Below are 72,089 nucleotides of genomic sequence, written 5' to 3' on the forward strand. Positions count from 1 at the left end.
CTCACAACAAACCCTAAAACCTCCAATTTAACCTAGGCTTGGGACGCCTTTCCCTTGTTCCAAGTCCCTTGACTGGAACAAGCACAATGTTAAAAGAGTTTTACAAACAATTGGAAAGCTCTAAATAAGCAAATATGACAATGATAAACAATAGAACCCGGAAGAATCCTTTTGCCATTGGAAGCGTGGGAAATGGTGATTCTTCCGATGTGGATCGCGTAGGTTTGAGTGTGAGCTTTGAATGCACGAGCGGAAGAGAGTAGTTGAGCTTGAAATCACTTGAGAAGCTTGAAAGCACTTGATTTCTTCACTTGAATGCACTAACTCCCTTGAACCTCTTTTTCTTTCTTCTCTCTTGAATGATTTTGCTTTGGGTTGGTGAAGAGTTGTTTAGAAGCACTTAAGAGGTCCCTTTTATAGCCCAAAAAGCAAATATAGCCGTTAGAGATAAAGTGAAGGAGATTTGAAATTCAAACCAAACCTGAAAAGTTGTCAGTCGCGTCCCAGGCGTTCCGGGGACGTCTCCGCTTCAACGAGAGACATCTCGGCTACAAGATTTTACTTTTTACGTTGTCTGGGGACGACTCGGCTCTTTACGGGGACGACTCTGGAATTGTACCGTTTGAATCCTTGCCTTTCTGATTTGCTGAGAGGGTCGTCTCTGTACTTTACGGGGATGTCTCGGCTTGTTTGCACTTTTTGAATGGGGACGACTCCGCTCCCTCGGGGACAACTCCGCTTCTTTATCTCAGAAAAACATGTCTTCTGGAATTCCCTGAGAGAGTCGACTCCGCTCTTTCAGGGGACGTCTCCGCTGCCTTATCACCGAAAAAATCATTCTCTGGAAAACCCTGAGAGAGCCGTCTCCGCTATCTAGGGGACGACTCCGGAGATCTGCTTTTTACTTGCGGGGACGACTCCGCGTATGGTGGGGACGTCTCGCGCATGTCTCTTGAAAACTGCCTTTCTGCCGCCACTGAGAGAGTCGACTCCGCTACTGAGTGAGTCGACTCCGCTATCGCGGGGACGACTCGGCAGGTGCCGGGGACGTCTCCAGACGTGCCAGTTCTTCCTGTTTGTGCCAGAGACGTCTCTGAGACTATCAGGAGACGTCTCGGCTGTCCCTGAACTTTTTCTTTCATCTCAAAAAATTCTTCAATAAATTCATAAAAATTATGGGAACTTGCCTAGACATTTCTTAACAATATTCTTAATAAAACACATGAATTTCTCAATTAAATTGTTAAGATAAATGGAATTATACTCTAGTGTTTTGTATTCATCAAAATTCATTAGGGGGTCAACAATCTCCCCCTTTTTGATGATGACAAAACACTGAGTATATGCAAAATTCGAAATTTAAACATATACACAGTATTTGCTCAGATGTACAGGTATAATGTTTTGATTAGAACTAGATACAATGTGAAATGAAATATTGATGCTAAAGATAATTGAAAGCTAAGTTCTTTTTGACTCCCTCTTTCTTTTCCAGAAGGGCAATTATCTTAAAGCCAATATTCTTCAATTTTATCTCTTCTAATTCAACTTTTAAGCATGAATTTTGTATTTTGCATTCCAATGTATCCATATTGGTTCTACTCCCCTTATCCATATTGGTTCTATGGTTCTACTCCCCCTTTTTGTCATCAACAATGAAGGGGACAAATTATCTGTAGGTGCTTAAAGCATACTTCCTAGTAAGATTCAGCATATTTCCATGAACCACTTAAGAATATTCAAGTTGTGCTCCCCCTGTCCAAGTCATTTCTATTAATGAATTCAGTCATTCATATCACTCCCCCTTTGTTTTGGAATTCATTTCAGACTCATCTTTTTGTTTAGTATAGTTATCACAAGATGTGCTCCCTCTGTTTTATATGCATTGTTTCTTTGTATCAAATTTGAACACTCAAGGTATGTGATAAGATTTTTATGGCACATCACAAAATCACATACACAATCACATACACAGAGTTAGAAATGTACACAGGGTTTCAAAAGAAATTGTATGTCATTCATATGTCATTGTAAACCTTTGAAGTCAGTACATAGTCAAAAGAAGAAATCATTACAAGTATTGATTTCTAATAAAAAAAGTGTTTCAAAATAGCCTAGGGTTTACAAAAAGAAGATCCCTAGATGTTTACAAAACGTCCCTTATCGGCGACGTTGCTCATAAACCCTACAAGCTGCATCTATAAAAGCATTGATTGAATCCATTAGGGTCTTAAATTGATCTCCCTGTGACTTGTGGAAGGCTGCCATAAGTGCTTCAAATTCTTCAGTTGCCATTTCAATCCTCCCTCTAAGTTGGGCAACTAAAGTGCCCACATTGCCTCCTGGGCTTGTCAACTCTTTGAGACTCTTGGAAATGGTCTTCAAGCTGTCCTTGAGCTCAATTGACCTGCAGGTTTGGGTGGCACCCACACCAATCATTTCTTGCGTTGTAGCTTCAATTTGAGCTCTAACTTCCTTCAGCTCTTGTAGAAGCCCTTCATGTGAAGCTCTGATGGGGGCCAACTCAGTGGAGATCATGGATCTCATCTCCTCCCTCATCTGCTGGCAAATGACAGATGCTAAGGTGCGCATCTGATCCTCTGATAGGAAGGAAGGCCCACTGACTGGAGGAGGTGGTGGCATGGATGTGGAAGGTCCAGCTGAGCTGGAGGGTATATCAGGGATATCCATGTGGCTAGGTGGAGGAGAGTGATGGTCAGACTCGTGATGTGGGATCTCAGGCTCTAGGGTTTGTGCTTTTCTTTTTGGAACCTTGACCCAAGATCCATCTATCTTATGAAACTCCATTCTTCTCATTGTGCCCTCATTATAGTAGTCGGTGTTTCTCAAGGGCTTTGCAGGTTCATTTTCGGGAATGTGAACCTTAAAGTGTTTGAAAACTAAGGTAAAGATCATGCCATAGGGTAAACTAAACCTAGAATACCTATGACATAGGGCAATGTAGTTTAGCATGAGTCTAGGGAGGTTTAGAGGAATCCCTAGTAGGATATGGTGCATTATAACTAAATCTCGCTCCGAAACAAAATCGAAGCGACCGGTTTTGGGAAACAAGACCCGGTTGACAATACTTAAAAGTAATCTCATTTCGGCGTTTAGGTCTTGGGAGTTGACAACATCAAGAGGGCCGCAGTCCTCTCGTCCTAAAAGTAAATTTAGGGCTGACTCCCTTTGGGGATGTGAGGTTGGAGCCTCACCGTCCTTGGGGATTTGCAAGACAGTGGATAGGACATCTTCATTGACTTCTACTAATGTCCCCCGGACATATGCAGTGTACCCTAGGTCCCCTAAGGCCATATTGCTAAAAAGTTCTCTAACTAGGCCGGGGTAGGTCGAGGTATTAAGGGTACAAAGGTGCTCCCACCCTTGGGCTCGGAGTCTCTCTCCAATAGAGAACCCCTCATTATCTAAAAATGAAAAATCTATATACCTACCGGTCGTGACTGTGCGATTTGCACAGGAGATGGTTGTGGTTGGCGGAGCAACCGGAGGAGACGGCGCGGAAGGTTCTTCCCTCCGTTCCTCACCGTCGGCCGCTGCCCTAGGTCGCCTTCCACGGGTCGTCCTAGCTCTTTTGGGTGCCATTGAGTGGAAATCCTAAGGAAATGTGGAGAAGGAGGCTAGGGTTTGTAATGGAGAACAAGCGGAGGCTAGGGTTTGTGATGGAGAACAAGCGGAGGCTAGGGTTTTTGGTTTTGGTCGGGAATGAGAGAAGATAGCTCGGGTCGGCTCGAGCTGTTTCACTTATTTTAAAAACCCTAGTTCGGTCCCCGAGACGTCTCCGCGACTAAGGCGAGACGTCTCGCCTGGGGGGACGTCTCTGCGATTTGCCAGAGACGTCTCCGGCACTGAAAAAATTTCAGACTGAACTCTATCTTTTCCCAATTTTTGTTTAATCACCCTAATCAACATGATCTCTTTTGATAAACTCAGAGTGAATTTGTTTGTGATCCTCCCCCTTAATAATACATCCTATAATAATTTGATAATGATTTTTGAATTATTAATATTGAAATGAGGAATGTTTGACCAAATTTCGAATACCTATGAAATAGGCTCTGAAAATATCTCCATGAAGAGTCCAAGGGAGGGTAACCATCCTCCGGAAAGTCAAACAGTTCGTCATTTAGCTTAGATGAATTCATGTTTTCACTTATGTTTACTTTGAGGTGGATTACTAGTTTGAGTAGCAAAGCAATGCAATACAAGTTCAATTCATTTACTAGGATCATACAAGCTCAAAGCATTCCTTAAGAAGTTGAATCTATCTTTACAAAGGGGCTTTGTAAAGATATCGGCCAATTGATTTTCAGTGCATACATATTCAATCATCACATCATTTTTCAGCACATGATCCCTAATAAAATGATGCCTAATCTCTATATGCTTTGACTTAGAGTGTTGAACAGGATTTTTTGTTAAATTAATTGCACTTGTATTATCACACTTAATTGGTATATTATCCATTTTGATACCGAAGTCTTCAAGTTGTTGCTTAATCCAAAGAACTTGGGCACAACAGCTTCCAGCTGCTATGTACTCAGCCTCAGCTGTGGACAAGGCAACTGAATTTTGTTTCTTGCTAAACCAAGAAACCAAATTAGCACCCAAGAATTGACATGTGCCACTTGTGCTTTTTCTATCGAGTTTGCACCCGGCAAAATCAGCATCGGAATAAGCAATTAAATTTATGTCAGATTGTTTAGAATACCATAAGCCTACATTAGATGTCCCTACTAGATATCTAAAAATTCTCTTAACAGCTTGCAAGTGTGATTCCTTAAGACATGCTTGGTATCTAGCACACATACAAACACTGAATAATATATCTGGTCTACTAGCAGTAAGGTAAAGTAAAGAGCCTATCATACCTCTGTACAATTTGCAGTCTATACTTTTACCTTTTTCATCTTTGTCAAGCTTGCAACTTGAGCCCATGGGTGTGCTGATTTTCTTTGCATCCTTCATCTTGAATTTTTCCAACATTTTCTTGATGTATTTGGATTGACTGATGAAGATGCCTTCCTCTGATTGTTTTATTTGTAGCCCAAGGAAGAAGTTGAGCTCACCCATCATGCTCATTTCAAATTCTCCCTGCATAAGCTTGGCAAACTCTTGACAAAGATTATCATTAGTAGCACCAAAAATTATATCATCCACATAAATTTGCACAAGCAATAAGTCATTTTCTTTTCTTTTGATAAAGAGGGTTTTGTCTACATTTCCTCTCTTAAATTTGTTTTCAATTAGGAAATTACTTAACCTTTCATACCATGCCCTAGGAGCTTGCTTAAGTCCATACAATGCTTTATGCAATTTATACACATAATCTGGATGTAAGTGATTTTCAAAACCTGGAGGTTGTCCTACATAAACTTCCTCCATTATATAACCATTTAGAAATGCACTTTTTACATCCATTTGATAAAGTTTAAAATCCATGAAGCATGCATATGCCAAAAGTAATCTAATAGCTTCTAATCTAGCAACAGGAGCAAAAGTTTCATCAAAATCTATTCCTTCCTCCTGATTATATCCTTTGGCCACTAGCCTAGCTTTGTTTCTTATTACTATCCCATCTTCATCTAGTTTATTTCTATATACCCATTTGGTGCCTATAATTGAAACATTAGGGGGTCTTTTCATTAGAGTCCAAACTTCATTTCTTTCAAATTGATTTAATTCCTCTTGCATAGCATTCATCCAATTGTCATCTTTTTCAGCTTCTTCTAGTGATTTAGGCTCTATTTGAGAAACGAAAGCAAGATAATTACTTATTTCTTAGAGAGGATCTAGTTCTTATACCTTGTGAAGGATCACCAAGGATTAGATCCTTTGGATGACCATGTGCATACCTCCATTCCTTAGGAAGATCTTGATTTCTTGATGGAGGTTGATCTTCTTCACCTTGCTGATTTGTATCTTCTTTGATCTCATCCTCATGTTGTTTGTCTTGAATGGAGAATTCCTTCATTCGGTCTTCAAGTATACCTGCATCACCATCTTCTTCTTTTCTAGAAGAATCTCCATTAGCTTCATCAAAAACAACATGAATGGATTCTTCAACAACGAGAGTTCTCTTGTTGAAGACCCTGTATGCTCTACTAGATGAGGAATAACCTAAGAAGATCCCCTCATCTGATTTAGCACTAAATTTGCTTAGATTGTCCTTTCCATTATTTAAAATAAAGCATCGACAACCGAAAACATGAAAATAGCTTATATTTGGTTTCTTACCTTTTATTAGCTCATAAGGTGTTTTCTTCAAGATGGATCTAACTAAAGCACGATTCAAAATATGACATGAAGTATTTATTGCTTCAGCCCAAAAATACTTTAGTAGATCCGATTCGCACAACATGGTACGAGCCATATCTGCTAGTGTGCGATTCTTCCTTTCTACCACCCCATTTTGTTGGGGTGTCCTAGGTGCCGAGAAGTTGTGATTGATACCATTTTCTTCACAAAATTTTTCAAAATACTGATTTTCAAACTCGGTACCATGATCACTCCTAATTGCTTTTAGTTTAAGATTGAGTTCATTTGAAACCCTATTATGAAAATTGATAAAAGCGGGAAAGGACTCATCTTTGTGTGCAAGAAATGAAACCCATGTAAAACGTGAAAAATCATCAACGATTACAAGACCAAATTTCTTACCCCCTAGACTAGCAGTTCTAGTGGGTCCAAACAAATCCATGCGAATTAGTTCTAAGGGTTTTGATGTTGAGACTATGTTCTTAGACTTGAAAGAACTTCTTGTTTGTTTTCCTAATTGACATGCAGCATAAATTTTATTCTTTTCAAAGTCTATTTTTGGTAGTCCTTTGACTAGATCCTTTGTAATTAATTTAGAGATTAAATCCATGCTAGCATGCCCTAACCTACGATGCCATAACCAACTAGTCTCATTGACTTTGAGATTCATGGCTACAAGACATTGGCCATCCTTTATGGTGAGATCATCAAGATCTACCATGTAAACATTTCCATGCCTATGTCCTGTGAGTATGATCTCATTATCAATTGGACTACTAATTATGCATAGTGATGATTCAAATGATACTTTAAATTCCTTGTCACAAAATTGACTTATACTTAATAAATTATGTTTTAGTCCATTAACTAACAATACATTATCAATAAATGAGGAGGGTGATATGGAGATTTTACCAACACCAATGATTCGGCCTTTAGCATTGTCTCCAAATGTGACTACTCCTCCTTCTTTTGATTCCAAGGTGACGAAGAGACTCTTGTCACCAGTCATATGCCTTGAGCAACCGCTATCAAGATACCACATTCTCTTTTTATTTCCGGCTGCAAGGCATACCTGCAAAATGATCATGTGAAGCTCTTAGGTACCCAAGTTTTCTTGGGTCCTTCGTGGTTAGTGTGGTTGGTTCCCTTAGGCACCCATACTTTAGTTATGTTTTTGGCTTTCACAAATGTACTCTTGTTAGTTTGGATCTTTCTTTGAATACAAGAGTAGGCTTTATGTCCATTCTTTCCACAATGAAAGCATGTAGGTTTTTCAGTTTTTACATCTTGTGCTTTTATGAAGAAATTCTTTAGATACTTTTGTTGTTTGTTAGTTTTATATCCTAATCCGGCTTTATTGAAAACAACTCTTTGATTTGAAAGAATAAGATTTAGTTTTTCAAAGCTTTGTGTAAATTTTTCAACAATTGGTTTGTACTTATGTACCTCGTTCTTAAGATTCAAATTTTCTTTAACTAGTTCTTCCTTATCCTGTTTAAGAGATTCAACATTTTGTGCAAGTGAGGTATTATTATTGAGTAGGGATTTTATTTTTAGATTTAATTCCTTAATTAGTATTTTTGCCTTTTCATTTTCAATGCTAAGTTTTGAATTTTTGATTTCTAGGTCAATAGTGTTAATATTTTTAATGCTCTCTTTTTCAATTAATAGGTTCTCAATATCTTCCTTCAGTTTTTGATTGGAGACTTTTAATTCTTTATTCTTTGCTCCTAACATACTACAATCACCCATAAGTTCTTGAAAAGCTTCATACAATTCTTCTAAAGTAAAATTTATAGTTGGGTTTTGACATACCTCGTCGTCTGCGAACGCCATGAAGCATAAATTGGCGGTCTCTTCCTTCTCTTCCTCGGAGGATGATGTGTCACTATCATCCCATGTTGCCTTCAATGCCTTCTTCTTCTTCTTTCCAAAGTACTTCTTTTGTTGAGGGCATTCGGAACGAATGTGTCCCGGTCTCTTGCAATCATAGCATATGATTGGGTCTCTTTCTTTTTCTTTTTTCTTTTCCCAATCATTTCTCCCTCCAAACTTTTTCCTAGGGAAGGGTTTCTTTTTCCTCATGAATTTTTTAAACTTCCTAACTATCAAACCCAAGTCCTCGTCCTCACTTTCTTCCTCACTCTCACTACTTTCTTCTTCACACACACTCGAAGTAGCCTTGAGTGCAATTGTCTTCTTCTTTGGCAAATCATCTTCATGTTGCTTCATCGTGAGCTCATGCGTCATTAATGAGCCCAAAAGTTGTTCTAGCCCCAAGGTGTTGAGGTCTTTGGCTTCTACGATCGCCGTGACCTTTGCTTCCCATGCTTTTGGCAAAGACCTGAGAATTTTACTCACAAGTTCCGGGTTAGTATAAGATTTACCCAAACTTTTTAGACCATTAATTATATCGGTAAAGCGTGTAAACATGCATGTGATGGTTTCATTGGGTTCCATCTTAAACAACTCATATTTGTGAACTAGAATGTTCACTTTGGACTCCTTGACTTGATTTGTACCATCGTGGGTAACTTCAAGCCTATCCCATATTTCCTTAGCGGAACTACATGTGGAGACTCTATTAAACTCATTTGCATCTAAAGAACAAAATAATGAGTTCATGGCTCTAGAATTGAGTTGAGCCATCCTATCATCATTCTCATCCCAATCCTCTTCAGGTTTGGGAACTCGAATGCCATTAACCATGTGTGATGGTTCTTGTGGTCCCTTGACTATAACCCTCCACAAGGCATAGTTTTGTGCTTGAATGAAGATTCTCATTCTAGTCTTCCAATAGGTATAATTTGTCCCATTGAAGAGTGGAGGTCTATTGGTTGCTTGCCCCTCGGCAGGAACATTGTTAAAGGTTGTTGCCATCTAGATCTTTGGCTAAGACGGTTAGATCTTTCAAGAAATACACAGAGCACCCGCTCTGATACCACTTGTTGCCCAGAGATGGTCACCCAAGAGGGGGGTGAATTGGGTGTTTTAAAAACTTTTTGACTATTTAAAAGGAAAACACACAAATATAAGAGCTAAAGCAAGAATAAAGCTATGAAGACAACCAATCGCAAACACAGGCTTTTATAGTGGTTCGGAGCCTCCACTGCTCCTACATCCACTCCCCAAAGCACCTTTGGGAATTTTCACTATAATCCACGATTACAGTACGGTAGTTTTGCGAGTTCACTACCCAACTCGTTGTTTTACACCGGGCTCACAACAAACCCTAAAACCCCCAATTTAACCTAGGCTTGGGACGCCTTTCCCTTGTTCCAAGTCCCTTGACTGGAACAAGCACAATGTTAAAAGAGTTTTACAAACAATTGGAAAGCTCTAAATAAGCAAATATGACAATGATAAACAATAGAACCCGGAAGAATCCTTTTGCCGTTGGAAGCGTGGGAAATGGTGATTCTTCCGATGTGGATCGCGTAGGTTTGAGTGTGAGCTTTGAATGCACGAGCGGAAGAGAGTAGTTGAGCTTGAAATCACTTGGGAAGCTTGAAAGCACTTGATTTCTTCACTTGAATGCACTAACTCCCTTGAACCTCTTTTTCTTTCTTCTCTCTTGAATGATTTTGCTTTGGGTTGGTGAAGAGTTGTTTAGAAGCACTTAAGAGGTCCCTTTTATAGCCCAAAAAGTAAATATAGCCGTTAGAGATAAAGTGAAGGAGATTTGAAATTCAAACCAAATCTGAAAAGTTGTCAGTCACGTCTCAGGCGTTCCGGGGACGTCTCCGCTTCAACGAGAGACGTCTCGGCTACAAGATTTTACTTTTTATGTTGTCTGGGGACGACTCGGCTCTTTACGGGGACGACTCTGGAATTGTACCGTTTGAATTCTTGCCTTTCTGATTTGCTGAGAGGGTCGTCTCTGCACTTTACGGGGATGTCTCGGCTTGTTTGCACTTTTTGAATGGGGACGACTCCGCTCTCTCGGGGACGACTCCGCTTCTTTATCTCAGAAAAACATGTCTTCTGGAATTCCCTGAGAGAGTCGACTCCGCTCTTTCAGGGGACGTCTCCGCTGCCTTATCACCGAAAAAATCATTCTCTGGAAAACCCTGAGAGAGCCGTCTCCGCTATCTAGGGGACGACTCCGGAGATCTGCTTTTTACTTGCGGGGACGACTCCGCGTATGGTGGGGACGTCTCGCGCATGTCTCTTGAAAACTGCCTTTCTGCCGCCACTGAGAGAGTCGACTCCGCTACTGAGAGAGTCGACTCCGCTATCGCGGGGACGACTCGGCAGGTGCCGGGGACGTCTTCAGACGTGCCAGTTCTTCCTGTTTGTGCCAGAGACGTCTCTGAGACTATCAGGAGACGTCTCGGCTGTCCCTGAACTTTTTCTTTCATCTCAAAAAATTCTTCAATAAATTCATAAAAATTATGGGAACTTGCCTAGACATTTCTTAACAATATTCTTAATAAAACACATGAATTTCTCAATTAAATTGTTAAGATAAATGGAATTATACTCTAGTGTTTTGTATTCATCAAAATCCATTAGGGGGTCAACAATTTGCTGGTCCTTCTAGCTGAGGCCTGAGCTTTTGTTGACTCAGCCCACTCCTCAGCTACCCTCGCCTTCTCCTCGGCCAACTGCACCCGCTCCTCTACCTGCTCAAGGTCAACCATCAACTTTGCCTCCACCCGACAGCCTTTTGTTCAGAAGCCTTCTACTTTGCTTCATAGTCTGAATCACAATGCCTAAGCATCATAATAGCCTCATACATGTAGCAATCTTCATGAGCATGATGAAAAAAGAAACAATTAGTTCTGAAGTGAAAAACTTTCTAAAATTTAGCACAAAAAAATTTATCCGAATGACTAAGATGAAAGTTCCATCAATTAGGTAGTTGAAATGGATTTCCTGCATGATGCTCTTATCGGCGTTCAATTGCATGGCACGGACCATGTCCTTGGCCACCCAAGGGGTCATCAAGGCCTAGTCGGAAGCCTTGACCATCTTAGAATGTAGATCTCGAGAGCAGTGGGAGCTAAGGAACTCGACATGTAGGTCAAAGTAGCAGAGCCGTGTTCTACTGGAGCAGACGAGCTCGGATTGGCTTGAGCTAAAGTGTTGGCATCGGATGATGACGAGAAGGAAGTTAGGGCTGCGATGAATGGCTGGGCAAGGACAACCCCCTCCAAAGGTGTTAGATGTATGCCCTAGAAGCCAACGTGGCTGATGTATATTTATAATCTGGGGCATAAATTTGTAATTTGACACTTATTAATAAATAAGATTGGGCAATTTATTTTTTCATTCATGTTTGTATGTGTCCATGAATCGTCCAAGAAATTAATAGATGATGACACATATTCTCAAGAAGTTGAGAATTTGAGGCATGTGTCATTAGGGATTAATTTCTAAATGCTCCTCATCGATGGATCCATCACGAGATGCGGTGATCGATCCGCTAAGATTAGTGCACATATCACTTAGTCAGATGGACGAGTCTCGAGTCCACGGTGTAGAGACACTGTAGTGATTATGCGAGTACTTGTTAGAGAACAAGGTACTGAGCGTGACCAAAGATAGTAGTCACATGGATGTCTATCCACTCGTCAATGACTACTTATGCTACAGTTGTATGACTGGTCCTTTGACCTACGATGCCTCAGCTATTCACTATGAGGGTGCTATAGTTTGACGAGCATGTGAACTTGGGCCCTAGCCATTCGGGTCCTTGTAGTGCGGATTGGCTACAGTAGGTTCATTTTGGAATAGGGTTGCATCTAGATGGGATCTATCGATCTTGATAGATTAGGAGTGATCCTATTTGATTTATGAGATTGAGTTTGATAAATTTCTGACCAGATATTTTGGAAAAAGAGTTTTCCATATCTCGAACTAGAAGTCGTATAAATTTGACATATGACGGACGATGAGGTTTGACGAGATATCCATAACCTCCGTCACATCGGGATCCATGATAGAGGGACTGTATCATACGCTAACTGCATCTAGAGGTTTAGACATTCCTTTCTGCTGGGTTGCCACCATATATTGCTAGGTATCACTAGTGGATTGTGAGACTCGAAGGCATTCACTTGGGATTAGTGAACCTTGAGAGTAGAACTGAAATCGTTTCAGTCCACTGAAAGGAGTTTCAGTGATATTGAGATGAAGATCTCAATATATCTCACTACCAGTCAGAATAGAACCTACAGGGGTCACACACATAGAGGATTTAATTAGTCAGACTATCATAATTATGATTTGGAATCACAATAGAAATCAATCATCAATATGATTGGTGATTGAATTAACCCACTAAGTGTTAGTAAGTTAATGAAAGAAGAATTAAGTGGAATTGATTGCAATTGGATTGCAATTGGGCTGATTTAATGAGCCAAATCAAATTGGGTTCGACCCAAATTGATTTGGGTTCATGATTGGGTCAATTTAATTAAACCAAGATTTGTGCGGATTTTAAAGACCACATGTCATCGTAAGATGAATATGACTTAAGTCATGTTCACACTATGCGGACTTTAAAGTCCACATGGCATCGTAGGATGCATGCTCCCAAATCAAATAATTCTCCTAATGAGATTAGGAATCCTAATGTGATTAGAAAATTAATCAATTGATTAAGTAGACACATGTCATACATATATGAGCACAAGGATTAGACACTTGGCATTAATCCAAGGGTGGGTTATAGTCCCATACTCCTAATAAGATTAGGAGAAGCCCTAAACCCAATCTATAAAAGGGTAGCAAGGGAGACATTATGAGTTAATTCTCTCCTCTTCCTCTCCACGCCTCCCTTTCTCTTTTCTTCTCCCTTCCCACGGCAACAAGAGGCTTCCCCTCTTCTTCCCACGGCAGTAAGGGAGATCAAGTTCATCTTCTTCCAAGTGTTGGAAAGAAAGAAAGAAGAAGAACCTAGGAAGAGATCAATTCGCCCAAGGAAAGAGGGAGTTCTTTCCTCCACGCCCAAGCCCATTCTTTCTCCTTCTCCACGGCAGCAAGGGGGTCCTCTGCATCCTCTTCTTCCACAGCATCAAGGCAAGGAAGATCCACATGCAAAGGTTCCTCCTTCCTCTTCCTCCGTTGCGAGTAAGATCAAAGAAGAAAGGGTTCTTCTTCAAGGAGGTATGTTGTAGATTTCTTCCAATTTATTTGATAGTCATGAGAGGTCTTTGCAAGGAGCTAGCACTCCGATAAGACCCTATCTCAGATGATTAGAACCTCGTGTGGATACCTGTAGAGGCCGGACACATGTGCGGCTTAACCAAGAACCTAGAAAGATCATCGGGCTGCGGTTCTACACCTGCAGAATTTTTAAAGATGAGATCTTCAAATTTATAACTTCTAATTTTTGTTTTAGTTTTATAAATCTTAATCAACCCTCCTCAGATCCTAATCTCCCCTTTCTAATGAGTTCAAAGATCTTCTGGATTTGGATCCAGAAAAATTTTTGAATTCTACGATCCGAGGCGCGTTTATACGATGAACAACGTCCCATTCAAATTCCGCTGCGAACGTCGCATCGAACAGGGCGTAACTCAGCAAAAGAAACCGACCTAAATGGGGGATACGATCTCGACCTAGGGATCGGGCTCCACCCTTTCCATTTGAGGCTCATACACCTCGGGTGTCGAAGGCCTGATCGCTGCATTAGGAGGTGTCGAGGTGGATCCTTTCTTTTTTCTTTTAGGGAGCTTTCCTCCCAGATGCCGTTGTCGTCCTCTTATACATGACCTTCCGAATTAGTGCCATTTCAGTCTTCATGGTTACGATACTTGGAAAATGGATGAAAATGTTAGATAACTTAGTTTTGCCATGAGATGAAAAAGATAAGCATTCTAGAAAAAATTATCCTAAAGATTAGCGGGCTCAGACAACGTTGATTAGTATCTCCTTAGACAACAATTCTCACAAGGGAGGAACCTCGGATTTAAGTACAATGTCCAAGGATTTCTAATCATCATCAGATAACCTTGGAGGTCAGTTTAAAGACCTCCGAGGTATTTTTCACAGGGTCTCAAACTACCATGGCTGCTCAGAAAAAATAAAAAAGAATCTCCCTTTCCATCCATAAAAGGAAGAGGAAGTACTTTGGACCAATTGGCGGTTTTTTTATAAAGAAAAATACCACCAATTTTTCTCTTGAGGATGCCTCTTTAAAGTGAAACATCCCCGAAAAAGAGAAATTGAAGCTTAGAGATTGTGAAGAAGACAGAGAACAAGAAAACCTATGATGACCAGCCAGGAGTTCGGAACTAGCTGGGTCGGAATGAGGCTACAAACCCTCATCAGCTGGATGATAAAAGGATGAAGAGGAAATCTTAACCTAACTTTAAGAGTCTTCTAGTACTGGCCAAGCCAAGAAAGAGGAAGGTTTCTGACCTGAACCTCGATACTAGCAAGCTCAAAGTGAAACTCATGAGGAATGAATGTTGAGCTTCGATCATGTCCAAATTCGCTTGGCTCTTCATTCTCTGGGCTGAAATAAACTTTGAACTTAGCCTCACTTGGAGAGGGAGAACGCCGAGCTTGAGGAGTTTGGTCAGTTGACCAACTCCCTGCCAAGACTTCAATCTCATCTTCACTCATGATGGGAGAAAATGGAAAAAAATCAAGGAAAGAAAAAAAATGATGAAAAAAGAATCTAAGCAATCGAAAGCGAAAAACCCATCGAAGCTAAAGATTGTCGGAGAAGAAATTGGAAAAGATGCAAGAGGAGATGCAGGAAAAAGCATCAGAGATGAAGAACTCCAGTGGAGAAGCATCGAGAGAGGGATTCAATCTAGTGGAAGAGTTTGAACGAAGCAAAGAGTAAGAAAAGAAGGAAGGAGGTAACCTTATATACATGCACGGACGACTCTAATTAGGGTGATGATTTGGCTCTTCGAGCTGATTTAGCCATGTGTTAGCTTAGGATACGGCATAAGCAGCTCATCCGGATCGCCACATTAAAAGACCTCAAAACAACTTTAAAGTTGTGATGCTTTCAGAAGATCAATCAGCACATTAAAATCATATTTTAGATGCTTTATACTCGGTCAAGATAACGATACAACTTCCATCTCCTGAACTAAAAGTATGTTCAAACTCAAAAGTGGGGGACAAGTGATGGGGAGAATATTGGACATCTTGGCCTCACTAAGCGAACCTCCTTGACCTTGGCCATGGCCAAAGTAAATGAATTCGGTATGGACCAAGGTGCTATTCTGCTCGGTGCAGTGAAGATTAACAGTTACACCAGAGCTATAGTTAACACATGATCAGCATGATTATCATAGCGTGCTAATTGCGCAGAGCAGTTACCATATTGTTAATATGTAATCGGCCATTATCATGCAATTATGGCACATTCTACCAGATTAGGTAACGAACACCTATCTTACCCTACGTATAGGGATGACCCGAGGACCATCAGGTAAGCTTCTCAAACTCCTCTTAACATAATTTCTCTCTTTCTTTTCTATTGCTCTAAATTTCTAACTTAAGCATCAAAAATTCCCCCGCAAGAAACCTTCCGGCAAGAGGACTTCTTTGCAGGTTAACCTTGGTTTGAACTAACCCCTAGTTTGCCTTGGTCTCATCCAATCTCGGTGCACTTTAGTTCCTAATGACCTCAAAACATAACAGGAGGATACCAACCTCAACTCAGAATCTAGCAGCAACAAGAGCCATTCAAAAGGAAGCAAACAAGCAGAGGATAGAAGGGTGACAATGAGAGGGGAAAGGATCTAAGAGGTTGAGGAGAGTGATGAAGAGGTGAGGCGATAGTTGGTATTAGGTGGGGGTGGTTGGTGTGGATCAAGGTTCTGAGCTGTTGATTATTGGAGAAAGAGAATAGACGATTAAGATTGGTTCTAGTTAGTGTTTGGCTACAAACACCCCAGTTCTTAGGGCTGGATCCCTTCGATTCCAAGAGACCCTTGGCCCACATTAAGGAGCAGACATGGTAAAGCCATGATAAAAACTATTCTTGCAAGGATAGAAATTCGAGTAGTAGATTATCAAGAGATAAATTGGATATATGTTCAAAAAAAAGAAAAAAAAATTATAAACTTCTAATAAGTTTTTTTTATATGTTCAAAAAAAAGAAAAAAAAATTATAAACTTCTAATAAGTTTTTTTTATATGTTCAAAAAAAAGAAAAAAAAATTATAAACTTCAAATAAGTTTTTTTTAAAAAAAACTTAATACAAACTTCCGAATGCCTAAGCAGTTGATAGAAAATATTATTGTTAGATACTAAACAAACAAGAGACAAGGTTTTCAAAGCATGTCATTGCACAAGCCTCCCTAATAAAGCATGTCATTGCTTAAATAAGAATCCAGGTGCGATACCAGTTTGGGTCCCTTTTTGATGGTTCTATCGGATATAGATGGTAAAATTGCCCAAGATTTGATTTTTTCTTGCTTCTTTTTGTTCTTTTTTTTCATAATAGGGCTGAAATCGAATCGGATATAGATCAATTACTAGCATAGTCATATCTATATTTATTTTGTTTAATAAATATAGATACAGATGTTAGTCAGATGCAAAAATTCATATCCATAGTCTTTTAAACGGATATGAATACAAAGGATGCCAAAAGTATGGATATATATATATATATATATGGATATAAATCAAAAAATTAAATTTTTTAACCACGAAATCAAAAATATTACTAAGAAAATGATAAATCAAGTTAATAGCATGTTAATGTGATCATTATTTTTTTTTAAAGTTTACAAGTGCTATATAAAATTAAATAAAGCTACAAATAGAATCAGATATTCGGATACGGATAGGATAGTTATCTATTCATATCTATATCTTCTTCTTTTTTTATGGATATGGATACGGATACAAATAATAATCAAATACTCAAATTCCTATCCATGTCTGATAAATTTTAATATGAATCATTTGGTATTTCACATTAACTTTTTCTACAATTCAAGAGTGAAATGAAGAGAAAAATCTTATCTTTGTAGGTGCTAATCAGCTTCTTCAACCTATTTTTGTATTTTTAACCTCTAGCATAGATGATGCAGGAGGAACAAAATAAAAATGAAGGTTGCATCATTCTCTTCAAGCAAAATAAAAAAAATCAGTTTATGTTTTTTCATGCACAAAAAATGTGCTCATTGCGGTTCTTTTTTTGAAAAAAAGGAGCAATTTTTGTATCTATATACCATCTATATGTAGATATAATAGCAGTTTTTTTTTGAAATGATCATCTCATACAAATTTATCATTATTTTATACATCATCCAATGTTCAATATAATGCTTATCTCTACCTACATACTCTTCTTTTTTTTTAGCTCCAGAAAGGATGAAATAGGAAAAGCAAAATAGAAATGAAGATTCCAACACTCTCCTCAAACCAAGGTCAAAAAGGAATAAAGTTTTTTTGTATAGGAAAAAAATTTAACTGTGATTGTATTTTTGTGAGGAAAAAATAACTTCAATACAACTAGATAACTCTTGCTTCTCACCATATTTGTTAATTTTCTCTATCATATAATTAAATCTCCCTACAGAGCGCGAGTTACTTGCTAGCATTAATCTAAGAGCCTGTTCAGAAAATTTAGTAAGATTGACCTATATTTTCTATTGGATTTGTGGATGGGGCAGCCCATTTGGATATGATCCATATCAATCCAACCCCAAACCTAAATCCTGTGAGAGGAAGAAAAATCCTTCCGTGGATCCTCTTTTTTTTTTTCCCATAGAGCAAGAGGCACACGAGCTAGGATTTAAGCTAGATCACAGATGAGCCCTTAGACGGCTGCGGATTGGGCAAGCTAACAGGCTTGATGTTTAAAGGATATCCATGTAGGAATAGCCGAACAGGCTCTCAGTGATTTTTCATTCTAATAGAGCAAGTCCTGGAAGTGAATCAAGATTATAACTTCTTTTATGTCTATCTTGGAGCACATCCATATCAATCAAGTTCACAAGTTTAGACCATTAGAGCACAAGGAAATTCAAGAAGGCAGACATCTGCCTCTTCTCAGCCATAATTGATAAGCAATCATATGAAAGGAATCATAACCTATGGGAGTCATATGCCACCTGAAATGCTTCCTGACATGGAGAAGACTATGGTACATATTTAAATATGTTATTTTAGATATGCCTAATAGTATATGTTTCAGTAAAGCAATGTCTGAGTGGCTGATGATGATCGAGAACTTGCTCCAATCCAAGATGTTGACAAACGGGAGCTCATAGTGGTTTGAAATTATCACAGGAATGCAGCCATAGTGAATGGCATCAGAGAGCCTAGCAGTGTTGACCTCGTATCCCTTCACGTGGAGGCAGAATTTGCTCCTTCTAAAGCCTTCCTCGTACGGGAAGGGTGGTCTTCCAGAGAAGATGTCCATGGAGGTATCATTCTCCCACCTAGCAATCAGCTGTTGACGCACTCGGGAATTCTTCATGCGCCCAGCAAAGAAGACAAGTCTACTTCTGCAAATAAGCATAGACCATCATCTGTAATCAGTTATTTGCATAGAAGAATCAGTCAAGAAATTTGCTTAGAATCCACAAAGGAAATTAATTTACAAAGATATAATTTTTTTCATATTTATGGCACCACAATTTCCAGCCGATTCTATCATCTCTGATATAACCTGATTGTCCTGATAAAAAGAAGTGATATCACAAGGGGATCATAAGTAATTATACAGTTAAATCATGTCCCATTTTGAAGTGATACATGGGCAGAAACAAATAAACCCTTGCAAAACATGTTCTTTTGCAAAAACTTATTTATCCAAGTCTCCCATCATCACCCTGTAATCCAGTTTATCAATTACATACTTTATTAAAAGGCGACATTAAGCAAAGGAATATGCCAATAGGCATTAGTTGCAAAGTTCCCATGCTTCATATGTTATGATTTGAACAGATGATCATTTGGGCTTGTTTTGAAACTTCTAATATGTAAGGATTGATACTTCGCCCCAAGTTTATATGCATAGATCAAAAAGGATGAGCTGGCTCAATGTAACCTGCACATGGGTCCACATTTTATGTGAGAGCAGCAATCATTAGATGAATTAAATGTTTGGAAACTTGCAAGCTTAACTTTATGTGCTGTTTAGAACTTGCAGGATGGTCACACAGCAGCATATAGCAGTCGCGCATTAGTGGAGGCAGGACCAGGCTTACATATATGGATCAATTTTATGCCAAACATTCAAGATGGTTTAACTATGTATTTGATAAGGCACCATCCAGTTCTATATAGTGGATTTTCAATATTGGTTGGGAAATGGCATGCTAACGTCAGATTTTAAATGATCCATGCATGGGTCGCATCCTCGCAAAGCAAACAGTAGTGGCTGACAAGTGAGGTGACTAGCCAACAAGTCCAAATTTCATTGAATGATGCATGTCCATGGACATTAGAAAAAGACTGAGCAAATGAGTTGAAAAGAATATTATGACTAATGTATCAAGTAAAAGAACAATTGCATGAATTCTCTTTTATAAATTACTAGCATGTAACCTCCGTGATGCACAAGGTACGTTTTTTTCTCTTTTTTACTATTCTTGAAATGCAAAATAGTAATGTAATAAATTATAATAAATAGAAGGCTTCAATAATCAAATTTCTATTGCATATTAAGCAATGAACTTTAATTATTCCATCATTATTACCGGCATTATAAATACCAACCCAGCATAATGCGCAAGGCATGGTTTCTTTCTCCTTTCCAATTGTTTTTGTAAGATACTATAATAATATAATTATAATAAATAAAAGTCTACACTAACCAAATTTCTATTGCACATTAATCAATCAATTTTCATGAAGGCCAAGATACTAATACCAGAATTATTAATATATATTGCATATTAGGCAATGAATTTTAATGATGGCCAAGCACATTAATATCAGCATTATTAATACTGGTGTCCACATGGTAAATGGAGAACTATGCATAAATTTCAGCGTCCGCCTCACTCGAAATGGTGTTTCATTCATAAAAGATACACAATAAACCTTGGGCCATTTTTGGAAAGGCTTCAAAATTATTTCATGCAATGTAGAAATTATTAAGATAAAAATATGGGAATATAATATCTTATTCACATCATAATATGTGATATATATAGAATACAAAGCAACATGCACCACGATTGATGGGAATATATATGATATGCCACCCCATAAGATTGATGAGCTATATATGTTATGTGGTCTCACAAGATTTCATGATTGATAAGGTGTATATGGTAATTGATCCCACAAATATTTATGTAATTGCGGAGATTGGATTACAAATATAGCATCTATTGCATTTAGTCATGATTTTTCCAATACTCCCTCTCAAGTTGGAGGGTCAATATCAAGAATGCCCAACTTGCCCTTTAAAAATTGAAATAGATTTGTACCCAAAGATTTGCTGAAGATGTTGGCCAATTGATGAGAGATGGAAATATGTGTAGGATAAAGTAATCCACTTTGTAATTTGTCCCAAACGACATGGCAGTTGATCTCGATATATTTCATGCATTAATGAAATATTGGCTTCGCATAATATGCAAAGAAGCTTTATTATCATAAAATAATGGAATAGGTGCTGAGTCGGGTATACCAACTTCATGAAACAAGCAGTTGAGCCAACTTCACTCGCATGCTTTAGCAGAAGATCTGGATACTGTGAATTGCTTCTGTCTTCCAAGAGATAGGGCTAGAACCAAGGAAGGCGCAATAGCCAGTGGTAGAAGGTGCCGAATCAAAGTTGTAATAGGCTCACTATTGTAAGGGATTCTTCACTGATAGTAAAATACCTTAGTTTGGAGAACCCTTCAAATATTGCAAGAGACAAATTGCAGCATCCATATGTGATTTTCAAGGTTGATGCACGAATTGACACAATATGTTGCTTGCATGAACTATGTTAGGCCTAGTAATAGTAGGATAAATCAAACAGTGTCGATAAGATGAAGGGTTTGGTTTAAAATCACCATCAATGTTAGTCAAATGAATGTGTTGGTCCATAAGAGCTTCGGATGTTTGAGCGCTAGTAAGATCAGCATCTTGAAGGAGATCAAGGGTATAGTTCTATTAGCTATGTATCCCTTTCTTGGATCTAGCAACCTCAACGCCATGGAACATGGATCATTGCCAGAAATGACAACGTCATCTACATATGAAAGGCCATTTTTATGTCAATAAAATAAAGAACCATCGGCCTTTGATTGTGTGAAACCAACATCTTGAAGAGCTCTAGAGAACTTAGAAAATTATTTGCGTAATGCTTGCTTGAGACCATAGAGAGATTTATCAAGGCAACAAATAACATTAACAATGTTAGTCAATGAATGTGTTGGTCCAAAAGAGTTTCAGATGTTTAAGCGCTAGTAAGATCAGCATCTTGAAGGAGATCAAGGGTATATTCTATTAGCTAAGATATGTATCCCTTTCTTACATCTAGCAACCACAATGCCATGGAACAGGAATCATTGTCAGTAACGACAATGTCATCTACATATGAAAAGCCACTTTTATGTCGATAAAATAAAGAACCGTCGGCCTTTGATTGTGCGAAACCAACATCGTGAAGAGCACTAGAGAATTTAGAAAATCAGTATCATAATGCTTGCTTGAGGCCATAGAGAGATTTATCAAGTCACAAATAACATTCTCCCCCCTTATTGCTATATCCAAATGGAAGGTTATACAGACTTTATCTAAAGTCACTAAGCAATAAAGCATTATGTACATCAAGTTGGTGTAACGACCAACCTTTGATGGGCACACAAACAGTCATAGGCTTTGCCACTAGAGCAAATGTCTCATAGTAATCGATGTTTTCAATTTGAGTGTAGTCCTTAGCTACGAGACGAAACTTGTGTGCTCATTGGACCTATCAGAATGTCCCTTGCTTTTGAAAACCCAATGACAACCAATGGGATTTTTCCAAGTGGGTAATGGAGTATCAAACAGTATCATTAGAGTGCTTTAATTTCGACATTCATAGCATCACACTGTTCTAGAATCTGCATCACCTTGGAAAGACTCTTAATCTCAACAATGGAAGAAATAATTAATTGTAAGAAATGATTAATAGAAAGGAGATAAACTATAATAAGATAAAACATTAGCAAGTGGAAAAGTATACATTTTGTAGTAGACAAGGTCCGCAATCTTGGTGCTAGGTATCGTACTAGTAGGTTATTGGTTCGGTATGGTATGGTCCGTACGATACGACATGCACCCCATACCTATAGCAGCTTCCGGCCCCAATTTTCTTGCTTTTTATAATGGTACCATCCAAAACTGAGCAATTTAGGTCATATAGTACATACCTTGGTTTTGAGTGATATTGGGTGGTTCTGCTCGATTCTGACTAGTATGGACCGGTTCAACCTTACTAATTACAATCGGTACAAGCCGGTATAGCAAACCTTGAGTAGAAGATGGTTAGGGCTAGCATCAGAAAAATGGCAATTACACAGCTAAGAAGTTAAATGGCAAATCCATTTTGAATAGCCAGTTGGTGGATGTGGTAGATTTGGTAGGCAAGTGTCATCACATGCCTCATAAGTAGATAGAGGTTGTGAAGAGGAACAAAAGTGGGTTCCACAAGAAAAGAAAAGGGTATAGATGGTTAAGAATTATTCTCAAAGGGACAATAGGTACTACCACTGTCAGCAAACGTAACGGTATGACAACAGCTATAGCAGATTTGGTAGATGTGGTATGCCTATGCAACGTAAGAACTTTCCTAGAGGGTGACATCCATACTTATGTAAACCTTTTGATATTCGAGATTGTAGATTTTATATGTTTTTTTACCATAAGGATAACCAATAAAAACCCCCCGATTTGGCATGATTATCAAAATTATGTTGGATGATAGCAAGGTTCGCCGTCTCGACACCGGACCCCATGTCTATGCCACACTAGCACAATGTTGGCACGGTACGGTACAGAATTTTTTTGGCATATCGAATGTTGGTACGCCATCCGTACCGGATACCAGTACCGAAATAGTATGGTAAGGTGCGCCCCATACCGCCCAGTTTTGGGCCAATACAGCATACCTTGAATGACAATATTACGCCAACATACAAGCATCCAAAAATATCGAGTAATCAATTGACACCAAAAGCTAAAGCTGATAGAAAAAGGGCCAACAACATATATCAGGCTTAACATCCCCCTCACATATGGTTTTTGACCATCCGTATGGAGAGACCACAATAATTGAAATGAGTCAAGGCTATACCTAGGATCAAGGTTTTAAGTTCCAACGGAATAGCGGGCGTCCCCTCCGTTTCCCATTCCTATGAGAAACAGGACAGGATGGAGTCAAAACTTCGAAACCCATCTACAAGGGGAGAGAATAAAGAGGAAAGAAATAAGAAAAAAAGAAATATGAAGAAAAGAGAAAAGTGAGAGGAAAGAAGAAGAAGAAAAAGGAAAGAGAAGAAGCGAGAAGAAAAGAAAGAATGGAAGAAAAGAAGAAAGAAAGGAAAGAGAGAAGAAGGAAAAGGAAAAAGTAAGAAAGGAATGGATAAGGAAAGGACAGAAGAAGAAAAAGGAAAGAAAGGAGGGTAGAAGAAAAAGAAAGAAGGAAAGAAACAAAAGAAAGAAGAAGGGGAGAGAGCCGAAGTGTATCTACTAGAATGCTTGATCGGACAGTCGTCGAGATGGGTAGGACAATGGGGTGCCTTGTTCCATGGAGAAATCAGGACACCCCCATCTCACGGGATTTAAAACCTTGACCAAGAAAATTAAATATAATAAATAACTAGAATGGAGGGAATTTGAACTTGATCTCTACCTTGAGGAGATTGCACATTCAAATAACAATTATGAAGCTTGAGGGGAAACATGGTCCAAAATCTTTCTAAACCAAGCAATGGTTTCCTCCTCAATAAATTAGGTAGAACCAACTATATATATAAGATGTTTTCAATGTCCTAAACATTATCCTCATCCATGCCATATAGTTTTTCTTTCTCAAGATTAGGAAACAAAATCACATACATGCAAAAATCAGTTTTCTTGTTTTTTTTTTTGAAACAACAAACCTGACATACCCACATGTCTTCCACTTGGTAGTCCTCAGCCATCACAACAAAAATAATTGCAATACCGAATTATTATCTGAAGGAAAACAAGATAGCTGCCTACCTTATTTTCTAAATCCCGAGTTTTGGCTCAACTATAAGTTGTTCAATATGAATCACACGAACTGAGTTGTTGGTGAACCACTATCTTGTCAATGCAACATGTCCAAACGAGTCTAATTTGCAAACATATGGCTGGAGCTCTGTCTCCACCCTCAAATCCTGAGCTCGAGATGTTGAAGAGCTATGTGCCATAGAAATGAGCATGGTAAAAGTAGAGGGAGAGGGAGAAAGCGAGGAAGTGAATGATTACTTCTCCAGGACTTCTCTAAATTCATATAACAATTACTCATAATTAAGCAGACTCCAAAAATTCCTCTCTTTCCCAAAACACAAATGCAAGAGGTTTTATTCTCATCTACAAGAGTAATCTCAAAGTTATTCTACATCCCTAATGATGTATGGAACTCTCTAGTATTCATCCTTATCCCTCTATCAATTTTAATCAATCAAAATTACCCCTCAGATGGAGATGAACTAAAATGCTCCAATATGGCTGCATAATTCCAACATCTCCCACAAGCATAAGAGGGGCATTTCTATTTATCATGCTTTAATACAATCTGTTTCAAGAATGAGGCACGAGACCTCCAAGGATTTTCTCATTAAACCATAAAAGAAATACCATATCGATCTCCCATCTCACTGGTCATGGCCTATCCTAGATCTTATACCTACCACAAATTTCTTGATAACACCAACTAAAGTTGTTCTAATCCCAATTACAAACCCAAGAGTACACTTTAACCCATACAACATCAATTACAAATGAAAAAAAAAAAGCAAGAACTAAAAAATCGCTCAAGTAGGTCTATATAATGACACTATAGTTTGATGGCAAGAAAATCCTCTTTATCATATTGTACAAGATGGAATATATTAAGATACTTTTCCAGAAAATATCTAACCTAACCAAATTATTTGTAGCTTTGAGATCAAAGTCTACAAAACCAACCCAAATCGGGTTGTTTGGGCACACCATACCTAACCAGCTCAAAATTGAGAATATTTGGGCCTTTGAAATCATATGGAGCACAAAACCAACTATATCGTCCAAACCAAGTCGAACTGTAGTTTCGCCCGATTTTTGGTTGGTATTAATCCAGTTTGGCTTGGCTAAACCAATCACTTCATAGCATGGTATGCTGTACCATACCAAATTGAACGGTATCGGACGTATCGTATCGTACCGGTACCGGTGGCGTACCACGTACTGTACCGTACTGACACTATGCTAGTGTGGCACTGGTACCGGATCCAGTACTGATACGGCGAACATTGCTTCATAGTAAAATCTCCATGACCCCCTCACCTCTTGATCTGAGATATCTTCTCTCCTCAACACTTGCCTCTCTCTTATCTCCCATGACCGCAACCTTCTATCATTCTCGACCAATGTCACACTATTATCCGCCCAAACAATTGCGCTTCTCATCTACCCACTCCTCAACCTCGAGGCCTTGACATCTTCCACTCCAAACTCTCAAAAACCCTAAAAGGGTAAACACTTTTCAGCACTGCCTGCTAGCCTCCTCAACCCCGATGCCACAACTTCCTCAAGCGATGATGTCTTGGGGTTTGGATCTAGACTTCGTCCTCTGCTCGGCAATGATGGGATCAAAGAAGGCTAGGATTCATTCCTTCTTCCTTCTTCTCTGACAATCCTCCCAAGGACCTTGGTCATCACCATCCTCAACACCCTCAGGTCACCTTTTTGTCCCCTCCTCATTTAACTCTTTGCCAACCCCCTCCACTGCTGCCAACAAGGATCTCTAAAAACCAGCAGCATACATTCTTGCATGTCGTATCAGTATGGAACCGTGCCATACCATATTGGACCGGTAGCTACCTGGTTTTGGGTCCCAATAGTGATTTCGAATACCAAGTTTGATATCATATACTGAAGTAACATCACCATACATTATATTTTAATCACAACAATAAGTACGAGGAGTACATGGGTCACTTGTAGCATCTCCTATCAGTCGCACGATGATTATCAAGGGATCTATTGTCATTCGAAGATAGTAAGTCTCATAAGACACCGTATCCAACATGTTGTGAAGACAAGGATTTTCAACCTAAAGGTCAGGGTTCCCACTTCACACAGTTTATCTTATTCTCTAACTTAGCCATCCTTGATGTCTTTGACTCCACAAAACATTACGAGCCAGCATCCATCTCACTACTAAATCTTTTTCATTTCTCAAAATAACAATGGCATTTCTTTTAAATGAGTGTCTCATTCTCCTATGTCCCCAATGTTGAGAGTAGTTTGATGCTGTGAGAGTAGCAAACCATGCCTACTGATCATTTATCATGATCATACAAACATTCACAATTAAGTAATTGAAGCAATTGTATAGGGTCCTTATACCTAGTATTAAAAACCAAAAGAGAGAAATCTATATTTAATAAAATGAGGTGTTATTATGTCTTTTAACCACATTATTGGATTGGGTTGAGAAATTGTTGCATGGAAATGGCCATGAGAATTGGACAGGATGCACATTCAAGAGCCTGAATTGACAAGAGGAGCAAAGAAGTTCCCAACATTTGCAGGACAAAATATAATTTTAACTAAATTATATATATTTATATATTAAAATCATTTGTTTAACATTAAAAAGATTTTATTATCCTAACTTCCAAACTAGCTTAAAGGATATAAGAAAAATAACATTTTGCAAAATTTCCATACCTACATCCTTGACCAATTTCTGAAAAGAACACTCTTTTACAATGTCAAAGAGGAGGCTCAAACTCATTATTGGAAGAGCCCAACTACAACCAAAGAACTTTGCAAGTGTCCAAGTGTCTGACACGTATCTGATACACATACATATCCAACACAGATCTTTGTAGTTGGATGCGAGTGTCCCGGTAACACATTGTTGAACAGAGCATTTGTAATGCCTCCTTATGCCATTCTCCTCACAAAAGGATTTGAAAATGTTTGAGATGCATTCACCATCCCAATCAATTTGGAGTTGTTTAATTCTCGCACCACGTTGGTTTTCTACCTCAATTTCATATTTTTCTAAAACGATCTAATACTTTAGATTTATGAACAATAATGTAAATAAAATAAAAATGGGAGGCAACATCAATAAAAGTCACAAAAATAATAACACCCATTTCTAGCCTTCATATTTAATGGACCACAAACATCTAAACGGACTATGTCTAAATGTCCACTTGAAAGTTGCATGATTTACTAGTGAAGCGAGATTCACAATAAGGTAATTCGACATGTCTGAGGCTATGCATGTAGCCATCTTTCACCAACATAGCAATTTTATTTTTCTTTGTATAGCCAAGCCTAGCATACCATAATAACCCATTGCAAATTAATTTCACCATCCTCCAGAAAGCTCAGCTCCTTTGTTTCTTATTTACATTCTCATTTTTCATTGCTCCCGAACTGCTTATCTAATTTTCTTCACAATCGAAGCACCGCTATTATTGGTCCAAGGGATTTGCTTGTCACATCAATCAAGAAATGTCTTCTAGATGCTAATTGTGAAATACCAATCAAGCAACAGAGCAGCTAATTAAGAAGTACCAATCAAGCAATAGAGCAGCTAATTGTGAAGTACCAATCAAGCAATATAAACATCAGCGAGACCAGCTAATGCAGAAGCACGTAAAAATAGGAAAGCAGCCAGCAGAAGTTTAGAATTCTCCAGAACTCACCTTGCATTTGGAGGATTGGGTACTTCCTCTAGCGGACGAGGCCAGACCTGCGGCAGCCCGACATCTTTATGGGCAGTGTACAACCTCTGAAAGTAGCTCGACGAGCACGCCACCTGAATAGCATTATTCCGGAGCTCAGCATGCTTCAAGGCAGCATCTCGCCCGACCGAGTGACAGCAAACATAGAAGTGATTGGATCCCTCTGAAGCATTCCAAAACTCATACTCCCGGCTAATCCTTGTTGTATACTGAGCGATGAAGTCTGCGATCGACACCTCGGAGCGCACGCGAGGATCGTTCCTGAGGGCATTGATGGAGAAGGGCAAGAAGAAGAAGCTGGTCTTCACAGGGTCGGATGTCAGGAATCGGCTGCGGAGGAGGCTGATCTTGAACATGTGCTCGCTGAAGTAGTTGCCAAGCTTCGGGTGGAGAGGGTCGGGGTGGGGAAGGAAGACATTGGCGAAGGGGGAGGACGAGTTGAGAGCATCGGGATAGACGAAGATTTTGAGATTCTGGAGCATGTTGTCGAAATCGGAGGCGAAGAGATCCCAGTCGTGGTAGGGGGCGGCAATCCGAGCTGGCTTTGAAGCAGTCGTGGTGTTCCGCTTCTCGGGTGCTTCGGTTGAAGGGGGAAGGAGAGTGGAAGCTGCTGCTGTGGCTGTAAGGGTGCGGTGTGGGCGTGGAACGTGGTCTAGCCGTGGGGAACGGGAGAACGCCAGCCATGAGACGGCTATAGATCCTACCAGAGCGAGAAGCAGAAGCCATGGCAACGACGGTCTTGGCCGCTTTTTTCGACTCATCATGAAGGCAACTAGTGAAGAGTAGCGGAGCGAAGAGGTTGCCTTTGCTCACTTTCGTTTAATCGCCTTTCGTTAGGACAGAAGTCTTCGGCTGAGAGCGTTTGATCCTGGTGGGTGCATTAATATTCGTGCCGTTCTTTGAAAGCTTCTATCGAACATCTTGTGTGTGGTCGATAGCGGCTGCTTCCACGCCATCGGTTGCCGGAATCCTGCTTTCTCTGATCATGGCACCCAATACCAGTCAAGTGGGGGATTCGTCCGCGTTGGGTGGTGGCTGAACAGAGCCCTGGAAGCATGCTCTTCAGGGTAGTCGGCAACCTCTGGGCTTATTTTGTATATTGAGAGTTACCGGAAGATTTCTTCTTTTAACTTCTTGCAAGCATTTTAGCACACTCCAAGCAACCGAACTTTTTACTCAACTTTTTTGTACCATCAAAATCAAATATTTTAGATCAACAATAACATGTTAATGTGATCATTTATTTTCCTTAAAAGTTCACAAGTTATATATAAAATTAAATAGGATTACAAATAGAATGAAATATTTGGATATTGATAGGATAGTTGCCTATCAATATCCATATCTATTTTTCTTTAATGAATATAGATATGGGTATGGATATTAGTCGAATGCTCAAATTTCTATCCATATCCGAATAGATTTGAATATAAAAATAGATCTAAATGGATATTATCCGTTCCACTTTCATCCTTAGCTACCTCGGTGCATATGTCAACAACCCATAAAACTAAGCTAACACTAGTCGAGAGCAGCCTGCTTTTAAATTGCAGATTGACAATCGGCTGACCATGGAAGTCATTAGCACAATCTCGGGTGGACCAGCAGCAAGCAGGACCAGCTCATCCATATGAAAAACATATGCTCAGGTTGCCCAGACTCGAAAGCCCAATGCCGAAGAGGCAAAAGACAGATGAGACTATCTCCTTCTCAAATGCCGATGCAAAGGGTATCCAGATGCCTCATGACGATGCTATTGTAGTTTCTCTTACCATAGCAAATTTTGATATAAAAAAAAAATTAGTTGATAATCAAACTCAACAAGGTCTTCTTTTATGAGGCTTTCCACAAAATAAATTTGCCAGCTGATCAGTTGAGGAATATCATCTCTCCTTTGGTCAGGTTTTTTGGATACCCGATTCTGGTAGAAGGCATTGTCACCCTTCTGATTACTATGGACAGACCCAAAGCAAACCATAATAATGCTTGACTTTTGGTCGTTAAAGTTTCCTCGGTTTAAAATGCAATCTTGGGACAGCTAGGGATTGAATACCCTACATGCTATAGTCTCCACCTATCACCTATTGATGAAGTTCTTGACAAGCAACGGTGTAGGATAAGTCCAAGGCTATCAAGTGCTAGCTCGATAGTGCTACGTCGCCATACTCTAAGGAAAGAAGCCGATGGAGATGCTACCCAATGAAGCCTATGATGCACGGGACGAGCAGAGGCAACAATTGGGGAACTAGCTAAAAAACTACTTTCAGTTCCTTTTAATGAAGCAGATCTGAGCAAGATGGTAAAAGTTAGTGCTCATCTTGATGATGCTGCTAGGGCCCGACTTGTAGGTTTCTATAGGGCCAATGCTGACATCTTCACCTGATCAGCCTCCAACATGTCGGGTATAAGCGCCGATGTTATCGTCCATAAGTTGAGCATAGACCCAACATTCCAACCTGTCTTGTAGAAGAAGAGAAGCTTCACTCTAGAAAGACAACAAGCCATCGACGAATAGATAGATAAGCTCCTCAACACAAGCTTTATCCATAAGGTTGACTAACCCAACTTGTTGACCAATGTTGTTTTGGTAAAGAAGGCAAATGAGAAGTGATGAGTGTGTATCCACTTCGCCGATCTCAACAAAGCCTATCCTAGGGAAAACTTTCCATTGCTAAGGATCGACCAACTTGTTGATGCCACAATGGAGCATCAGATGCTGAGCTTTATGGATGCATTTTGGGCTACAACTAGATCTATGTGGCGCCCGAGGATAGAGAGAAGACCTCCTTCATCACCAACAAAGAGCTTTACTATTATAAAATCAAGCCCTTTAGTCTGAAGAATGCGGAGGCCACCTACTAACACCTTGTCAACAAAATCTTTAAGGACCAAATTGGCTACAATATAGGGGTCAACATTGATGATATGTTGGTTAAAAGCCAACAAGCTAAGCATCATGTAGCCGACATTTAGGGAGACCTTTCGAACCTTGAGCAAATGCTACATGAAGCTCAATCTAAGTAAGTGTGCCTTCGGGTTTCCTTGAAAAATTTTCTCAGATTCCTAGTGACTAAGCATGGGTTGAAACCAATCACGAGAATATCATGTTGTGCTGGAAATGACCCTCCCAAAAATGAAGAAGGAGGATCCGCGCTTGGTGGGTTGCATCACAGCGCTGAGCAGATTTGTGGTAAAATCGGTGGAAAAATATCTACCCTTCTCCAAAGCACTAAAACAACCAAAAATTTCTTCTTGTCTAAATAGTGTCAAACCATCTTTGATTAGCTACAACATTACCTCAGTTCAACGCCACTCCTCTCCAAGCGGAGCCTAGGAGAGATATTGTACCTCTACTTAGTTGTTTCTTTCTTAGCCTTAAGCTCGATCCTCATCTCGAGAAGACGATGAAATCTAGAAGCCGATCTACTACACAAGTCAAATTCTTAGGGACTTAAAGACAAGTATCCTAAGCTCAAAAAGGTAGCCTATGCTCTCATCACCTCATCCAGATGACTTCGGCCTTACTTCGAAGCCCATTTTATTACCGTGTTAACAGACCAACCATTGAAGCAAGTCTTGTAGAAGCTAGATACATCGAGGAGGCTAACTAAATGAGCGGTAGAGCTCAAAGAGTTCGACATCCATTATCAACCCTGACCTTCTATCAAAGCTCAAGAGTTGGCAAACTTCATCATAGAGTGTACAATCCCCAATGATGTGGAGGTCGACACGTTATTGGAGGAGCTCGAGCTAGAAGATTTCTGGACACTCCATGTTGATAGATCCTCCAACCCAAACAAAAGTGGAGCCAGACTGATCCTTACCAACCCAAAAGGAGTCATTGCAGTACCTCCAAAAGATCAAGGATCTTTCCTCGACCTTCAAGGAGTTCAAAGTTTTTGCAGATGCCAAGGTCAAAAAATGCCAAAGAAGACCTATTATCGAAACTCGACATCTCGAATTGTCCTCATTTATAGAAGGCAATATGTCTCGGAGTTCTCGTCCAACCAAGCATAGAGGAGGAACCAGCCCCGAGAATGCAAACTAATTTGTAACCAAACTGGATCAACCCACTCATGGACTATCTTCAAGATGGGAAACTTACAAAAGACAGGAAGAAGGCTCGGAGGCTAAAGAACCAATCTACCTGCTATGTCTTACTGGAGGTAAAGCTCTACGAGAGGTCATTCGCCTTATCTCTCCTCTGATGTCTCAAACCTTTCAAAGCCGAATATGCATTTTGCGAAGTCCACGAAGGAATGTGCTGGAACCATCTACGGGGCAGGGCCCTAGCTTATAAGGTCCTACGACAGGGCTACTACTAGTTTAGCATTCAAAGGGATGTTGTTGATTTTGTGAGGAAGTGTGACCAATGCCAAAGGCACAAGAATATCTAGCGGCAACTGGCAATTCTACTCATATCGATCAGTACTTCTTGGCCTTTTGCCCAATCGAGAATGGATATCCTCAAGCTGTTTCCCTCATGCAACTAGGCAGAGAGAATTCCTGATGGTCGCCATCCACTACATCACTAAGTAGGCCGCAGGCAAGCCCCTAGCCCGAATCACCAAGAAAAATGCCCAAGAATTTGTGTGGAGGTTTATTATATGTCGCTTCAAACTTCCTTGATCCATTATTATCAATAATGGAAAGCAATTTGACAATGTCCCATTTAGAGGATTTTGCACCGACTATATATAGAGCATCGGCTCACCACAGTAGAGCACCCTCAGGCAAATGAAGAGGCTGAAGTGATTAACAGAACAATCTTGCAAGGCCTGAAGATGCAGTTGGTAGAGCAAAGAGACTCTAAGTGGCTGAGCTCCATAGTATTCTTTGGGCCTACCAAACCATCTCAAACCCAAATAGGAGAAACGCCTTTTTGTCTCACCTTCCATGTCGAAGTGGTAATTCCCATGGAGATCAGTCTACCCTCACATCGGGTGGACTCCCTTAACATATAGAGGAATCTAAAAGCTCTCCAAGCCAACCTTGACCTCCTTAAAGAGACAAAGGAATGAGCTTCGATTCATATGGTCATGTACGAATGACGAGTAGCTCGATATTACAACTCTCGAGTGAAAGTCAATTTTTTTCTATTTGAAGAGCTAGTACTCATGAGAATCGAAGTGACTCAACCAGCCATATGAGGAAAGCTCATGTTGAATTGGAAAGGACCATATAGGGTATCCAAGGTTGTATGCCCTGAAACCTACCACTAGGAGCATCTAGACAGAACACCCATATCTCGGACATGGAATTTCATCAACCTTTGCATTTATTATCAGTAAGGTGTACCAATACATTTTGTAATCTTGGTTTATCAATGAAACTCCTCTTTTAGCAAGAAACTATCTTAAGTATTTCAATTGGACGCTAAGCATGAGGTCGGGTGCATCCTTATGTGACCACCAACGAAGATGCCCTCAAGTGTTGTAGATCGGACAAGCTATCTTACAGCCCTAACCTATAAACCTTCATGGCTAGAAAGTTTCTGGAAGAGCTTTTGTAGGGGCCTACACTTAGACAAGTTATTTAACAGCCCTGGCCAATAAGTGTTGCACTAGGAAGTTCCCAAGGGAGCATCTAGAGAGGCCTACACCTCCATTCATCGGATGAGCTATTTAACAAACTTGACCTATGAGCCTTCATGGCTAGAAAGTTTCTAGGAGGAGCTTCTGCGGGGTCCTATACATTCGTTCGTCAAATAAGCTAGTTAACAACCCTAACCTATGGGCCTTCATGACTAGAAAGTTACTGAGGAAGCTTCTGCGGGGCCTACATCTCCATTTGTCAGACGAGTTATTTAATAGCCCCAACCTATGAGCCTTTACAGTTAGAAAATTCTAGAAGAGCTTCTGTAGGGGCCTACACCATTGTCTCACTAGCCTCCATGGGTTGGGACTGCCCAAGTGGAGGCATTAGTTCTCAAGCCAAGCATTTGACCAGTTAACCGATTCTCATCAAAATGATAGCGGCCTAGATAAAAATGCCAATTGATGTCTTCGATAGCTCATCAAATGGGAGGCAACAACAACTAGAGGGCAAGGTCCCGAAGATAGCCTCCCGATAGCAATTGAACAAAATTGAGACCAATGTTTACTAAAGGCACCTCATGGAGCAGCTCGGCAAAGTGGGGGCCATTTGGCGAAGGATATTGATCAACTCCTACTCCTCATCCCATGAGATAGAGAAAAGGCTCAATGCCTTCTTCTGCGGTGTCTTCCACTATATTGAAAAAGCGACCGTGAAAGTTATCCAAGAAGTAGAACGGTGGGGAGGGGGAAAAGGGGGGACTATAATAGAAGCCCCTCCGGAGGTAGCCTTTTCGATGAACCGGATTAACAAATAATGATCATTCTTAGGTTGAACCCTGATTCTTTTCGAATCTGGCAGTGCTGGTTCGAGTCCAGCTCATTATAAGGCAGAAGAAATAGTTGTAAAGTGCCATTCTTTCCCCAACGTGGTCTGGGCCTTTCTGAGTGAGAAAAGTTTCTTTCTCTCTCTTGGTCTAGGTGCTTCTCTACATTGTCTATCTTCTTCTGAGTCAAATTTTAGTTTGGATGCAGATGATACTGAGACATCGCCTGATGCTGAAGGATCAGGATATTTTGTTTCAAGAGAACTTGGATCCTTTGGTTCGAAAAAAGCTGCTTCACGCTCTTGCCTCGGTTGCTTCGCAAGCTTGCTTGTCAGCTTGCTTTGCTCTAAGTTGACCTCTTACCTTGAAAAGGAAAAAAAAGCTCGACCTATTCTGACTTTTGAAAGGATATTAAACCCATGCCTTACGGGACCTCCGTGGATTTGTTTTACTAAATATTGTCTATGCCTACTTTCTTGTATTTGAGAAAGAAAAGTCCAGTACTTTCTTTCATTGTCTATCTCGCCTAAGGCAGACTCGTGACAAAGGAAGGTTCGATAGAGAGCCATCGAATATCCGGCACTGGACTAAACTCTTTTTTTTCTTTACTTTAAATGCGGGCAGGGTGGGCAGAGGGTTCGAGAATAGGGTAGGGTCCTGTCCTAAAGATTAAGATAAAAAAAGGGGCGGGTCCTTTATGCATGCATCTCCGTACAAGTGGAGGCCGGAAAGATCAAACCAATTGAACCGCTCACATCACAGTAGTCGTAGTTGCGTAAAGGCCGTCGGTCGAGGGGCGACCATAACATAAGGCAATGAACCAAAAAAGACCTGGTTCCACACACATGAGACACGAAGAAGGTATGGGACGACCAGTTCACCACGGAAAGCGAATTCGACCCTATAATCGTCTTCTTTGTTGGAAAAATGGGCAGTGGAAAGGGATGCTAGTCGGCTCGGCAAAGTTGTAGGCCCCAATAGATTAGATCAAAAGTGATTCCTCACCTCTCCTATCAGGGGCCAAGTCGGACGCTCGAGTATAGATTCCCTATGCTCATGTGAACGGCTAGCCTATAGATCTAAAAGGATCCATCCATAGGCCTGATCGGAAAGTTTGTCCACGAAAAAAAAAGTCGTTTATGAGGACGGTGCTAGACGACTCTGCGATTCTACCCTACCTTTTTCCTAGGATTGGATGCCTATTGACGAAGCTCAGGATTGGATTGCTTTTTTTGATGATAGAAAAAAATTTCCCATTCCATAAGGTCATTCGAGATAAAAAACTTGGAGAAGGACGAGTGAAAAACTGAAGTATGTTAAGGCTTCTTTATCTCTATCTGTTCCAGTAGCAGCAGCAGAAAGAAAATTCGGGCGGTAAGCAAAAAGGGGGCTCCCTTGCCTTGGAAAGGAATCCATCGAAGTTACAAAGAAAAACTGGCCCTTCCAACCATGAATAGAGGAAGAATCAGACGGGAGCATATTGTAACCCTTCCTGTAGAAAAGGTATCACCACCCATTATTTTGAGGATGTGCCTTCATCTGGAAGAAGGCTCAAAACAACTCCACTGTTGGGACAACCCTGTCGAGTTTAAAAAAGCAGGAAAAATCAACTATGATCCTCCATGCGTTGGGGATACGCTGGGTTGAAAAAAGATGATACTATGCTAGCAGATCAACAGTAATCAAAGGAATAGGGAAACTCAACCCTGCCCTCAAAGACTTCTCACAAAGGGTGATTTGATTCTCCCGCAGTGACATCACTCAGTCAAAAGGACCAAGGAACTCCAAGAAGATGTTTTGAGGGATAACAGGGGCAGCCCAATACATCTGGGGGCCTAAGGCGAATTCAATAAATGAGGCCTCTTTTTTTTAAATAATAATTTTTTTTAATAAATATAAAATACCTAAAAAAATGTTATGGAAATAGATTGCTGTCAAGTACACTATTTCAACAAAGATGCATGAATCTAATAAAGGTAGACAAAAAGGCCCATAAAACTGTTCTTGGCAATACTGTTTATCCTGTGAAGCAAGAGCAGAATAGGAAAAGGTCATCCCATGGCGCTTCACGGTCAAAGAATTTGTCCAGAAAGGAACCTCTCTGTAAGAGAAAGTAGGGTCATTATGAAAAATTCACTCTATCTAATTAGTAAAAGTCCCATCCCACCATCTCCCCTTCAAGTGAGTACCCAAGCAGCCACTGCAACATCACGGCACAGCAGCCATTCAACCCCCCCTCCCTCCTTCTCTTTCTCTACCCTCCTTTTCTTTTGCTAAGGACCATCTCCCCCTTCAAGTGAGCACCGAAGCTGCAACTGCAACATCACGGCACAGTAGCCATTCAACCCCCTCCCTCCTTTTCTCTCTCTACCACCCAAGAGGGGAGAAGAAACCGAGAGGAGAAAATTAAAAGAATCTCCACCCTCCAAAAAGTCCATCTCCAATCCCCCTATCTTTCTTCCTGATGGCCCAGCTGGATCAGGAGTAATGACTTGTGAGGGAAGGAAAACCAAGACGAAAACCAAAAAAGAGAAGGGATGAAAGATAAGAGTGGCTTCAGGCGTGTATCAAGCCAACCAAATCCCTCCTCTCTCTCTCTCTCTCTCCACCCAAAACATAACTACCGTCCCCAACTTCCCCAGTTGCCCCTCTGCAGGCCAGGAAACCCTCCACCTCCCTTCCATCAAGGGGGAAGACTCGTAGCCAGCTTCTGCTCCCGGAGGCCTTCCATTGGCCCGAGGCCTTAGGCGACCGCCTCAGTCGCCTAGGGCTCGGGCCGGCCCTGAGGGATAAAGAAGTCGGCCTGAATCCGATCAATGTTGGACTCTTTCGGAATATTTTTTTCAGTATGTGAACATGAGACAACCTTGGAGTAGCTTCCTCCCAAGGCCACGGAAGCTCTATCAAGTGAGTCCTAGCCTGCTCTCTCAACATCCATGGACCAATGCTCAATAGGATCATCCATTGGGGAAGAACAAAGGTAGAAAAATGAAATAAGAGAAGAGGAGACCCAAGACAAGCCGGGAACAAAGACAAGAAAAACCTACCAAAGATTCACTATAGTGAATGGACTCCAGTGGAAGGGCTAAACTCCAGTAGAAGGGCATAGAAGGAACAGATGCAGACCAAATCCTTGCATTCCCCTCTCTCTCTAAATCTCAAAGCACAAGAGGATAAGGTAGGGGGAACACGTCGGCCTTCTGCCTTATATAGAACCTCAGAAGTACTAGACAAAATCCTAGTAAAGTCCTCGCCACGTGTCGTCCGAACGTTCGCTTTCAAATGGTGACTCAAATCTCCATCAATCCCATAAACATCTAATCATTGCATCGATATTTGTGCCACAAATGATAATGCTTTGGGAGTTAGGAGTAGCCAAGCCCTTTATAAATGCAGTTTTCAAAAAAATTTTGTAGCAAAACCGAAGGGACAACCACAACGGCATAATAGTATCGCTTGGTTTGACCTCACAGGTCATCTCGGCTGGTTGGCCTCATCAAAAGGTCTCCTTCCATTGCTTAAGCCAACGAGTTGGCTTGGCCTAGGAAGTGGGGGGCAAATGATATGCCTCGGAACCAACTATAGCCGATGTGGAGGACCAGCGACTTAAACCCTTTCGTAAAGCATTTATTCAATCAACCAAGGCCTGCCATGAGGCCAACCTAGAAATGTGCGAAGTGTCTTTTGAATTTCAAAATCTTTCCCCAGCTAGCAACACCTCGGCCATGATCGTGAGCGGTTTTCCAAACCACACCTGTGAGATGTGCGGAGAGTGATGTGCGTGCAAAACAAATGTACATGATTCTCGGAATGTGCGATAGCTTGCTAAAGACGGCCGATCCACATGCCCGGATCCTCTGACTACGGGCGCCAACCCTCTTCTATACAATCCATCCCAACAGAACCCTCTAGATAGATGCTCTCGAGCTCTCACACACTATCGTATGGTCACTCTACCATTCTCAAACTCCACTCCTTAAAGAGTCTTTATGACTTAGGTATCAGAGAATTTCCCACCGGACACTCTTTAACAAGAGAATTTCTTCGTCTTTGCTGTTTTAAATTGAACCCGATGTTGGAGCGAAGACCCAAGACGATCTCAACTTTTCAGCATCATCTCTAATGAATCATCAATCTATATAGCCTGGTTGGTTGACTGCCGAGCCATCCAACAACCTCACTAGCTCGGCACCTCGATCATACTGATCTCAATGGTAACAATATTCACGTATCATCTATCCTAAAATATGACCATTTAAATCTGACATCTTTCTACTATGCTAATTTTATGTACATGGCCTAATTAAGTGAATATTTATGAGTTTTGAGTTCTTGGGGTGTATTCAATAAAGTGTCACGCATGCATATATGTATGTAAATACATCATCTAGTACATGTAAGCATAAATATGAACATAAATGTAAGTACACAGTAGCATATATGCTTGCATCTGTACTCCACATTTGTATTAAAGTACGCATACACAGTACATGCATTTGCTTGAATTACAAATTTTTGTGCATGCATGTACATGCACGTATGACTCGTGAATTTATTTTACATGTATAAACGTGTCCAGAATGATAGAAATGCTTTATTACATACACAGGCATGCAAGTGCATGCATATTTCGGCTTGGTACATCATTTTTATAATTCTCTTACAACGCATATTTAGACAAAAGGTCAATCTAACTACATATACTCGTAATCATTGTAATGTAGCAAGGAAGATTTTGCACCAAGTCAAATATAACTAGCTGGTCAGCAAACCAACCCCACCGGCGACTATGTTTCTGCATGCAACCTTTTTTAGCCTGAGAGCTGTCGTCCATATTTTCACATAAAATCGGATAAAGTTTTAAGCAATGTAAAACATAGACTCGTATTTCAATAGCGTTGGAAACTGTTGCTAATTTACAAGACAAATTCCGTTGCTATAGGCATTTGGAATATTTTAGTATTCATACGTCTTCACAATCTGAACGAGGCAGCTGAGAATTTGAAATAAGATTGAAGAAAGACTGTTTTATCCTGGTGTGAAGATTCGCTTGCAACATCACCTCATCAATAGTATCTAAGAATGTTAAAATGTTTGTCGCCGGGGATATAAACACTTCTAACACAACCTCATCAACGTCAACTCTGCCAGTTACACATCTAACAGAATAAATTGGAACGGAAGGCCTACAAAAACATAAGATGCACAGCAACACCAGGTGTCTGATATTTACACTAAGGAATATGCATGTCTTATGCACGAGTAAAATTTCGATAGATTTAACATTTTAAAAACAGTTCTAACTCATATAAGTGACGACAAAGTCATAGAATACTTGAGAGATGGAGAGATAATCCTCTCTACAGAATCTCCTCTTCATGATAGAGGTACAATCCAAAACCAAACCGAGCACAGGCTTTGCAAAAAGATATTTCTTCTGCTGCAGCAACGGGGTCTTCAAACCGTCCATCATTTAGAGACACTGTTCCAGTGGACTCACGGTGTGCCTGCACTCATAAAGGACAAGCAAAATTTGGTATCAGGATACTTGACTGCTTATTCGTTAAAAAACATGTTTCTTGTTAGCCTTTATAAGATTTTATATTATTTATATATCTGCATACCTTCATCTGAAAGGATATGATGAGGCATTTTATATCCTCAATGGAAAAAAACAAAACCATAAGCACAACTATACTGTTATTGTCGGGTCATACAACAAAAACAAAATTTATACATATCATGTTACATGTTCTTCAATGTCCATGTGTCAGACTGAATCTATATGCAAGCAACTCTGCCTATGCATCCTACTTTGAGAAGTCAATGATTATAGGTCTGATTAGTAAAAGGTTGCAAGATCATCCTTGGTAAAAACACAAGAAAACCAATTAAAAAAGAAGAGGAAGAATGGTTGCATTTGGCATCATTGCTGCTCTTAATTTTAAGAAACAGGAAAAAAACCAGCTAATTTTGTTTTGTTTTCAGCTTTTTAAAGGGAAAAAGAAATAGCCATAATTATTTTGAAACAACAGAACAACATTTTTGCAAGTGGTAGCGAGCCCAGTGGTGGTGACAGCAGTGTTATCAGTGAATGGTTGGCAGCTACGGCAATAGTGATGGCAGTGGTGAACTTGTGGTGCTGGATGATAAAAGCAGCCAAGTGGCTGTGGCAGCAGTGATGGTGGCACATGACAAAGGCAAGCTAGTAGCGGTGAGTGGCAGTGACAGTGCGACAACAATGGTAGTGGTTTGCCTGTGGTGGTGGATGGTCATGGTGATGGCGGTGGCAACTGCTGTGGTAGGTTGCAGAAGGTGGCAATTATAGAGATGGTGGTGGTTGCTGCTTTTCAAACAAACAAACAAAAATAAAACTCTAAGTGGAAGAAATATTTGATTGAAGAAAAAAAAGAAAAACAAGCCTCTCAAACAAATCCTAATGGCTCAATTGGCTTTACTGCCATTTTCTTTTTCTTGCTTTTTTGTTGGGCTCCAGCAAAGACTGGCTTAAACAGGATGGGTAGATGTCCACATCTAATCCTATATTCAGAAGGATTTGAGAGGTTCGGGACAAATTTATACTTAGGGTAGGCCTTATCCTTGGAAAAGTCCTATAGATGTGAGGACTCCACCACAACTAAGGTGTCCTTGGAGCAGCCCCAGAGACCACCATCAATCACTGACCAACTCTCTCCTCTTCCTCTCCCCCCTCTGGTGCTCTTTGTCCTCTCTTCGGTTGCCATTTAAAGTTTTTAAGTTGTGATGCAGGAGAAGGCCTTATCCTATATTCAGAAGGATTTGAGAGGTTCGGGACAAATTTATACTTAGGGTAGGCCTTATCCTTGGAAAAGTCCTATAGATGTGAGGACTCCACCACAACTAAGGTGTCCTTGGAGCAGCCCCAGAGACCACCATCAATCACTGACCAACTCTCTCCTCTTCCTCTCCCCCCTCTGGTGCTCTTTGTCCTCTCTTCGGTTGCCATTTAAAGTTTTTAAGTTGTGATGCAGGAGAAGGCTCTTGCGGTTCTCCTCAGATCGACAGTAGTGGAACTCTAGGGAACCAGTGATTCAGCAATGATGAGGGACTTTGTTGGGCTTGTAAGGAAGAAGTGATTCGAGATATGCTTTTGCACTCCTATCATCTATTTTACATTTTTGAAATTAGAAAACTAGTATAGCAGCCTAAAACAATTGATTTCTAATTTAGAAAGACAATTTCACAACCTTCCAATGAGTTCAAGTTCCAAAGGAGGATTATCTACATCAAAAAAATTATGTTACATCATTAAACACTGTTGCTATCACAGCCACCACCACCACTGCCATTGCCAATGCCAGCCACCACACCAGTGCCACGACTACCAATATCACACATGCTTTCCTATTTCTTGTCCTTGAATTATGAAAAAGTTGTGGTTGCTCAGCATGTTTTTCACTGTTGTTTTTTGAGCAATAACATGTTTTACCTTTCAAAAACAGGAAACAGGACAAAAATGGTGGGCTTATTTCTAGTTTTTAGAATCAAGAAAACCGGCATAGCCAAATACACCCATAAATAAGTTTATGATTTCTTGCGCTATATGCAAATTGCAGAGCTTATAAACTGACAAGAAGATTTCAGCAAGATGGACTTCTTTAGAGGATGCATTTGCCATTCCTTAATTGGAATGACATTATTTTCAACATATGATTTTAGCTAAAACAAAATGCAACCAGAAGAACATCAAATGCATGAAGATGGAGCATTAACATGCTTTATCATTTACAACCATTACATGAATAAGACATTCGCAATATTCTCCTGATTATTGATTTCCTTTTGAAATATACATGACTCTTTCTTTGGTCAAATAGTCTCCAAGTTATTTAGGAAATTAAATCAGTAAAGATTTAATCAATATTCGTGATTTATTCATGACGAATTCAAGAAACACTTGTAGCTAACAAAAAAACAGTGCTATGTGCCTATGTGCTAGTAGTGCTGTTTTGCTACTCTTTACTGATTTTGCCTCTCCCATACTTGGTTTCACACAAGACAACATACCATAAACATAACCACACAGCTTTTCACAAATATTTGGGTTTGACATTAGGGATCCTCATTCCCCAAGTATTCCCATTCAAGACCACTTCTAATGATATCCCAGGCTACTTCATTTTTTTCCTCATAACCTCTATGTTACGAGGTCCTTACTTTTTGCAACCTTTATCATGAATCATAATACCTCTCCTTACTAGAGTCCCCTTATCTCTTTGTTGTACATTACCATACCATCTCAATGTTTTCCGGCACGTTATCCTTAATATGTGCTACTCCTATACCTCTTCTAATATATAAATTCTTAATCTATCCATTTAGTTTTACCATACATCTATCTTAGCCAAGGTATGCTGAACTGACCGGTTCGACACCGGTACGGTACAGCGTATAAAAACGGTTCCGACCCAAACTGGGTCGGAATCGATTGGTTCCATACTTGTACCGGCGTGAACCGGCCCGGTTCGCACCGATCCAACCACATTTTCGAAGAGCGCCCGCGCACGGGGCAACATGCCCTGCGCGCGGGGAAGAGCGCCCATGCGGCTGGAGCCCGCGCGGGCCTCTTAATGCCACAGAGTGACATTTAAAGCCACTCTGTGGCATTTAACACGTCCGCGCGGACGTGCGAGCGGAGAACGCGCACGATTCCCCACACAGGAACCGCGCCCGCGGCCGATTCCCCAGCAGGGAATCGCACCTGCGCGCGGTTCCCCGCACGGGGCAGCGTGCCCACGCGGTTCCTCTGTCTTTTTTTTGTTAGTTATAAAATCTTATAAAGGCAGCGTGCCCACGCGTTGTTTTTTTTTTGCTTTTTTTTTTATGTCCGCGCGCGCGCGGCCGCGGAACCGGTACCGAACCGGAACCGTACCGGTACCAGTGCTAACCGGTACGCCAGTACAATCGGTCTGGCGAACCTTGATCTTAACATTCTCGTTCTACCATAAAACTTTCTTTCCTTAATCCTCTCTATTGTCCAACATTCCAAGTCATACAACTCTGCCGGCCTTTTTATTGCTCAATAGAATCTTCTCTTAAGCCTCCATGGTATCCATTGATTAGAAAATACTGCAAAACACCTCCCACTTTATCCAACCAGCTCTAAACCTATCATATACATCATAGATCTATCTTAAATAGATCTTGTCACTACATAATAGATCTTAAATAATAAAAGCAATCACTTTATAGTATCTCTTGTACATCAATCTTGAATTGGACCTCATCTTTATTTCCACTTTCACTAAAATTGCATCAGATGTCTTTGTTTATTAGCCTTAGAACCCTCATCCACTAAAGCTTTCTTTCATAAGTTCAATTTAATATGTAATCTAGTACCTTATTCATCAACTAAGACTATATCGTCTGCGAATAACATACATGAAATACATTTTCTTGAATATTAGCAGTAACTTCATATATAACTAACATAACAAAGACAGAGGCTTAATGCTGATCCTTAGTGCAAACTATTGTGACTGGAAATATAATTGTACCACAGCAACTCCTAACACCGCCATGGCTGGGGTGAAGCCTGGATGGGAAAAGTAGAGGGTTGATGTTCGGTTGACAACTAGTCCTAAAAGATATGTCAAACTATGACACAGATATAAATTATAAATTAACAATATAAATACTAATTTTTATTTTTTAAAACAATATAAATTCTTTCCAAACTTTTGGCAAGTTCTCATATTTTCCCCATTCCCAAATCTTCACTCAAGTAAATCTATCACTAACTATGCTCAATAGGCTATCCAATCAAGGAATATTTATCTTGGGCTAGACATAAATCCATTTACCTCAGAAATTCCTCTCTCACATCATGAATTTCATTTCACATACATCAAAGGGTGTTATCTGAAATTTCAAATACAAGTAAAATGAATTCATGCATTAAAGTTAAAACCCAAAAATGTCTTTAAGATATTCATAAGTAGTAGTTACACCTGTTATTGTTCTCGTGCTTGTCTTTGATCTTGCTTGCATATCCACTTTAAAACTTATGTTTCCCAACATCCACATGTACTACTCTGAATTTTACTTTCCCAAGTATACATAGATCTTCCTTTCTGTCTAGGTTCCCCAGTAATTACTTTGTGAGAATAAATTGATGACCATTCTATATACATTACTGGAGAACTTCACTTTTTATATAGGTTATCTGTTCCACCAATGTCTTATATCCTTCATATTGTTGCTAGTAAGTGTAATTCCATAATTGCCGATGCTTGAATCTGCCACTTCACCATCGCCATCTTTAACAAATTTCAAAGCCTCAACTAGTGGTAGCAAAAACTGCTACCATTTTCTCCTGATCATCTTTCATGTCCAATCTATTTGCAACCCTAGATGTCAATAAATCAAATTCAAAAACATGATCTATTTCAGATATGGATTGTATTTGGATCCTTGAACTCACAATCCAAACATGAACCAACCCAAACCGTTCACAACTAGTAAAATAGATATTTCAAAACCCTCCTTAAATATAAAAAATTAGTTTTCCTTTCGTCCATAATTTATGTCACTGATTATAATTACGGACAGTTATCGAACAAATCTTATGTAGAATATGTTTTGATAATATTCATGTGTCCTTATTGATTATTTTATTGCATAATATGTTTATGATATAATCAAGTAAACAATTTATATGTGCATATTATGATTCGTCTGGATTATTTTTGACACAATTTAAGCTGGAAAATCCAGTGATTAGATCAAACTAATATAAATCTGATCCAATCCAACCCGAATGACCTGATTCAAAAGTGGATTGGATTTGAGTTGTGCACATCCCCAATCCAACCCGACCTGCTTGCAGCCCTATTGACATACACTAAAATAGCTCCTACATTGCATTTTATTTTCTTAGGTTCACTACGGTTCACACATATGCTTTTCTGTCTAGAGGCTTCATAACATAACCCCTTTCTCTTATCTGAGAAATATAGTTAATGATTTTTCAATTTGGCATGGGGACGAAGTAGTTCATGTTTATGAAATTAGTAAGTTGTTCCACCTCTGTCTTGTAGTGTTGTCACTAACTAGCCATCACTTAAATCCATCAGAAACCTGCTGCAGCTCTAACATTTCCTTGTCATTCTAAATAACAAGGTTAATTTTTATCTTCTCATTTAAAAATTGATGGTTAAACAAAATACAACATTGCATCTTTATTAAAAATTTAGCCTGAGATTGTTACTGGATGTAGTTATGTAGCACTAAAAGTAAAAAAGCAGATGCTTCAAAATCAAGCATTTTACTCATGTTACAAGTAGATATGGAACACAATAATCATGAATCAAGAACAAAGCTGTAGTCTCAATAAGTACCTCCCCATCTGATCCTCGAATTGTAACTCGATATACCACCGTCACACTTCCATTGTTGGAGAATGTAATATTACGTACTTCTCCACACCAGCCTTGAGAAAGAAATATCAATGAACATATATATCAATAAAATTCAAATTATGTGCGGTGCATGCAACAGGTATTTCTAATATGTATCAAATGGCAAATGGTTCCAACCAATGTCAGTTTGACCTCTATTGGAACACCAACAGTCAAAAGCTTGCATATATGCTGATTTAGCAATTAAAAGAGAAGGGCAGTACATAAATATATCAAGAACCAGTATCCGGTTGATAGGTACATGTAGCATGAGAGATCTTTCGCACCAGCTTACACTAAGAACCTGTTTGGATGTCAGAAGGTCTAATCAGATCGATAAGATCTTCCGGTGGGAACTACTCTTCTGAAAATTTGTTGGAAATCTGTATGATTCAAGAGACTGGGAAGCCAAAGGAGCAAATAATCCCTGGTTTTAACGCAGTGATTTATCTTATCCCTAAGAACTAGGAATTAGTGGCTCCTCCAACCGCCCTAACCTCCTTCAACCACCCTAGCTTCCATCATATTTTCAGAAGAAGTGCCCTTTTGCGAGATCTTATCAGACTGATCAGATCTACCAACATCAAAACAGGCCTCAAAAATACCAAATGGGAAATGAATTCACTCCTACCAGAGAAAATGATTTGCTTAAGATAATATTTTATGCAGTGAGAAATGAATCATCCAAATAAAGTAGCTGTACTACAGTAGAATATGAACAGGACCTTGTGGTGACCATTTAGCAAATACAGCAACAAATCTTCCATAAAATTACGAAAAAGTTGGCCTCAAGATTCTAACATTCAATGACTAGCAAGTGGCAGAAATAACTTAACAAGTTTGCAGATTTTGTTCTGGGGATTATTACACCTATAGTGTGCATGATGTCATCCTGTACTCTAGACACTAGCTTCAAAGTCCTGGTTTCTAAATATAAATGCTTGACAAAGAAAAGTTTTAAGAGAAGAAGGTAAGCTTCAATGAGATAGGCATAGGAACCCAGAAAACTTAGCAGCAACTCCAAAATTCTCTTACTTGGCATATCATGATACTTGGAAATATCAAATAGGACTATCGGTACCAAAATTATAGTAATACAGGAAGAGAGGCACACCTGGGGCATAAAAGCTCAGCATTCTGTTAGTATGATACCTAAACAAAGAAACATAAGAATTAGCCTAGACAAGATACAGGAACAAAATAACATTACATCATGAGAATTATCAAGGAGTGCATGCAGCGGTGCATGTCAAAATCATTTAGATAGAAGTAAACATACATTCCAAGTTTCAACATCTGATTGATTCCAGCATAAATTAATATCTTTTTCCTTTCGATAAACATTAGAAAATTTCATTGAAATTCAAAGACATCAAGAGAAATACACTATTTATATTTAATGGAAAGCAGTTCTATAAACTTAATTTTAGTTATTATTCCTTTTTTCCTCATATTTCTAAGCAAGTGTATAAGTATACTTAAATAATAATTTTGAATACTATGCCAAAGTTCAATCTATGTCGGGCATGTAATGAATCAAATGTGAGCTCTTTATTTCGGAAATTCTTAGAAAAAATTCAGAATGCAAGCCAGAAAAGCTTGGCATTCTGAATTTTAGTAGTGAATGTATCAAAACTAAATAATACCTCTTAAGACTATGCCATAAAGCTCCACTCATAATAACTAACACCTAGGGACAGACTAAAAGAGAATGGAGTACAACACAACTCAACTCTACTCTACTCAACTAAGCCTTAATCCTAGACTAGCTGGGGTCAGCTACATGAATCCTTTTTCTCTATTCCGCTCAATTTAGGATCATATTTTCTAAAAGATGTTGCGATATCAAGCCCTTCCTTACTACTTTATCCCATTTGATTTTTGATCAACCTCCACCCCTCTTTCCTTTTACATGTATCAAATGACTTTCTACTGATGCATCCCTTGGCCTAAGTTGTACATGTTCAAACCATTTAAGTCATGCTTCTCTCCAATTTATCCTCAATTAGAACTACCTCCACCTTTTTATGAATGACTTCATTTCTTATTTTCTTTTCTTGTATTACCATATATCTATCTCAAGAATCTCATGTCCACCATGCTCATGTCATGCACATGTTTTCTAACTGCCCAACATGTTGTATCATAAAACATAGCCGGTTGTATGGCTGTCCTATAAACTCTACCTTCCAATTTAGCAAATATCCTATGATTACATATAATCCTACTTGCACTTATCTATTTTATCCAACCTGCTTTAATTATATTGATAACATCCTTTTCAATCTCCCCCTCCTTATGAATAATCAATCCCAAATATTGAAAATGATCATTTATAAAAATTTCATGATCCCCAGTTTTTACATTACCTTCATATCCATTTCTCATTTTACTAAAGCTACATTCCATATAGTCCGCTTTAGCCCTACTTAACCTAAAATCCTTGGATTCCAATGCATCCATAATTCCAATTTATGATTAACCCTGACCTCATTTTCATCCACTAAGACTATATTATCTGCAAATAACGTGTACAAAGGAATATCATCCTGAATATATCTAGTAAACTCATCCATAACTAGCGCAAAAAGGTAAGAACTTAGAGCATTAGGAAACTAACTAGTATTACCATTAATAGTTCTCACACTAGCAACCACTCCATCTTACATGTCTTTAATAACATTAATATATTTTTAAAAAGCTTCTTTCTTTTGTAAGACCTATTACAAGGCTTCTCTGGGGACTTTATCATATACTTTCTTTAAATCAATAAAAACCATATGAAGGTCTTATCTCTCTTCTCGATACTTCTTCATTAACCTCCAAATGAAAAAAGTAGCTTCCACAATCGACCTTCTTGGCATAAAACCAAATATATTCTCTAACATTTTTTAGCCACACCTTAATCTATGCTCAACAACTCTTCCGAAATTTCATAGTATGGCTCATGAGTTCAACACTACAAAGAATAATTTTGACTATTGCCTTTATTCTTATGAATTGATCCTGTAGTGATCTTCCTCCATTTATCAAGTATTTTCCCATTATTTAAAATATTATTAAACAAATTAATACTCTCACATCACTTAAATACTTTTAAACCTTAATACAGATTCCATCAGTCTAATCACTTTTCCTATTTGTATCATTTTTACAGTCTCCTTTACCTCAAATACTCTAATTCTAAGTGTATCTTTAACATTTCTATCCTCAATAGAACTAGTAAGCATCCTAAATCATCTACATGACTGACTAATAACTTAATAAAATAACTTTCTCATGCTTTTCTGATCCCATCCCCCTTAACCAAACCTTTTTAATCTTCATTTTTAATGCATTTAACTTGAGTCAAATCTCTAGCTTTTCTTTCTCTTAGTCTTGTAATTTATAAATATTTTTCTTCCTATTCTTATTTTTTAACTTGCGATGTAACTTTTCCTATGCCTTATGCCTTGAATCTAGCATCTCATACACCCCCCCTCTCAACTTCCTTCTTACGCACTTAATAGATTTCATACGCTTCTCTATTCCTATATTTAAGTAGTCTTCTGTAGCATCTTCTTTTAACCTTAAATGTTAACTAGAATTTCTTTTTCCACTACCAAGCCATTTGTTTCTCTCCTTGTAAATTCCACCACCTAGTCCTTGGGTTCCTATTTTCTTTAGTCATTCTCTTCTATTTTCTAGTACACACATCCAAAACCACCAATGCATGTTCAATGGTTAAACTTTCACCTGGTATAACCTTACAATCTTTATATGAAACTCGATCAATCTTCCTAGTAAGGTCTGTCATACCGACCATACCGACGTACCGGTGGACACCGGTATGGTACCGGTTGGAACCCATACCGAATCGGCCAACAGAGCAGCGAAGTCTACAGACGCGAAAAAAATGCGCAAACGCATTAAATGCCAGAGAGTGGCATTAAAGGCCACTCTGTGGCGTTAAATGGCCCACGCGGGCTGCCCCGCGCGAGGAACCACGCGTGGCCACGATTCTCTGCTGGGGAACCGATCGCAAGCGCGGTTCCCTATGTGAGGAATCATGCAGGTGCGAGCTGGGTGCGCGATTCCTCGCTTGCGCCCGAGCAGGCGCTCTTCCCCGCATGTAGGCGCACTGCCCCGCGCGGGTGCGGTTCCCAGCTCGCGCAAGCGCAGCAACCAGTGCGAACCAGCCTGGTTCATACTCGTATGAAGGTGGAACCGCTCGGTTCCAGCCTCGAAGGGGCCGAAACCATTTTTTAAGGTTGTACCGGACCGGTCAGGGGCGGTACCGGTTTGTACGGGCTGAACCGGCCGGTTCAGCAAACTTTTCTTCCTAGTAAGGAAGAAATCTATTTCACTAGCATTATGCACACTTCTAAAAGTTATTAAGTACAAGTCATTATTTTTGAAGCAAGTATTAATCAACACTAGGTTGTATGCAACTGTGAACTCCAACGATGCATCACCTTCCTCATTTCTATCTCTGAAACCATAACCTCTATGCACCCTTTCAAAATCTACACTATATTTCCTCATGTGTCCACTCAAATCTCGTCTAATAAATATTTTCTCCGCTAGATCTCTTGCATTAGTCTATTCATGTCTTCCATAAAGCATTGCTTTGTAGAATTATCCAATCCTCCTTGAAGAGCATATGCACTGATGATATTAATAGACTCTTCTCCTAACACTAATTTTATCAAGATTACTCTATCTTCTATTCTTTTAATCAATGTTTGCAATCTTAATATCAACTACCACATCGTACTGACATTCGATACGTAAATGCGTATAAGCTCGATACTATTACAGAATTTTTTTATTTTTCAATTTTTGTTTTTTGAGGATAATTTTAAGCTCTATGGATGTTTAAAAAGAAAGAAAGAAAGAAAGGAAAGGAGAAAAGGAAAGAAAGAAAATAAGGCTATTTTCATCCAAATCATAAGAACAAGATCATGTATTACAAGATTTTAGTAATAATAATTCTGATGTCTTTTAGTATATTGTCATGTTTAGTTTTCTTCAATTTAATTAATATAATCTTGAAAGATGAACTTAGTGTTGTAGTTCTCAAACTTAGTATTTTAGTTGGAGACTAATTTGGTGTTTATATTGATTTAACATCCAATTTTTTTCTTTGGAAAATATCTCATGCGTCTATTGATGATTTTCAGAAAATAAAGGAAAAAATATTGTAGGCTTAATGCATTTTTAATATTTTATTTATGGCATGTAGCTTCTCTCTCTATCTTTTCATTTTTTTGCTGCTTCTATAAATAGCAATAGCTTTTTCATAAACCATAGAAGCTATTCATTACCACGCTCATAAATAGAGCATCGTTTCTTATATCTATTCTCCTCGTATATTGATTGTTTTATATACTGCTTAACACCAAATTCAGGTTGCAAAAAAAGAAAAGGGAAAGAAAGAAAGGAAAGAAGAAAAGGAAGGAAAGAAGAAAAGGAAGAACGAAGAACAGGAAAGAACGAAGAATGGGAAAAAGAAGAAAAAGAAAACAAAGAAAGGAGGAAAAGGAAAAGAAAGGAAAGAAGGAAAAGAAAAAGGAAACAAAAAAAAGGAAGGGAGGAGGAAAAGAAAAGAAGGAAGGAAGAAAGAAAAAGGAAAGAATAATGAAAAAAGGAACGAAAAAAGGATAAGGGGCTCGAACCACCTTGATCGCTCCGAACCAAGTGAAATTGAGTGTTCTGCTTCGTGTGGTCTAGTTCGGACATCTTACAAGCTGAACCACCAAACTGTCTCCATACTGGCTAACTTGAGTTGGCATACCCGAAACTTAATGGTTTGTGTCACAACCTAGGACCTCACCTGGAAAGGCTAGCTGGAAGGTGTTATTTAGGTTTCTTGATCCTATATAAGTGCCCAAAATCTACCCAGTGTATGGCCAATGTACACATGCTCGCACGGATCGACACATACTCTCCCCATTTAAGCCCTAGTATCCTCGCCAGATTAAGGGTACAAATCCATTCAAATTTAATCACAAGCACCATGATCAACCCATGGTCAGCCTCCATGAATCCGTGTTGTAGTATCCTCTAGTCCACAAACCCTAGGTCGAGTCCACTCTAATACCATTTATCACAACCCAGGACCTCATCCAAAAAGGCTAGCCGAAAGATGTTATTTGGATTCCTTGGCCCCATATAAGTACTCAAGATCTACCCAGTGCATAACCTATGTAGGAACTAAACAAATGCCTGCATGAATCCTAGGGCTGGAAGTGGGCCGGGCTGGGCCGGGCCACACCCCTACCCAAGCCCGGCCCGAAATTTTTTTCCGGGCTTCGGGCCGGGCCAAGGCCCGAACAATTTTACAGGATCGAGGCCCGAGCCCGGCCCGGGCCCGGCCCGGGCCCATTTGGGCCAGCCCGTTTGGGCCGGCCCGTTTGCCAATAAACTTCAAGGCAGTCTCTGTTTACAAGGATTTGGTTTCGTGGAATACTACCATCACCTGCTACACTCACAATCTCCATGACATCAGATTATAGCAGTAATATGGTCCCTCTTAAGCTCTTCAGATGCCTCCAGTCCATGGGAACAGAATTTGATGAGTTCATTATGGCAAGCATTCTGAAGTCTTGTGCTATGCAAAAGGATTTAGAAACAGGAAAGATGATCCATGCTTGCATTATGAAACTTGAAATAAAGTTGAAATAAGGCATTCGACAATCGGTGGCCCGCGTCGGGCTGGAAATGGGCTCGGGCTTGGACGGGCCCGGGCCGGGCCAACCAAATACCCGAGCCCGGCCCGAAATAAAAATGGGCTGAATGATTAAGCCCGAGCCCGGCCCGAAATGCAGTGAGCCGGGCCCATAGCCCGGCCCGCGGGCGGCCCGACCCGATGGGCTTCGGGCCGGCCCGAGCCCACTTCCAGCCCTAATGAATCCTCACAGATCGGATGGCTAGGCCGACCCTGCTCGTAATGTCTATAACCTCATCTTTTAAACACTTATCTATAATAATCCCTACTCCATTTTGATTCCTATCATTCCCTATATACTGAATTTTATAACTTGTCTTACCAATTTTCTTTTTTTCTCCTATCCACTTAGTCTCCTGTAGGCAGGCTATGTTAACTCTTCTCCTAGCCATTGTACCTATTAGTTTCATCAATTTTCCAATCAACGACCCTATATTGCAAGTTTTTAAACGTATCCTACTTTCTTGAACCAACTTCTTTATTCACACCCATTTATTAAAGTGTGATAATCATTGCTTGTGTATGGGCGCAATGCGCCACATCACTTCTGGTGAATGTCCTAGATAACCCTTGCCCATTTTTTACTACACCTGAGGTCCAACGCAAAATGTCACTAGGTAAGGAATGCCCCAAAAGTTTTCTCAAGATTTATGCTCATATAAATCCATGCTCATACAAAAATGGAATGCAAGAGAGCTAATAAAAATAAAAATAAGAATTCAGATCAAAGAAGAAAAACATACTTGTACTTCGACAACATATGTTAATTGTACTGCGAAAACGATGAATAAAAGAAGAGGAAGAAAGCAATAATGATGGTTAATAAGGTGGATGATAAAGAGATGTCACATAAAGCAAATAATTGTAAAGCAAGAGCAAGACCATAGCTAGTAATCTTCAAAGCTACCAATCTAAATGGAGGCATCAGAAGTTTTCTCAAGATTGCACTAGTGGAGGACAAATGAATTTTACCCTTCAAGCCCTCCACCAAATAACATGGGGTGAAGTCCACCGCCAAGGAAAAATCCTCCTTGCCTAGTGGGACATAAAATACAATAGATCCTGATATAAACTAGTAGCAAAACAGAATAGAGTCAGCCATGTCCTTTTTCTAATAACAAAACAAAAAAAATCAATATCAAGTATCTACAAGTCTCCTTAATCTTTTTTGGAGCATAGTAACCATAGAATGGGCACTTCCCTTCATGTCCACATATCTCTTTATATAATGTTATAAATGCCTGAAAACAAATGAACTGAAAGAAAAAAAAAATACCGTACTTCCTACAAGTTAAAAAAGAAATTGATCAATGGGGCAGGCAAACTCCTACATGTAAAAGCCTACCACCCACAGGGCTACAATCTCATCAGTTTGCCAGAGTCCATAAAAACAAATATACACAGAGTCTAGTGCTTTTCTCACTTATAGGATGATTATCCATCAGGTAGCGAGATTAGAGTCAATACCACAACCCAGGAAAATAAACACCCAACCTAAACCACCAAAACAGATACTAAAACCTCACTCCCCCTCCTTTAACAATCACAAACTGGTATTCCCTCTTATTATGTTTTTCTAAAGCATTGTGTTATTAGCTAACACTATAGCATCTTAAGATTAGAACTCTTATCTTCAACTGAGAATATTGCTCCACAAACACTCATCCTCATTATCTAGTCTAGAGGTTAACATTCCTTATGATAGCTTCCTTCCAAACATATAAGTTCTCGCCTCTCTCTTCTTTCAGGGATACCCATTAACACTCCACTTGCAAGAAAATTGGATAACCTCATCACCACCAAATTGTGACTTCAATACCTCCTGTTTTAGCCAAGAAAATAGGAGAATGCATACAAAGAAGCATCAATATTGCTGTGAAACATCAGCCTTGCTCATTCCACCAGAAACAATAAAGAAGCCGGCGAAGAGCTTTAACTAGCCTTTCAGCTTCCAGATCAAAATCACACTAATTCATGATCTCTTCTGATTCATCAAATTCACAACATCCTGAATCCTATCATCACAGATTCTGATCTGAGAGATCGTACCATAATGAACCCAAAACATTGACTTCTGTACATAAGCTGTCCTCTCGAAAAGGAAATGGATATAGTTTACCAGAAAAAGAAGACACATATCATTAGCTCCAGATGCGATGTTATCAGCAGCAGATCCATAATCCCTCCTCCCATTTCCACACCCAACTTACCAAAAGTTTCCATCACATGTCAGATCTCCCAGTAACATATGCCATCATTTTCTCGATCCACAAAGCCATCACCCAAAACCCTTTATTACTAATTAACGCAACAGCTTCCGAGAAAACGAACAGAGCAGATCACAAACACACAAAAAAAGAAATTGAAGAGACAAAGAAGGGGAGGGAAGGAGGGGGGGGGGAGCGAGAGAGAGAGAGAGAGAGAGAGAGAGGGAGGTACCAAGGGATGGAGTTGTCGGCGGTGTTGATGATCTTGTCGGGGACTCGCTTGTTGAGGTCCCGGAGGATCTCGGCAAGCGGGCGGGTGAGGCAGGACGCCTTATCGAGAGGCACGACGTAGTTGGAGTTGGGCACCGCACCGCCAGCCTTCTTTCCCCCGTTTCCGGCGCCCTTCTCCAGCGCCGCCGCCACCATCACCGCTCCCCTCCGGGCCAAGCTGACCCTCCCCCCTCGCCGCCTCCCGGCCACGCACAGCGTTCGCACCTCCTCGGTGGCGCCGGTGGCCGGAGGGAAGGCCGACCTGCTGGTCAGGAAGAAGGCGGCGCCGCCGATGGTGGCTTCCATGAACGCCAGCTGGGAATGGAAAGAGAGAGAGGGGACGGGGGGTTGAGACTCGGGACTTCGAGACTTGGGAGGAGTGACTACTGGCCTGGTCCACTTCTTGGCCCCATTTTTTATTGTCGTTTTTGCATATTCTACCTACCAACTCTTCTTCCCTAACCCAAACTGCTCGCGAACTTTCGGCCCCCCTCGCCTTCTCTCGCGCGTGACGACCCCAGTCTTACGGTCTCGTGAAGCGCACGCTTCCACGCACCGGCTGACAAGGTGGTTGGTCCACCCTCCAAAACGTGGGTAGTTGGGGTTTGGGTGTGACCTCAACCTGGCCGCTTGTCAGCACTGTTTGTGTTTTGGACCTTGTACTAGGGATTAGGTTTTAGATTATAGAAAAACATTACATCGACTTATTTAGTTGTTGTTTTTCTCCAAATTGAAAATTCTCTGAAGATTGTTACATGATTTTTATTACCCTAATAATTTGGCAAACTATTTTCATTAATTTGCGGACATGATAGCTGATTTTTTTTTTTTCTACTTGATCTCTCCCATGATTTCTTTATGTATTCATATTTTATTTTAAAATATTTATTAAGTTTTAAAACCTTTGAAATTATTATTTTTTTAATTTATATGTTTCTTTTATGTTGGCATGTATTAGCAAAAATATCTTTCAAAACTGTCATGTATTAGCTGGCTTCGGTTCCCTGCCCTTTCTTCTTTTTTAAAAGTGAAAAATCTTTCCCAGCTATACTAAACAAAGGCGACAGATACTTTATATATATATATACACACACACATATATACACATCTTTTCCACTAGTAGATGTATAACCCTGGGTGAGGGATGTAGGATCATATACTTGATACTTCATTTGAAAGTAAGATGAGGAGGGCATTAGCTTGCTCAGTGAAACCATGAAGACAATGTGAATTTTGTCTTCTAGCTTCTTGCTTTAGGCTTGTTTGGTTCAACAAAATAGAAAAAAAAAAGTATGACCAACGAAAAAAAAATATATTTAGTTGGAGATTTAAAAAAATAAAAAATAGCTTTTTTATAAAAATCAATTTTCTATATTTTATGAAAAAAACTCATATGGGATATGAAAAGCCAATTTCTAACAAGTTTAAAAATATAATATTTTTTCCAAAAATACTTTTATGCATTTTTTTTCTTGTACTCTGTTTATTAAGGGTATAACAGATATTTTACGCAACTTCTCTAAAAAAGTAAATATTCAACCAAACATAAATTACACTAGAAAATGTATTTTCTATTTTACTTTCTTATGGTCAACCAAATACATAAAAACCACTTTCCGAGGTGACGTGGCCTAAATCTAATTCATCCATCATCGGTTGACACATGGCGAGTATTTTGAAAAGATTTGAATTTAAAAAAAATAAATTTTTGGTGAGGTCCAAATAACGAAGGAGATTACAACAGATTTGAATCCAGATAAGAAAGGAAGTTACAGGAATGCCTTGATTTTTGCCTCCAAAATATAATAGATCCTTGCTCCCTCCTCTCTATAAACAAGGCTAAGGAACTTCAAAAAGGAAAGAAAGGAATGGCCCGAGGCTTCCAAGAACAGATGGCGAGAAGCTCTCAAGATGAGACTGTCAAGCAGTTATGGCGACAAGCTCAATGACGTGAGGTTCCTACAGAGAGGCTTTTGTTTCTTAGCTATGCAGCCTAAGAGGAGGATGAATTGAGCTTTTTAAAAATCTATGAACTATAAGTACAACATGATAATAACTTTTTGATGTGCATGTGATGTGCAATGACTAGAATAAACAGTAAGTACAAATAAAATGCAATATGCAAACAAATAAAACACCACAAACAAAAAAGATTTTTAGTGGTTTTGTGCCAAATCCAGCACTTACATCTACTCTCCAAGCTCCCTACTTAGAAATTTCAATCCATAAATTGTTCACAAACGATTAAAATGTCAAAAACCATCGATTAAATAACCCTAGTTCTTTCCAAGCTAGTTACTTATTTTTTAGGCATGAGCAAGCCTTACACACTCTGTTTCAAGAAACAAATCAATCTTTCCCAAGTTTTAGCTCAACCGAAACTTGTCCCTATAAATACAAAGAGATACAATGATAAAACAGTGAATATACAACGAATACAATAAAAACTCCTTAATGAGCAGAAATAAAACCAATTTAAATCTCTTTTGAATTGCCAAGAGAAGCCTTTTGATGTGCACTTCAGTTGGAAATCTTCAATAAATGCTCTTGAAGTGGTTGTTGAAGTTGTATTGAATACTTCTCACTTAATGAATGCTCTTTTAACTTGAATGCTTTCTTTCTTGATTCTTCTTGTTGTGTCTTCACCTTTTGGAAGCCCTTTTATGGAGAATAGTTGCTGGAGAGTAAATAGCTATTAGAGACTGTTGGAGAGTGGTTGGATTTCACTAAATTCACCTCTTTCGTACTGAAAAATAAGTCGTTGCGGCTTACCAGAGCTGAGGGATCGACCTACAAGTCGACTCCTAATCTAGCGGTCGAACCTAGAGGGAACTAAAAGAAATATTCCTTTGTTTCTCGCTTGTGGCACATCATGAGCCGACCTGCAGGTTGACTCCTAATCTAGGGGTTGACCTACAGGTTGACTCCTAGTTTATGCCAAGTATGCCGTTGGGCTCCAAGATGTTAGAGTCAACTTGAAGGTCGACTCCTAGGCCCTTGTGGTCGACTCCTGATGTCCAAAGTGTTTAATCTTTGTCATTGTCCAGTAGACACCCTGAAGTCAATTCTTGACTCACCAAAGTCAAGTTTCATGCTTCAGAAACCTTCAAACTATTTCGAACTTGTCTCCAACTTGAAAATTGTATCTTTTTGAGCTTCTCCATACTTCTCTAAATGTTCAAGCTTCTAAAGTTTCCTTGAAAAACAACTTAAATTTCTCGAAAACATATATGCATTAGTAACCTACTAGAATATTTTGTGACAATTAAAATCAATCCTTGGGCCAACAATCCCCCCCCCCCTTTTGATGATGACAAAATATTGAATACAAGAAAAATAAGCCATGCAATATATCAACAAAATAATGTCTATGTAATATGTCATTTCTAACAAACATTTGAGCATTCCAAATTAGGGCATATATTACACTAGAACATCATATCAAGTATCCAATAATCATTTCATAGATCCTCATGTCATAATATCATAGCATAAATATGGACCATTAGAGAAACACTTAAATGCACAATAGACGATCTACATATCAAAGCAAATAGTATGAGCCTGTAACTATTTTTCATTATGTTAAGGCAATTGTGTCAATATCAAAATAGACAATAGCATCAAAGCAAGTAAAATTGGGACTGGACTATAGCATTAAAGCCTTATCATTCATGTACAATGGTGTTAGAGTAAATGACTTTACATGACATGCAGGCATATATAGCACATTAGTCAATGATATCAGAATGGATGTGCATGTCGGTTCATAGTATCAGAGCAAAACTATGTATCAATCTAAGAAATTATATGCAAATCAATAGTATCAAAGCATCAAAGTATCATAACATTAGAATAGTATCAGTAATATTAGAGCACTATCAGCAACCAACAATGTGATTTTGGGTATTTATATCATTTTGAGAATTTAATAATATCATTTCAGGTATTTATATCATTTCAAACATTTAATAGTATCAACATCACCCATTTCATGCATTTATCCCTGCTTATACAACATATATTTACTCCTCCTCTTTGGCATCATCACCCAACAAAAGCCATATATAGCAAAGGTGAACATGAGATAGATAAAATAAGGTGTATAGTACATACCACAAAGTTGAACATAGCATAATACATAAATAAATGTCCCGAATCATAGTGGTAGAACAAAGTCACATAAGTACATATACCATAAATAACACATATAAGTTCAAGATACATAAATACTGAATCTAGAAAGAAAAGAACTCTAATCCTCATCATATGAACAAGATATCTCATGATGAACAGACAATCTAGATGAGGTACTGGCTCTTCGACTTTTAGTAGTGCTAGAAGGCCCAACGCTAGTGAAGGGACAGAAAGGTCCGAAAGATCAGGAAGGCTAGAAAGGATGGTAAGTATGCTGATTAAGTTGACTAGGAGATCTAGCGGTGGTAGTGGAAGTCCTAAGAGCTGCAGAAGCCCTAATTGAATAGTAAGGGTCTCAAGCTGTCCAATCAACCTACCCTTGGACTGAAGAAGAGAAGCAATGGCAGATGTAACAGAGTCACTCATGCCTCTCATCTCTTCTCGTAGTTGCCAAATACAAGACTCAATCAGGCTTCTAAGTCTCTCAGCTTCTATGATTAACTCGGACAACCATATGCCCTTATCCTGAATAGACTGAGCTGGCTGACTTTGTCTGCTCACCTCCCTCTCCAGATTTGCCTCTCTCTCACATAGTCTAAAGACCAATCTTCGAACATGTGCAGGTTCAACACTCTACTCGATCAACATCTGATGCTAGTAGAAATATGAGGCACTAAAGTTATATCCAACGAAGGAGCCACATGTGGAACCAACACTCTTTCCTTACATCAAAGCACCAGCTGCTAGCAAAATAGCAATGAGCTACTCAAAAATAGTCCCGAGCTGATCATCGACCAGCCAGAAGGATGTAGTGAAAGGGACCCTTGTAGGGTAACATGCATGATTTTAAAAATTTTCTAAAAATCAGCAGAAGCAATTAAAAATTAAACTCTTTAATTTTCACGCATGCTTGAGATCTAATCTCTACCATAAAAATTAATACCGAGATTTAAATATTTATGTAAGACATGAAACTATGATTGTATGTCTAACATACAATTCTAAAATTTCAGCAATCCTGAAATTTCAGCAACCATGTTAAGATCTAATTTTAATTTCTAATGAGATCAAATCTCATACCTGATTTGCTGAAGGCCTTTGATGACTCCTTGATCATGCTTTGTAGCTGTACACGCGTCTGGCCTCTATGGATCATCCACGCGAAGCTCCAAAAAGATCGACGTCTGCAGGAGTGCTAGCTCGCGCAGAGGTGCTGCAATAGCTGAATATTTTTCTTTCAAAGCACTCAACCTTTGATTTTTCTTCAAGAAGATGAAGGATGGAGATGAAGGAGAGGAAGGAGAAAAGGAGGATGGCCCAATCTTAGAATTTTCAGAATCCTTTTGAAAACCCCAAGAAGCATATCATCAACCCTAGGCGTGGGGGTCCTTTTATAGCCTTAGATCCCCCACGCCACACCCCTATTTTTGCCAATCAATTTGGCGAATAAAATTCCCAAAAATTCTGGAAAATATGGCAGCTAAGAGAAGATTTATCCCTCTTAATTGTGCATCTGAATCCCTACATTTTAGGGATTCATGCGCCACCAATCCAAGTGTCGCAATCTCTTCTTCATGCGCCCCAATCTCCTACAATTTAGGGATTTTGATGCATTGGTTTTGGGAAGTCTGTGGCACCATCTTTTCTAGGAAAATATGGGCACGCCTCCTTTGATTTCCCACGCCAACTCTTGGCTAACAATAAAGAAGGAGGTGCCATGAATTTAGGAGATAAGATGAGGTGTCTATCTTCTCCAAGAAAGAAAGCTAGACTCCTAAAATTTAGGGATTCTTCTCCTTATCTAATTCTGAATTTTTGAACTCATAATTCTTATCAAATAAGGACTTCTAATTGACTCGAGTCAAGCCCAATCCAATTTGGTCAAGTTTCATCAATTGGGTCAAGCCCAATCTACTTGGGTCGAACCCATCCAATTAGGTCAAATTCCGATATAGCCCAAATTGAATCTTATTCAATTTGACTCAACCTAAGCCCAATCATTCAATCAAATTGAGTTCATTAGCAATCTAATTGCTAAGTAATCCTTCAATAATTCAATAATTATTTTGCCGCAACCTTTGCTTTGGATAATTTATCAATCGAATTGACCAATGTACTTTTGGACGATTCTTAATCGTCTATCAGCCATTTGATTAACCTAGAAACTTCTATGCGTGTGACCCCATAGGTTCGAACCTAAGCCGGTAGCACAAGAACAGCTTTCTGTACTAATCAAAATCACCATCTAGCAATGGTACCCGACGTCCGAATAGGCCGAATAATTGTAAAGCAACATTCAAGAATCCTTAGACTATGGTTCCCATATAATTCATCCCTATGACTCCAAATGCCTAGGATGACTTTAGAGTTGACTGTCAACTCTTTAATCAGTTCATCCAATATGTATTTCAACTTTACAAATCTTCTGACTCCTTACCAAGATTATCCTGGCCAAGGTTTTGCTAAATTGAACATAAGAGCATTATCTCCTGTCACCAGGAGGGGTCAATCTCTTCTTGACTCACACACCGACTTCACAAGTACTTGACTGTACCCAGAATATTTTCGTCACTGAATTAGAAATTCAGATAGTCTGATACAAAAGTACAGTAAGTTGCTTGCCAGTCACCATGGCGATCTCAGGTTGAAGGGACACTTATACCCATATCCACTCGGAACATCTTCTGACAGCAGAGTGTTCCGGATCAGATCACGTTTAGTGAAATGTACTTCTATACTTCACCTGTGTGGCATACTAGTGTCTCTATACTCCTTGGTTAAGAGGACAACCAACAAATAGGGCACAGAACGACCTATACTTGATAACGCCATTATCCTAGTAATAGCATATCATTTGGTCGTGAACATGTTTAAGGACTTGTAGATAAATCCTCCTTTATCATTTATAAGAGTCTTAAGGACTTCATCACATTACATGACTTCATGAAGATGTACAAAATATGTGATAAAAAAATACCAAATAACTTTTATTATTTATTAATTCATATACATCTCAATCATCAACAGGTTGACGATTGACTTTAGGACATAATTTCCAACATGTAGGTCATGAACTGCTCTCTGGCTGGTGAGTTTATGACTCACACTGGAAATCCTCTACAAAGTCTTTTCCAAAAGAGTCAAAAAGTGTACTAATCAGGTACCGTTTGTTGCTCTACCTCACTTCTAACTATAGAAGTTCTAACTCCCTGCTTCATAGAAAAAGTAGAACTCATGATTGGATCCACTGGGCCCAGCCTCTCTAGGAGGTGATGGTAGGGTCTTTGCCTCAGTTCTATCCTCCTCATCCCCATCATCTCTCCCTATTCCTTTATTCTTGACCCAACAATTGTTTATCTTATTGTATCCCATTCGATGTAGAGTAGGGTCGTATCTAAATATGTCAACTCACAAGTGGTCGCCTCCTCACGATCAACCTCATACTGTCTAAATACTAGGGTGAGGACCATGCCATAAGGCAACAAGATTTTTGACCGAGTCATAGCCTCACGCATCTGTTGGAGCATCAGAACGAATTGATTCTAAGAAATCTCCCTCATAACATGGAACATAACATACATGTCCCGCTCAGGTACAAACTCAAATCTTTCCCATTTTGAGAAGAAGATCCTGCTGACAATGAAGTGGAGCAATCTCATCTCAACACTCAACTAATTTGCCTCCACCTCTCATGCACTCTCATATCCTCCCTGCCCAGAATGCACTAAAGTCTAATGTGTCTCTCCTATAATCTGTCCATGAAAGCACCATGACCGAGCATACGGAGAATGCGTCCCAATACATAACTGTCTAAGTCTATCACAATATCCTTCACTACAGATGAAATACTACCTACCTCAAACCTCAAATTGTGGTAAAACTGATGTACAAAGTTGGGATATGTATGAACTCTAAGGCTACATATGTATTCCCATCCCTGCCTCTTATTCTCTTCCTAATAAAGAATCTCTCGGTCTCTAAAAATCCAAAATCTATATTTTTGCCCAAAGTAATATTGTGAGAAGCGAGAGGTACCTTGTTGGGCGTCCTCTATAAGGGAGGTGGCTCTAAATGGTGGGAAGAGTGAAGTCCGACTCAAGGAGGTGATGAGAACTTAGCTCTTTCTTTCTTCCTTCTCTCTTCTTCTTCATGGCCTTGAGAGGATTTTCTTCTTGAGGCATCTTCTTGTTTGGAGCAAATTGGAGCAAGAAATGCAAGGAAAAATAAATTGGAACTATAGATCTGATAAATGGAAGGAAGACTGAAAGAATTTTGACCATTTGGGAAGGATAGATTTCAGCTTGGGAGGAGATAAAATAGGAAAAAGAAGGGTCAACTCCCACTAGGGGTCGACCTAGGGTCCACACATGGGCAGTGGGAAGGCAAGGGTTGACTCCTCTTTCTACTACCTACTAGGGGTCGACCTGGGGATCGACTCCTAGCGTTCCAAAATGCATGGGTCAACCCCCACGTGCTGGAGGTTGACTCCAACATTTAGGAGTCAATAAAAGGGATTTTAAGCCCTAAAAATCTCAAATTTGAAGATTTAAACATGGGAGAAAACATTCAAGAGCTCAAATTTCATTAAATTAGAAGAACGATTAAGCAAAAATCTAAGGATTGAAGTTAGACAAATGGGTCATTGATCCCTAATTCTCTCCTAATCTCACTATCTATCTTCACTAAGGGGCTTGGTAAAAATATCGGCTAATTGTCTATCAGTACACACAAAAAAAGCATCACATCATTATTTTGAATATGATCTCTTATGTAATGACGTCTTGTCTCAATGTGTTTAGTTCTTGAATGTTGAATATGATTCTTAGTTAAATTAATTACACTTGGCTTATTACATTTTATAAAGATTTTATTAAATTTAATGCCACAATTCTTAAGTTGAGGCTTAATCCATAAGATTTAAGCATGGCAACTTTCAGCTGCAAGATTTTCGACTTCGGTCATGATAGTCAACTTTAAAGACCACGCAATAGCATGTATCTTATAGGATAGTGATTACGGGTATCGATCCACAGGAATTGGGGTACAGTTGTTTTCATAAAAATATTTGAAAAAGAGAGTTTGTAAAGAAAATTAAACTAAATAATTTGATAAGAAATGCAATTGAAAATGATATAAGTACAAGAACCTAGGGCAAGGAATTCACCACTAACATGGCAACAAGAATTTTAATTGTATTTTAATTTGTTCTTGGATTAATATGCAAATTGGCTACAAGCCTTATAAGCATTTGAATAAAATTTCACAAAAGTAATTTAGAAAAATCCATCTTCAGTTAGCATGAAATATCTACCCTAGACTAATGTGGCAGGACACCGCATCTTTCTTAAGTATGGATTATCTTATATTAACTTAGTGATCATGAAAAATATTTGTACAAACGTTATATTTAAAATCACAGAAATTAAATATGAAATGAAAGGGATTATTTAGTAAGAACAAAAAGAAAGGTTTATACAACTCCAAGAACAAAAATTAAAAACAATACAAAACCCTTGTTGCTTGTTAGGGCTTCATCCAGCCTTAGTGAAGAGATCAGCCCTGCATACAGTTATGGACGACAGCAAAAATACAGAGGGCTTCCATCTCTTCGTTCAATCCTCCTAGTGACTCCATTGGGAATGACTCCCTCTCAGCACTTCATCTCTTCTTTCCGTGGGAAGTTCTTCCCACAATACCCAAAATAATGTCCCTCCTGGTCTTCTGTGGGAACTTGGCGCGAGAAGGATTGCCCCCCGATCAAAGAAATCCCTCTTTATATAGGCTCGGTAACCCCCCTGTTTCATCACGTGGATAAGGTCTCCGAGTGGGAAGATAAGGACGGAAAAACGGCTCTATTTCGCGGACGTGGGCGAGATGCGGAAGAAAGGTTAGACGGCTGAAGATGCTGATCCGTGGGAGGTTGATCCACGGCTGTTGCTGGCTGTGATCCACAGACGTGAAGCTCGGAACGGTTGAAGCAGGGGATTCGGTTTGGATGAAGAAGAGGGAGCTGGGAGGGACGCATGGAAGATGAGGAAGAAGGTGATCCGTGGGAAGAGAGGTGGATGCCGAGTCCGCTGATCCGTGAAGGAGATTAGGAGCAGGGGATGCGGAGGAAGCTGGGATTCTGCTAGGATTTGGTTGAGACGCAATCCGTGGAGATGGAACCAATTCGAACGGAATGAAGGCTGGGATAGAAATTCTGGAAAATTATCTTATCCGAAAGAGGAGCTGATGCCATTTCACCACGGAGGAGACGCGGAAGAAGATCTTGGACGCAGGAGATCACTTGCGGATGGAGTTGGAACACGGAAGAAGAGGAAACTCTGTTACGTGGAAGGCTATGTTCATGGATCCGAATGAAACGCACACGGGAGGACGTTTGGTTCAAGATTTCTTACTCAACTCCTAAGGGAGACGTCGCGGCTTTCTCTCTCCGCTTCACCACCGGATACCGTTTGAAAACTTCTTATCCTTTCAAATGCCTTTGCCAGAAACGGTATCCGGCTCTTTGTCGAACCTAAATCCCATTCTCGTGCGTTTTGAGGGCCGGAATCAACCTCTGAATCGATTTACCTAATAGCGACATGAACAGTCCCTCCCTTATCTATCGAGGGAAGTCGGGTTCCTTCTCTTCTTTCTACCAACGCTGCGGAGGACGTGGACGACGCGGGATGCACGTGTGAGCTCATCCGTGGATGGGAGCGGGATGCGAGATTTCACATGGGACGGCTGGGATCAAACGGGATGCTGGGATGCTTGATTTTCGAAGAAGATAAACTCTGTTCTGGGATGCAAGGGATTCGAAAGACTTTGAATTGGATCTGCAGGTGGGGCAGCTGGACGTGGGAGAACTCTGTTCCATTTGGGAGGATCTTGGAGGGATGAGATGATTGGGAGAATGGTTTGAAGATTTGAATTTGATTTGGCTTGGCTGGAATCAATCCGGGAGGCTATAATGTGTGGGAAGAATGGGAGGAAGAAACGGATTCATGAGCTGGGATGTTAGGAGATTCACGTGGGATGGCTGGGATCAAACTCGGACGCTGGGAGGAATCCATGGTTGAGGGAAGTTTGGATTCGGCTGATGGCTGGGAAGCTTGGGAATCTAGTTGACGTGGATGCAAAGGAGCTAGGATAAGATCCATGCACATGGAACAGGGGCTGTGGACATGATCTAGAAGTTGGACCGCTAGGATGGAAGCTTGATCCTTAGATGCAGGAGGTGCATGTGGTTTGGGTTCAGACATCATCTCAATTAGTTCGACTCGACTTGCACACATTGGACTCGACCGATATGACAAAATATTAATCTAACTCGAATTACCTCTGATAATTTATTAAAATGCAATGGTGAAGGTAACACATCTTTTATGGTTAAAGTTACAAAATATATGTATTAAAATAATGATAAGTGCTATGAGAAAGAGGTTAATTTATGTATTATTTAGTACTTATCATGTCGCAGGTAATGCTACTGAATTTTATTTCTTACTAAACCAAGCGATGAAGTTAACTCCTAAAAATTAGAAAATTCTACTAGTTTCTATCAATTTTAACCAGCAAAGTCTGCATCTAAGTAGCCAATTAAATTAATTGAAGATTGTTTTGAATACCATAAACCTAAATTTTGAGTGCCATTTAGGTATCGTAGAATTTTTTTAATAGCAATTAAGTAAGATTCAGCTTAAATTCTAACACACATGTAAACGCTAAACAAGATATCCAATCTACTAGTAGTAAGATACAATAAAGAACCTATTATGCATCCATAAAGCTTTAAGTTTATACTTTTATCGTGCTCATATTTGTCTAGCTTACATAAGAAACTCATTGGGGCGCCAATGTGCTTGGCCTTCTCCATACCTAATTTATTCAAAATCTTTCTTTTATATTTGCATTGGCTAATAAAGATCCCTTCCTTGGTTTATTTGATTTGGAGTCTAAGGAAGAAGATGATTTTTTCCATCATGCTCATCTCAAACTCTCCCTATATGAGCTTAGACATAAAGTTTCATTAGTGGCACCAAAAATAATATCGATATATGTTTGAATAATTAAAACATCACTATCTTTCCTTTTTATGAAAAGTGATGTATCTACATTTTCTCTTGAAAAATTATTTTTTAATAAGAATTTATTTAGTCTTTTGTACCAAGCTTGGGGTGTCTATTTCAAACCCTATAACGCTTTGTTCAATTTAAAAACATGAATCGGAAATTTATATTTTTCAAAATTAGAAGATGGTTCTACATAAACTTCTTTAGCTATATATCTATTTAAAAAAGTAATTTTAACATCCATCGAAAAAAACTTGAAATTCATGTAACATGTAAAAGCAAACAATAATCTAATAGCTTTTAATCTAGCAACGGGAGCAAAGATTTCATTAAAATCAATTTCTCTTCTTGGTTATATTCTTGAGCAAATAATCTAGCTATGTTTCTTATTACATTATCATTTTCATCCAATTTATTTCAATATAATCATTTTGTTTCAATTATTGGATGGTCTTTAGGTCTACTTACTAATTGTTCAAATATTATTTTTTTCAAATTGATTAGATTTATCTTGTATTACATTTATCCAATTATGAGCTTTTTCGGCTTCATCTATTCTCACTCCATATGAAGGATCACCAATGATAAATTTCTTTTGGTGATTGCAGTCATTCCTTCATTTTCTAACCAAATCATGTCTACCTTAAAGTTGTTCTTGCTGATCTTTCTGACTTTCATCATCTCCATCTTCGTTCTCATTCCATCTTCATGTTCCTTCTCATCTTGCACTAAGCCCTGCTTGACTTAAGCATTGGAGGAGACCCAGCTGGAGCTACTCTGGCGGGCCTTTTTTCTTCTCTTTGTATGCAGATCTGCAACTCTGCACAGCCATTGGTGCTCCGTCTTCTACCATCATGGACCGAGCGGGTTGATCTATACCCTCCATATCTCCAGATCATCAGAACATGATCAAGCAGGATTTAGGTATCAACATTAGGTGTCATATATTCAGGCATCAACTTTCTATAAAAAATATTTCAATAAAATAAATTTTTTGCTGCGGACCAAACAAGTTCATAGTCCCTTGTCAATTGCCCATCACTAGGTTAAAGAAAAGTAGCATTCTTAGGCAGGAAATCGGATCATAAAGTTTAAATCTTGGCCCATCTAAAAAACATCAGGCACATATATGTCCACATTAAAAGCAGCGTCGCCAGGCTAGAAAAACCAGATCATAAAGTGAGGTTTGTATATTGTCCACATTAAATGGCAGACAATCGTTTCTTAGCATTTGCATTGTTGATCCTTCCCCTTTTTTTTATAACAATTAGTTGTGAGTAAATTCAGGTTATCTTTTTATCTGGATCATCTTCTCACATCTCGTGCCTCCTGCCTCGTGCCATCGCTGTGTGTTTTGGAGTTGATGCCTGGGTTTCTTAGCTAATTATATATTGAGCATGTGTTGTGCATGCGTGGAAGACAAGGTTATTATCATGATAGTTAGCTTCTTTCAAAAAGTGGGAGGTGCATGTGATGCATGCAAGTTAGGATTGGCATTTGGTTAAAATTTCGGGTCTCATTATAGGTAAGTAAATTTTCAACTTTATTTGATACAATTCTTGTATTTCCTCTAAAGCAAATGAATTAATTGAAATGTATTTCTACCACATGAAAATAAGGTATGAATAGTTGGAACCATTGTATCACAAGAGAGAGAAATTTAATTATTTCTGGATATTGCTGAGCATACGTGATACATTTGAGTTGCTGGGCATATGTGATACATGAAAGGGGAAAGTATGAGCTGGTGCGATTGGATGTGGGAAAATATGGATTTTTGGTTATTGTTTTGGTTCCTATCTAAAAATGTGCTTTAAACTTTACGTGGTGAACTCCTTTTCTTTCTCTCCAGTAAAATTGAATTAATTGAAACGTGGGCGAGTTTGGGCTGTCGTGACTGATGAGAATATACATATGAAATGGCGCTGTTCAAGTGGTTTGTTAGGTAGACTCTGGATGATGAATATATATATATATATAGTACACTTGCAAACGTGGAGAAATGTGGCCCTCGTAAACGTGGGCGAGGCGGCAACAAATGAGAACTTAAGGGAAAGGTTGACATGATGCAATCTAAAATCATACGGCGTCATCCTAAAACCTGCACCCTGCTCGATGTACAATATAGATATATTTTTTAAAGATTATTGTGAGACCTTTTTGTTTCATCATCTGATTTCAAATTTCTATATTCAAAAGTTCGTATACTTAAGAAGCAACTTGATTGGGGTTGAAGAGATACGCCAAGCACCTAATATATGACGAATGGTCACCAAGCCGAAAGCTTACTCGGCATCCCTTCTCATGCCACCAATATCTTATCCGGAGAGTGGACCTTTTCAAGCTAAAACTAACAAACAGAGCAAGAACTTGAGGCTTTTTCCTCGGAGTAGTTCACCAACCTTTGTACACAAATTTGAACTTGAGATGGTAGTGTTACGATGCTTCATAGGCTCAGGACGCCCATCACCGCTAAAACAAAATCAGGTAGATCGCATCATTTAATTCGCAAGCCACGGAAAAGCCAACCAGCCAATCGCATAAAATTGTAACTTTCCGACTGGTAATGTGCTCAAGTTTCCTAAGGCCACCGTGCAAGCTTATGCCTTGTGGACTGGTTCGGCAACCACGGGTCCCCAAAAATCCATTATACAACAATCCTCATCAACAAGCTACGATCAAATATTATGGCTGAAGAAAAATGAAACTTCCATTTCATCATCACTTCTCTTTGTTCAACTATACTGCTTTGAAGAAAGACATGGAAAACCATTATGAAGAAAATTGAGAAAAATAAGGACGACCAGAGAAGAATGGAGCAGATGCATGATCATGATACAAGTAACTTTCAAGAGCAGGAGACCAAGTTCGCTATGGGTTTTTTATAAGGAGCTGAGTAGCATGCAATATAATAAAGAAAGAAAAGGGAAAATAAAAACTTTCAATTCTTTTCACAGGAAGGAAAGGTGTGTTAACCTTTGACTGCTCTAACTCGGACATCTTCTTACAGAGTATAGCTAGTTGCTAATGATATCTATCAGATGACTAAGAGACACCACCACAAAGTTTACATACAACTGAAGAGCAGCCTTAATAATCCGCAAACTATGTTTAAGCAGATGGCAACCGACCTGGGGCTATAACAAAATAGATATTGCAACTGATCTTTTGATATGGTGAGCATCCAGCTAGAAGATTCAGCCAATTGTTTGGGTATTACAAGAAAACAAATAGCAAAACTAAACACTTTCAATTCAGCCTAGGTAAGATGAGTAATAGCTAGGGTTGGTGGCACCGGGCATTGCGTTGCTTTTGCTAGAGTTGTAGTCTGTCTCACGTTCCAAAACAATATCTGCAAAACGATACAGATTAGAGCCTGAGCTCCTTGTTTCAACGCCAAAGGATGAAGCCTGTGGTTGATATGAACTTTGTGCTGCAGCTGTTGATGGATCCATCCAGCTTGCTGAAGGTGCAAAACCTGAATAGCCCTGTGCAACAGATCTGGCATCAAGTGCTCCATCTTGATGCCACCCATATGAACCTCCACTGATGTTTGCATATGACCCAACATTGTTTCCCAGTGTTAATCCACCACTATCTGCAGCAGCAGCAGGTTCAATACTACCGCCAACTCCTGCTGAACCATGCACACCTCCTGTCAGTAATTCCGTGCCACTTCTATAATGCGATCCTGTGAATCCACCATCATGCATGCTTTGCAGGGTAAGACCATTGTATAAACCTTTAGTATCAGATAGTGCGGGGCTTCTCTGCTCCTGAGTTTGCATAGTTAGATGAGGGGTAACCCCAGGAGACACTTCTGCTGGAGCAGGCCAAAGACGTTTAGCTTGTGTTTCTGGTTGGTTCAAGGGTCCAGCCTCCTCAGCCCTTCGCTTGAGGTTTTTATTTTTAAATTTCTGCTTACCTTTTGCAATATCTCTTTCTAAACCAGCAATCTTCTGATATAAATTAAAACTAGCAATCTCAGAAGGATCAAGTTTGTTATCTTCCACACATTTAACTACTGATTTAAGCACTGCTAACTGCTTTTTATTGGCTCCTTCCTGCATAAAACCATTACATATAATGTCACCAGAAAGCTCCCATACATATCATTAAAGTGACATATAAACATTACATTACCAGATCTGATCTGGCATTGTGGTGATACCTCAGCTACAGTGATTGAAGGTTCTAAATGAATTCATAGAACATCAAAATTTCATTCTGTCAAAAGGAACCAAACAACATCCTAGATGGTTCTGTGACATGTAGAGAAATGTTTACAGATCCACATACATTAATCTACAGCCATGAAAAATTCCCAAATCTTACAGTTATTTTTATCCTCAAGGTAGGGACTTAGGCTTTGTATGCTTGCCAGAAAAATGAAACAATGGAAGAATAATTCAATTGAACAATGGAAAATTGGCAAATTTCTATTCTTTGAAAAAGATACAAGATTGTCCTCCAGCAACACATACATTTTTTTTCATCCAGAAAACATAAGAACACAGGGTTTCCCCTAGTATAAAATCTTCTCTCTTACTTCTCTTGAGACTAAACAGAGCCCTAAAAGTAATATACTAAATAGAATTGACTCTAAGCTTTGTATACTTATTTTTTAAGTAATTAGATGGTGTTGACTAAACGTTCTGGTTCGTCGTCACTTTTCACATTAAATTTTACATGCATTATACATTTTCAATAGGAGGCTCTTAAGTTACCACAAAGATATTGAAGTTCAGCACAAGTTATTCGCTACCA

General features: G+C 39.4%; 3 protein-coding genes across 4 annotated transcripts in view; all 3 read right to left on the reverse strand.

Annotated features, from left to right (window-relative positions):
- Window positions 1-18,144: 18,144 nt before the first annotated feature.
- LOC103705959 (putative glycosyltransferase At5g03795) lies at window positions 18,145-29,301 on the reverse strand. 2 transcript variants are annotated; one of them, XM_008789876.6, is made up of 2 exons: window positions 28,102-29,301; window positions 18,145-18,720 (listed from the first exon to the last, which is right to left on the reverse strand). In XM_008789876.6, the coding sequence occupies exons 1-2, from the start codon at window positions 28,902-28,904 to the stop codon at window positions 18,237-18,239; spliced, it is 1,287 nt and encodes a 428-aa protein (XP_008788098.2). In that variant the 5' UTR covers window positions 28,905-29,301; the 3' UTR covers window positions 18,145-18,236. The 2 variants fall into 2 exon arrangements, with proteins under 2 accessions (XP_008788098.2, XP_008788099.2); XM_008789877.6 differs by having other exon boundaries at window positions 18,145-19,265; window positions 28,102-29,045.
- Window positions 29,302-39,703: 10,402 nt separating this feature from the next.
- Window positions 39,704-55,514, reverse strand: LOC113462648 (DNA repair RAD52-like protein 2, chloroplastic). The gene is made up of 4 exons (XM_039129867.3): window positions 55,088-55,514; window positions 47,054-47,091; window positions 45,880-45,971; window positions 39,704-40,008 (listed from the first exon to the last, which is right to left on the reverse strand). The coding sequence occupies exons 1-4, from the start codon at window positions 55,429-55,431 to the stop codon at window positions 39,862-39,864; spliced, it is 621 nt and encodes a 206-aa protein (XP_038985795.1). The 5' UTR covers window positions 55,432-55,514; the 3' UTR covers window positions 39,704-39,861.
- A 14,960-nt stretch (window positions 55,515-70,474) lies between these two features.
- Window positions 70,475-72,089, reverse strand: part of FRI (FRIGIDA-like protein) — a 10,949-nt gene continuing 9,334 nt past the window's right edge. Inside the window, exon 3 of the mRNA XM_008789875.6 lies at window positions 70,475-71,386. Within this exon, the coding sequence (XP_008788097.2) occupies window positions 70,577-71,386 (810 nt within the window). The 3' untranslated portion in view covers window positions 70,475-70,576. The remainder of the gene's footprint in view (window positions 71,387-72,089) is intronic.

The sequence above is a fragment of the Phoenix dactylifera genome, chromosome 12, assembly GCF_051530095.1.
Source record: "Phoenix dactylifera cultivar Ajwa chromosome 12, Ajwa_hap1_PhDact_Kaust_v1.1, whole genome shotgun sequence".
Taxonomy (NCBI): domain Eukaryota; kingdom Viridiplantae; phylum Streptophyta; class Magnoliopsida; order Arecales; family Arecaceae; genus Phoenix; species Phoenix dactylifera.

Bases quoted from the DNA above. Each gene is read 5' to 3' on its own strand.
- LOC113462648 (XM_039129867.3), bottom strand. From the start codon at position 55,431: ATGGAAGCCACCATCGGCGGCGCCGCCTTCTTCCTGACCAGCAGGTCG. The intron at 47,092-55,087 runs GTACCTCCCTCT...TTCTTTGTTTAG, and splicing joins GCCGACAACTCCATCCCTTG to GTATCATACTAACAGAATGC. The intron at 40,009-45,879 runs GTACTTATTGAG...TTATGAGTGCAG, and splicing joins TTCGAGGATCAGATGGGGAG to GCACACCGTGAGTCCACTGG.
- LOC103705959 (XM_008789876.6), bottom strand. From the start codon at position 28,904: ATGATGAGTCGAAAAAAGCGGCCAAGACCGTCGTTGCCATGGCTTCTG. The intron at 18,721-28,101 runs GTGAGTTCTGGA...GCTTATTTGCAG, and splicing joins CCCAATCCTCCAAATGCAAG to AAGTAGACTTGTCTTCTTTG.